Source organism: Convolutriloba macropyga, chromosome 9, assembly GCF_964194025.1.
Source record: "Convolutriloba macropyga chromosome 9, txConMacr16.3, whole genome shotgun sequence".
In the NCBI taxonomy this organism is placed as follows: Eukaryota; Metazoa; Xenacoelomorpha; order Acoela; family Convolutidae; genus Convolutriloba; species Convolutriloba macropyga.
This window is the reverse complement of record NC_134476.1, coordinates 3,131,182-3,193,681: the sequence shown is the minus strand read 5'-3', so window position 1 is coordinate 3,193,681 and position 62,500 is coordinate 3,131,182. Positions and strand designations below refer to the sequence as shown.

Genomic DNA, 62,500 nt, shown 5'->3' with positions numbered 1-62,500 from the left:
ATAATGATCATCCTTTGCTTCACTATGCTCTTTCTTTTGTCAGAAAGTTGTGAAGAAAAATCAATTTGGATTGCATTGTCGTCAAGCTTAGTTGGTTATATTTTACCAAATCCAAAACTATGAACAAAGTGATTCTGACACATGACAAGATATTCATGTCAATTGTTGGACCCAGCGGTTCCGGTAAAACTGAGCTGATGTTTCACATGCTGCAGGGGAACAGTTTTCATCCGCGCTTTGAGAAAATTTATTACTTTTACAAAGAGTTCCAACCACTGTTCAGGGAAATGCGAGGTAGTATAGCACGCATTGAATTCATCAAATATTCAGGATTGGAGATAACGAAAAATCTTTCGAACTGTCTTCTTATATTTGACGACTCATGCGAGGAAATTTTTAATGACAAAGAGTTTGTAAAAATAGCTACATCTGGACGCCATCGTAAACTTCATGTTATATATGTGAAGCATAATTTGTTTCATCAAAGCAAATGGTCGAGAACAATTGACCTAAACACCACTCATATAATTTTATTCAAATCACTGCGTGAAATTCAACAGATTGAATACCTTGGAAAACAGTTGAATTGTCTCCAATTACTCAAGGAGGCATACAAATTAGCAACAGCTGAACCATACGGACATTTAACCATTGATCTGGATCAAAAAGCAAGTCAGGGTTTACGATTTGCATCACAAATTATTGGACCTGATCCTTCAATTTTTTACATTCCTGCACAAGAAGCAGTCATCACACCAATTACGAACGAAAACGAGACACTTGCTTATGCTCAAGCAATGGGCAAATAGTACAAAAAAGTCCAACATTGATTTCAGATTATTTAGTGACAGTGACTTCATTTGGTTTCTGAGTGATTGTGTGTTGAACGTACTCTCTGGAGTTGTACCAGTCAACAAAAGAGAACTGCAAAATTTTGAAAAAACTCTGCGTCAACTTTCGAACAGAAAAGTTGGGAAAAGGGAGCGATTAAAACTGATTAAATCTCCCTCAGGTATCAGTCTCATCCAACTCATAGCAATACCCTGCATAGAGTATCTGGAACAAAATGCATACCGAAGAGTTTGTGTTAATACCTAAACAAATGTATACAAGACAACAACCCCAAATATCTCAATTACTCAGCAACAAAGATGTTCACAACCCAGCCAAGCAGTTATCGCTTCTCCAAAGAAACAAGTCACCATCAGCTCCCCCTGTCTCGCAACAGGGTACAGAGCAACAAACTGACGCTTCAGTGGATGATAGAAGTACAATAAACGAGTCTATGGAAAAATCATTTATGACAGACAACACATTAGCTATCAGACAAGGAGTGTTGAATGATATTAAAATCTTGAAATGGATAAAATTTGAAAGAGCGAATAAAATACTGGAGATAATAGAGGAATCCGATTCTGTGTCCTTGGACTCATCAAAGAGATTGCTTATCAAAGGTTCAAATACGGAAGTTCTTGCTGCTACATTTCTTTACAATCTACAGCAAACCACTTGTAAACTATCTTTTGAACAATTCAGTATATTAGCACTTCTCGATATTGGTTCAGATTTGACTTGTAACACATACGCCAAAAAATTTCTAAATTTATCATCTGAAGAGAAGCTGCAATTTTTGGAATATGAGTCAGACAAGGAAGTTGCTTCAAAATCCCGCAGAAAAAAAGCAAAAGCTTCTGACAAGGACGAGGGAAGCTTTGAAGAAGCAGAAGAAGAAATCAAACCAACCAGCCTCTGGGAAAATTACTTCCTACCAAGTTAAACAGTTAGACAAGTTGTACACTAAAGACAGTGCTCCATTTGGTAGTATTGCTAATTTCAAGAAGGCTTGTGGCTATACCAGAGGTAAAATTGTTCGCTATCTTCAGTCGAAAGCCCCCTACAAGAAATACAGACAGTTCAGGAAAAGTTTCCCCCGACTGAAAGCTGTTGCATACAGAATAAACCAAATCTGGTCGGTTGATGTTGTGTATATGGATGAATTTGCCCAACACAACAATGGCGTAAAATATTTATTAGTGGCTGTGGATGTTTTATCGCGTTACTTACGAGTTCAACCAATGAAGGCCTTATATGCAAAAGATGCTGTTGAAGCCTTCAAAAAAATGATCAAGAAGAAACAGCCGGAGAATGTATGGACAGACAAGGGATCAGAATTTAAAGGAGAATTCAAAAATCTTTTTGAGAAGAAAGGAATTCATTTATATACAACAGAAAACGAAACCAAGTCGGCATTTGCAGAGAGGAACATTCGATCGATTAAAAACATTATTTACAAATATTTGGAGGAAAAATGGACTTGGACGTATATTAAAGATTTGCCCCAGTTTGTAGATACAATAAACAGTCGTGTTAACCGGGTTACCCAATTAGCACCTAATAACGTGTTCAAAAAACATGAACAATTTTTAATATCACTAGCAATCGACACAAAAAAGTACAAACCAAAATTTAAAGAAGGAGACCTTGTTCGGATTGCAAAGCCTGACGAAAAATTCAGAAAAGATGATAAACAAAATTACACAAACGAAGTTTTTACGATATTCAAAATTGCTACTGTGAGTCCACCAACGTACAGTCTTATAGATGCAGACAACGTTATAATTCATGGTAAATTTTATGAACCGGAATTAGTCCAAGTAAACGTGTTAGACGAATAAAATGAATGCTGCTAAAGAATTCACAATCGACTTAATATCCAACGCATCAATGGAAATTTTCAGTGAAAACACAATGGCAAATTTTCGTAACCAGTTAGCTCAACCACTTATGTTGGAAGGAGGATGGCAAGTAGCTTTATCTTCAATATCCTTCCCATCAAACATTAACAACGTCAATTCAAACCTGTTGGTCTTTTATGTAAACTCGGGAGCCGAAATCGATGCCCCAAATAATCGAAGTGGACACCTTAGAAAAATTCGCAAAGGCATTTAAACTAGTTTGGATCAACTCATGGATGAACTTAGGCGAATTGCTCATTTGAATCAGTTTGATTTTACTTTTGACAAAATTACTCATAAACTGGTTTTGCAATTCGGAGCAAATGAGGGTTTATCATTTGAAAACGAAGAAGTTCCAAGTATTCTCGGCTTCAAGGGTATAAAAGACAACTCGCATAATGGATACATTCATATTGGATACAAAGCAGACACAACTCTCAACAGACACCAGAGTGATTTCCCAGTCGATATAACCTGTGGCTCACAATTAATATTTGTCTACATAGACACCATAGATTATCAGAATATAGCTGACTTGAGAGCTCCTGTAATTAGAATTATTGAGTCCGAAAGGCGTTTGAGAAACGGTATCATAAACACTGTTACTCCCATTCATCATAAGACATTTACAATTCTGGATTACAAGCCCATACTTTCTAACAATATTCAAAACATTAAAGTGGAGTTGAGGAACGAAGCCGGAAAACTCATTCCATTTACTGGAACAGGAAAAGTGATAGTAAGCTTAAAGTTTCAAAAAATCAAGTGAAATGGAAGCTTACTACAGCGAACAAGCATCACAGTCAATGCCACATTTCTCCGGTCATTATCGTCAAAGAGGTAGTGGCTTTGGAGCCCTCGCTGCAGGTATTGGAAGAGTTGCTCTACCATTGCAAGAAAGTTTATATGGCCCGCTGCCAAAGGAATTGGTCGAAAGCTTTTAGTGCAGGGAGCACCTGAGTTGGTAGAAGTAGCAACGAAACTAAAGTCGGCAAAGCAGGCGTTGAAAAGCACGGTTGCAAAAACAGCCCGCCAACAAATTGGTGGTTCTCACCATTCACGCATAACAAGAGGCCGGCAAGCTATTAGACGTCGAAGACAACACTTTGTTAAACCTCGACAGTACAAAAAACGTTCCACTAAAAAAATCATTTCTCGATAACCAAAGCCAAGAAGGAGTCGACTGGATTTTTTCTCTCGAGTCAGAAATGCGAACTAACATTGTAATACCTTCCGAAGCCACTCACAGCTCATTAGACTTATTTGAAAAACCGCCTTTGCTTGTTACCTTTGATCAATCATTTGAACAAAAAACTGGGCCACTTTATTCTCCCTCCGGATCGTCACTTGAATTTGAAGTGGTAGGTGATCGCAACAATTTCATAGACTTGCAAAAAATTTATTTGGAAATCAAATGCCGAATACAAAATGTCGATGGAACTGATCTACGATATGACGCAGGTGATCCCGCTAATACTGATGCCGCATTTTTTGTGAATAATGTTCTTCATTCCCTATTTGCTGACTGCACTGTTTCTGCAAATGGAATAAAAATCTCTTCTGCCAATGGACACTATGCTCACAAAAGTTTCATAGAAACAGAATTCTCGCACGGGACGGATGCAAAGAAGACTTGGTTAAAGTGTTAAGGTTATGAGTATGAAGCGAACCCTAGCGCAATTGCTAATGCATTAAAAGATGCAAGAAAGCAGGCTGCGAGAGAATCAGCTCAAATTACTCTTTATGGAAAACTAGCTGTTGACTTTTTCTCGTGCGAAAAACAATTAGTAAGCGGAGTTACCCTGAGAATTTCTTTCCGAAGGTCACAAGATGATTTTGCCACTATAAGTGAAGCAGCTGGCAAAAACTACAAAGTAAAAATTGACGAAGCCAATCTTTTTGTTAGAAAGATGACTGTATCAGACAACGTAGTCGGAGCCATTGAGAAAACAGTTTGAGAACATCTGCAATATATCGATACAATGAAGTGATAACAAAAATTTTTCTTGCAACAACGGGGCAGCAAAGTTGGAAGCACGAAGATATTTTTACAAAAGAACCCATAAGACGACTTATAATTGCATTGTGTGCTGGTGATGCTTTCATTGGAACTAACACAGTAAATCCCTTCAACTATCAAAAATTTGGGCTGCGTGAGATTACAGTGTTCCGAAACGGTTTCGCTACAGCCGGTACACCAATGCCAACAATTGACAACAAGCGTTTGTACTACAATTCAATGAGCGCATTAGCCTATGTAGAAATGGTCATAAAATACCATTGAGTGAATTTTCAAACCATTTTATAATGGTTTTCGACCTGACTAGTACGCAAGAAGCCACACATGATTTCATTCATCCTGAACTAACAAATTCGTCTATATCGGTCGAGCTAAAGTTTGATACAGCTTTAACAAACAACGTTGAAGTTTTCTTCCTCGAAGAAAAATCATCTACGGTGTATATTGACTCTGCAAGAAACGTATCCAAAAATATTCTGCCTATGAACGCATACTAATGGACGAAGATCAAATTTATATTCAAGTTCAAAAGTGCAAGCATCTCAAATACAAATTTCGAGGTGTTTATGCCGCTGACAATTATCCATTAAATTTACCTGTTAACAGTTTTATAATTGTAAACGCATCACGAGCTGATTCTTTTGGAACGCATTAGGTGATGCTTGCCAAACGCTACGAATACCCCGTACTATACTTTGCAGATCCGTTAGCATTACCTCTGACTGCCTACAAAGATATTTTCTCCCATTTACAGCAATGTACTGATTTGCATATGAGGATGGATATTATGGAGCACAGGAGAGATATACAATCACCCCTGCAATCAGCAGACTCACAACTGTGTGGTTTTTTTTGCATCTATATTGCGCACTATTTTTAAAGCAGTAAATATCCCTTTGGCACCAGATTTAAATGAATTGCAATTGCTAGAATTTGTAAAACATATGGAGTAAAATTCAATTAAATTTTTCTACCAAAACACTTGGATTTTTTACAGAATTGGAAGTTTATTAAATAGTCTGAAGTCTCTCGTACAAAACTCCCTTGTCCACTCAAAAGAATATCCATGAATGTTCACCATGCATTAGTTGACAAAATCGTTTTATAGTTACATCGGGGATAGTAGAAGCATGTTTGTTAGAAGTTGTAGTAATGGTTGAGAGTTTTTTCACAGGATTGGGCAAAAGAAGTTGTTTTTTAGTTTTGTTGGTTGAAACATGAATAAACGTTGATAAATACTCCACAGCGACATGTAAGCGAGAAACAATAGCACCACGAGTAACAAAATTTTTCTCAGAAGGCAAAATAAGAAATTTGAAACAGGTCACGAGACAAGGTATCAGCACAGAAGCATACGGAGAAAAAACATTTTTATCTTCTAAACTTGTATCCTCAAAAATAAGATTCAAATGGCTGGAACCAAAGGAACAACCATCAATAACGGTCGAAGATGAATGATAACCGTACGCATAATTTTCTATTCCAGAATCTTTTAGTTTTGGTTCTGTGTCGCAAATAGTGTATTTGAATCGTTTTTGAAACTTTTTGAAGTATTCGGGACTGTTTTCGTACATAGCTTCAACCATAGTAAGAGACTAAACTGAGTGAACAAATGATGATTTACCTCTATGAATTAGTGGGTTTTAGTTGAGAACACTGTGTAAACAAATTTTCAAGGTCGTTCTAAGATGAAAATTCATTAAATTTTTCGTTATTTTAATTGCTTGTAAACAAATTCTGTCTTGACATTAAGTAAACAAATCAAGGCTGTCTGGTTTTTCCGAAGCTCCGCAAACAAATCAAAGCTGTCTCATTTTCCCGAAGTTCTACGATCATAAACCTGTGGTAAACTTTGGTTGTTTTCATTGCTTGTGAACAAATTCTGTCTTGACATTAAGCAAACAAATCAGGGTTGTCGAAGTTGTGTACAAGAATAATGGCTGTCGCAATTTCCCGAAGTTTTGCAAACTTTGCTGTGATTGGTTGACGACTCGAAATAAAATCTATTTTTAGTAACAAAGAAATTTCAACTTCATTGTTCGCATGTAGTCATGAATACACCTTGAATTTCTGCAGAACTTGAGAGACATTTGTTTATTCATATTTTACGGCTCAGTTGACAATTTCTTACAAAAATAAAAAATCTTTTTGCTCATTCCATAGTTAACTTACCCAGTTATAACGAAATGCCTGCAAAAGATCGAAACCTACTCGTTAACTGTGAAAAATGTGGAAAATCTATTGCAGAATACAATATTGCTCGCCACCGGAAGACATGTATGATGGGCACGCTTTACTGTAAGAAAAAGAATTGTAATTTTGCTACAAAAAATTCTGCAGAATTGTCATACCATATTGCGAAGGCTCACGGAGCAAAAGTTCGTAATACACTGAACAAGTGTGTTGTCTGTCAGAAACAGTTCCCAAGTTTCTACTCACTTCAACTTCATCGGAGAAAAGTACATCAAGCTAGCACAAAAATTGGGTTCTCAAGCACAATCCGTGTTCGTGAGATTATAGAAAAAGTTGATAACGATAGCGAGTCATTGAAAAAAGAACTAGCAGCGTGTCAGCATTTACTTGACGATATGCATTCTGAGCATGGCAGACAGGAAGTTTTCAACTTCAGTTTATCGAATTTGGACACCAAAAAGATCAATGAAAAACTCGATCAAGTTTTTGCAAACCTGAAATGTGCAGCAAAAGTTAACCTCGCATTGGGGTTTATTTTGCAAAATGTAGAGACAAACAAATACCGATATTATTATCCGCATGAAAATAACTTACTCCTGGATCGAGCTTTTCTGCTAAGCAATAAAAACAATTTATTGAACCTGCAGAACGAAATTGAGAAAATTGATTTGATTGAAACATGTACAAAAGAACGTCAAAACTCAAAATGGCGATTCACAGTAATTACAAATGTTACCGTTTTTGTAGCGCTTCTTACGAATATACCAATGGGTTGTACTGATTCTCCTCTTCCAGAGCCATTGTTAAGGAATCCTGAAGTAAATTGTCTCGTTTCAAATGGACACATTGAACCATATAACGATAATTTGTGTTTATTCCGTGCAATTGCTATTCATTTATTTGGATCAGTAGATGTTGAACCAAATGCAACTAAAATTTTTCACAGTTTTGTTACTGCAAGTGGTTGCGACCCTGAAAGTTTCACAGGTGTTTCCTTTGATCAAATTCCAATAATTGAAGAACTAATCAAACAAAACATTTTCATCTATGATTTTGACATTGAAGACGGTGAAATTATTGGTGAACTTGTTCGACGCAGCGTTGAACGATATGACGAAAACATTGAACAACCAAATATTTTATGTTAATGATATCAACAAATTCTTCAAGAAGTTTCGTTGTCCCAGCTGTGATGTCTTTTTCAACCATTCAGTTCATTTCAACCGTCACTTGAAAACTTGTAAAGAACGTGTGAAAAATGTCTATCCCCGAGGAGTTTATTCTTTGCGGGAAACACTATTTGCGAAGCTTGACAACTTCTCAATCGCGTATCGAGGAGATTATACCCTCTTCAATAATTTAGCCGTCTTCGACTTCGAAGCAATTTGTGTTCAATCAGTGGATATCAGTAACACAGCTACAACATCGTTGATTGGTACTCATGTACCTGTATCGGTATCAATTTCTTCAAATCTGTTTAAAGAACCAATTTTCTTATGCGAAAAGGATCCCAATCGTCTCATCATATCGTTTGTAGCGCAACTTGAAACCTTATCAGCAAAAAACAAAGCGGACTTGAGACCCAAGTTCTTGGAGGTGGAAGCTGAGATCGAAACCAGGTTGAGTGATATTTCCTCTAGACTGGAGATTATTTCCGAAAGTCAGTTGGAAAATAGTATCAAAGCAGAAGATAGTGGTGCTTCTAAAAGTTTTTTACGATACCAACAAAAGCAGCTCCTTGATCTCCAGTGTCATTTCAATAATTATGTTGACACTCTACCAGTTTTTGGATTCAACAGTGGAAAGTATGATCTGAATTTGATCAAAAGCTATCTCATTCCTCATCTACTTAACGACAAAGCTATTACACCTACGGTAATCAAGAAGACAAATCAGTTCATCTCCTTCAAATTTGGGGATATTCAATTTCCTAATATTGTAAATTTTCTCGGTGGAGCAACAACTCTGGACTCCTTTCTGAAAGCATATCAATCGAACGATACAAAAGGTTATTTCCCATATGAATGGTTTGATTCGCCATCGAAACTTGACTGTACCAATCGTGGATTGCTACTCATGTACCTGTATCGGTATCAATTTCTTCAAATCTGTTGAAAGAACCAATTTTCTTATGCGAAAAGGATCCCAATCGTCTCATCATATCGTTTGTAGCGCAACTTGAAACCTTATCAGCAAAAAACAAAGCGGACTTGAGACCCAAGTTCTTGGAGGTGGAAGCTGAGATTGAAACCGGGTTGAGTGATATTTCCTCTAGACTGGAGACTATTTCCGAAAGCCAGTTGGAAAATAGTATCAAAGCAGAAGATAGTAATGCTTCCAAAAATTTTTTACGATACCAACAAAAGCAGCTCCTTGATCTCCAGTGTCATTTCAATAATTATGTTGACACTCTACCAGTTTTTGGATTCAACAGTGGAAAGTATGATCTGAATTTGATCAAAAGCTATCTCATTCCTCATCTCCTTAACGACAAAGCTATTACACCTACGGTAATCAAGAAGACAAATCAGTTCATCTCCTTCAAATTTGGGGATATTCAATTTCTGGATATTGTAAATTTTCTCGGTGGAGCAACAACTCTGGACTCCTTTCTGAAACCATATCAATCGAAAGACACAAAAGGTTATTTCCCATATGAATGGTTTGATTCGCCATCGAAACTTGACTTTAGCCATCTTCCACCTTACGCTTCCTTCTTCAGCAAGCTGAAAAACTTGAATCCACTGGAAAATGATTTCACTCAGTTCGAAAAATTGATTCAATCTGGAAAAGAGCAGTCGGTAGTTCTCCGGGAAATGGGACTGAAAGAAAAGCCTAGAACTGGAATAGAAAACTATGCTCTCCTAGAAGATTTGTGCAAGATGGAGAAAATGAAAACTTTTCGAGATTTCCTTCGTTGGTATAAAAACAAAGATGTTGTACCAACGTTGAAGGCAATGGTGAAAATGATGGAGTTTTAACATGGTCAGAAAGTTGACATGTTAAAGCTCGGGTGCACGCTACCCAATTTAGCAAATATCTGTCTTCATAAATCGATGGATAGAAAGTTTTACCCTTTCATCGAAGCTGACAAGGACTTGCATGAGAAAATACGAAGTGAAATGACTGGTGGTCCATCAATAGTGTTTACGAGGAAAGCTGTTGTAGACGGAACATTCATCCGGAGGTCAAACAATGTCTGTAAAACAATAGTTGGAATAGATGCTAGCCCAATTATATCCTTTCTCCATGTGTCAAGCGATGCCAACTGGACTCTACACTAGATGGGAGTATGATACCAATCTTCAAAAGTTCAAAGCTCGTCAAAACAAAATCAGGAAGTTTGAGAACATGGTAATGTCTTTCTATCAAGCAAACAGATCCGGATTTACTATTGAAAGTATCTATACAACTGGAAAACAGAAAAAAATTGATTCCTTTAGTGTGGATGGCTTTTGTGGTCAATGTCAAGCAATTTCTGAAGCTCTCGGATGCTACTACCACTTCTGTCCCTGTAGAGAAACTCAACCAAATCTTGATAAAGACGAATATGAAAATGGTATCCGGAAGCGTGAGTCTGATATCTTACGAAGACTTCATCTGGAAAACAAAGGATATAGAATTGTTGAGATGAGAGAATGTGAATGGTGGGATCAAGCTCAGAAGAGCTCTATTTTGAAAGATCATGTTCGAAAAAATTTTCCCTACAAGTTACCTTTGAGCAGTGAGACGCTGTTGACGCGGATACAAGAAGATAAATTATTTGGATATGTTCAATGCGATTAAGAAGTTCCCGAGGAGCTTCGTGAACGATTTGCAAGCTTTCCTCCAATTTTCAAAAACTGTGATGTTGGAAGAGAGAATATTGGTAAATTCATGCTGGAATATGCTGAAAAAAACGCGTTATTGTTAAAACCACAACGAATGTTGATTTCGAGTTACAATTTAAACAATGGAATAGTCATAACGCAATTATTAAAGTTTTATTTGAAGCTGGGTCTACGCTGTACCAAAATCCACAGATTCGTTGAGTATACCCCGCAAAAATGTTTCAACGGTTTCGTACAATCTGTCGTTGATGCAAGACGAGAAGGTGATGAAAATCCGGACTCTAGCGTTGTTGCTGAAACTATTAAATTACTTGGAAATAGCTCTTATGGTTATCAGATAATGGATCGAAGCCGACATACGCAAACACTTTATCTCAGCGATGAAAATACTCACAAAGCTATCAATAACCGTCTTTTCAGGAGATTGAACAATGTCGGGAGAGGTATATATGAGGTTGAGCTAGTGAAGAGTACTGTTGAACATCGTGAGCCTATAATTGTGGGATTTTTCATCTTGCAGTACGCAAAATTGAGAAAGTTGGAGCTTTACTATAACTTTTTTGACAAGTTCTGTGATGTTCAGAAATTTGAAGAGCTTGAAATGGACACCGATTCCTTGTATCTGGCGCTGGCTCATGAAAATCTATATGACTGCATTCGACCCGAAATGAGAAGCATTTGGAACGAGATAAGAAGAGATGACTGTACAGAAACTTTTCGCGCTGACAGTACGTGCAATTTTTTTCCAAGAACTTGCTGTCATGAACATATGAAGCATGACAAGCGTGAACCTGGTTTATTCAAGGAGGAGTTTCGGTGTACCGAAATGCTATGTTTATGTAGCAAGACATATTGCTGTTATAATTCATTAACGAACAAAACTAAGTTCAGCAGCAAAGGACTCAACAAGAATGTTCTGGAAGAAAACAGTAATGGACCGTCACAGAAGTACAGAAGAGTCCTGGATGATGCAGTAAATGTATCCTCAACTAACAGAGGGTTCAAAACCGTAAATCATCGGGTTTTCACCTATGAACAGACTAAAAGGGGACTTTCATATTTCTACCCGAAACGAATTGTGGATAGAGATGGAATTCACACAAAACCTTTACTGATCTAAACTGACAATCTATTTGCTTCCAGAACTTTTAATCTATCTAATTTGATCTCTTTTGAACACTTGATAAGATTGTGATATTAATTTGTCAACCTAGTAAGTGTATTGTATAATTAGTCCCAGTCGTTGTTTTCGTTGAAACTAATAGATAGAAATAACAGCAGATTTTCAGCATAATTTTAGTCTTCTTTTCGGAGTTGAGCTAGCATAGTTCTTTCTAAGCAGATTCCTCAATTTCTTGGGTGAGTTCAGTGTAAACCCTAGATAATGAATAAGCTTCTTATTCAACACTTTCCCGCTGATAAACAGTAACCGTATTCTGGAATGTTCTCGGAATTCTTAACATATTGCTCTAGCAATCTGATTGGACAACCATCTTTCCCGTTTCCTTTTTAGCATTATTTTCTGGCTAGATTCACGAAATTTCCTTTTAAGGAAATCAATTATAAACTATGATCTTACCGAACCTTTAGAAGTCTTCTCTGATTCATTTTGCTTCTCGTTGCCCCAGAGTTCAGATTGCCTAATTTGATTTTCTGTTAGCAAAAGGAATCATCCTATCGATATTATATTTTCCTCTTTTTATGTGCTGCTAGTGACACAAAATTTATATTGACGTCTTTAATTGTAAGTACGAGGATTTTTTTTAGAAATTGAAGGTCTTGAACTAGTTAAAACAAAATTTTAAATGTCTAATAATATCTATAATTAGGGCGTTTTTATAGCATTTTACTATCCCACCATAACCAGATATGATACACAATAGTAACCACAGTTGAAAATCTTAACATGTTATAACAAGATTCGATGACTCATCAGCGACTAGAAGACTCACTGTCTTTATCAGTCACAATACGTGTGCCAAGTACTACTCCAGTTACTTGTAACCTATTAGCTATCTTCGTACATTGGTATAATATAACAATGTAGAATATTAATCAGATAATGTACTCAACGCGATGATTTAGTTAGAAATAATCTCTATTTATGTTCGCCTACAGTTAGATAACAAATGTCAATATTACAAGTATCGATGATTCATTAGCAAATTGGTAATATGTAATCAATCCTGATACATGTAAAATCGATTACCTATCTTTATACATTATTGTCAAAAATCCAATCTTAATACATGTAAAACCTATTATATATCTTTATAGGTTGTTCTCTTAACTCTAATGTTAATACATGTAAAATCTATTACCTATCTTTATACATTACTGTCAAAAATCAAATCTTAATACATGTATAATCTATAACCTATCTTTATACGTTGTTCCAATAACTCTAATGTTAATACATGTAAAATATATTACCTATCTTTATACATTGTCTCACTAATTCAAAGATGACCTAAATAAGTTACAATTGCTATAACCAATCTTAATACATGTGGGTCGTCACCCCCCGGGCAGCTCGGTCCCTCTATATACTACTACTGTATTCAAATGAAGTACTTTTGGCCCTTTTAAGGTTACACAGAATGCCCATATCCGGTTTGCTTATTGGAGAAGCCATAAGCCAAATTATAATTTAAGTAAATTGGCTTTAGGAACATTTTCTTTATCCGCAGTAGACCCGAAAACTTAAAACTGAAGCGAATCATTGTCCATATTTCTCAAAACCAAGTTTGAAATAAATAAATCGCTATTGCAAAGCCAAATTTGAAATCAAATTTGAAATAAATAAATCGCTATTGCAAGATATAGCAGTTCTGTCTGCTGCCTTGCTTTTCTGTCAGGTTCCGATAGTAATTTGGATAAAGCAAGCAAACATTTTCAAGATTTATTTGAAAAAAAGTTTGAAAAAAATGCAAACTAGATTTTTGAATTCAAGGACAGCAAAAAAAATGGTCAGCAGAGATGATTTTGGGCAGCAGAGATGATTTTTAAATTCGAGGAAAGCAAAAAAAATTGGCCAGCAGAGATGCATTTGGGCAGCAGAGATGATTTTTAAATTCGAGGAAAGCAAAAAAATTGGCCAGCAGAGATGATTTTGGGCAGCAGAGATGATTTTTAAATTCGAGGAAAGCAAAAAAAATTGGCCAGCAGAGATGCATTTGGGCAGCAGAGATGATTTTTAAATTCGAGGAAAGCAAAAAAATTGGCCAGCAGAGATGATTTTGGGCCCCTGGTACAAGATGAAAATTTTTAAACCTCATTATTCATACTAAGCCGCACATGCACATATTAAAAAATGCAAACTAGATTTTTAAATTCGAGGAAAGCGAAAAAATTGGCCAGTAGAGATGATTTTGGGCAGCAGAGATGATTTTTAAATTCGAGGAATGCAAAAAAATTGGCCAGCAGAGATGATTTTGGGCCCCTGGTGCAAGATGAAAATTTTTAAACCCCATTATTCATACAAAGCCGCACATGCACATATTAAAAAATGCAAACTAGATTTTCAAATTCAAGGAAAGCAACAAAAAATGGCCAGCAGAGATGATTTTGGGCCCCTGGTACAAGATGAAAATTTTATATCTCAATATTCATACTAAGCCCCACATGGAGATTTTCGTTCAAAACTGCCTTATGGTTTAGATTTGATATTCAGGCAGTTCAGACAACTCTTTTCTTCTCTTACAATAAAGAAAATTTTGCTGAAATTTGATAAATGAAAAAAATTTTTTTCTGTGTTCTACAATAGGTCAATGTCGAGTTTGTCATATTTTTATCTCCGTTTAATTTTCCTCCCAATGCAAAAGTTACGTTTTTTCGAAATGCCCTCAAATATCGAAAAATAAAGACTGATCTCTGTATTTGTCATTTTGAGAACAATAGCATTTTGGAGAGTGCTAGCATTGCGCTCTGTTGGAGATGCACTGGCAGCTCTTTATCTATGAAACCGAAAATTGTCAACTACCGTAAATAAAAATACTTATGGCTCCTAATCATCACAAGGAGGCTCTATGAGAAATTAAAAAAACATCGCAATTTCAAACTTAGAAAATATTACTGTATTAAAAGTTTGAAGTACTCTGGCCGTTTTTTGGTTACTCAGAATGCCCATCTGCGTTTTACTAATTGGAGAAGCCGTATCACAAATTACAATTTATGAAAATTGACTTTACAGAAAATTTTGGATATTTTCCGCTAGCGCCCCCTCCCACTCCCCAGTAAATTGGACTTCCCCCATTTGTATAGGTTTGAACATTGTACCCCAGTTCGAGGTCAAGACCCAAAATTGTTTATGATCAGACCCAGTCGAGCGCACACCCGTGTGTTCCCAGACCAAAGTTACAGGGTTTGGAAGGAAGTTCGAGGGCACTACAGTCTGGACGAAATTCTGGAGATGGTCTGATCATAGGTCGATTTGGTCCGAAAAGTCTGATCATAGGCGGATTCGGCGCACTTGTGTCCGATCAGAGCCGAATTCGAGCGCAATTGGGTCTGATCAAAACCTCTTCGAGCGAACTTGGGTCTGATCAGAAAAGTTTTCGAACGCAATTGCGTCTGATCAGGGACCATTTCGAGCGCATTATTGTTTTCATTTTTTTGTTTTTGTAACTGAGAGATGTTGGCTCTGCCAAGAGGCAGCCACAAAGCAGCGTTCTGATCAGAGACCCATCATAATTCCGATAGCTCTGATCAGAAAAAAGTAATCCAGCTGATGGCAGTGGCCGGTCCCCTCGAGAAGAAACTTTGATCAACTGGAGAACACAATGTTTCATATGGAAAGCTGTCTAAACTCTTCCATTGAGTCAGAAATATACACTAAACTATACACTATATAAAATTGGTTCTCAACAGCATTGCGCTCTGTTGGAGATGCACTGGCAGCTCTTTATCTATGAAACCGAAAATTGTCAAATACCGTAAATAAAAATACTTATGGCTACTAATCATCACAAGGAGGCTCTATGCGAAATCAAAAAAGCATCGCAATGTCAAACTTAGAAAATTGTACTGTATTAAAGGTTTGAAGTACTCTGGCCGTTTTTTGGTTACTCAGAATGCCCATCTGCGGTTCACTAATTGGAGAAGCAATATCCCAAATTACAATTTATGAATATTGACTTTACAGAAAATTTTGGATATTTTCCGCGAGCGCCCCCTCCCGCCCCCCAGTAAATTGGACTTCCCCCATTTGTATAGGTTTGAACATTGTACCCCAGTTCGAGGTCCAGACCCAAAATTTTTTATGATCAGACCCAGTCGAGCGCACACCCGTGTGTTCTCAGACCAAAGTTACAGGGTTTGGAAGGAAGTTCGAGGGCACTACAGTCTGGACGAAGTTCTGGAGATGGTCTGATCATAGGTCGATTTGGTCTGAAAAGTCTGATCATAGGCGGATTCGGCGCACTTGTGTCCAATCAGAGCCGACCGCGAGAGCAATTGGTTCTGATCATAACCTCTTCGAGCGCACTTTTGTCTGATCAGAGGCGACTTCGACCGCAATTGGGTCTGATCATAACCTCTTCGGGCGCACTTGGGTCTGATCAGAAAGGTGTTCGAACGCAATTGGGTCTGATCAGGGACCATTTCGAGCGCATTATTTTTTTCAATTTTTTTGTTTTTGTAACTGAGAGATGTTGGCCCTGCCAAGAGGCAGCCACAAAGCAGCGTTCTGATCAGAGACCCATCATAATTCCGATAGCTCTGATCAGAAAAAAGTAATCCAGCTGATGGCAGTGGCCGGTCCCCTCGAGAAGAAACTTTGATCAACTGGAGACCACGATGTTTCATATGGAAAGCTGTCTAAACTCATCCATTGAGTCAGAAATATACACTAAACTGTAACTACATAAAAATTGGTTCTCAACAGTTGGGTTTCGTTTCCTTTAGCAATACTTTTATAATCGAATTTTCCTTAGATGAACTAAATCCTGCAAACATCAGTTTTATGAAAAGATTATATTAACTAAGAGCAAAACTAAGAGATTTTTTCATAAGTGAATTTTTTTTCTGATCAGACTAATTCGAGCGCACTTCAGTCTGATCAGAACTGGTTGCGAGCGCACTTCAGTCTGATCATAACTGGTTGAAAGCGCAACTGGGTCTGATCATAACTTCTTCGAGCGCACTTGAGTCTGATCAAGGTCTGATTAAGGTCTGGGCAATGGTCTGAATTTGAGTCTGGGCCATGGTCTGAGGATGGTCTGATCAGAACACCTTCGGTCTGAAAAGTCTGATCAGAGACCTTTTGTGTGTCTGGAAAGTCTGATCAGAGGTCTTTTGGGCCTGGAAAGTCTGATCAGAGATAATTTGGGTCTGGACCTCAACCTGGGACGCATTTGAGTATATTACGCATGTGCATGTATACGTATGAATTGGAATTTAGAAAATACTATTAGAGCGGAAGTTTGAAAGTAATATGTGCATAGCATTAAGTCACTGCATATAATGTAAACATCAGCCAAAAACCTTTTGTTATTGCGTTTTTAATAATTACGAGCTGTGTAACGGGGTGTAATACTATATTTTTTTTTTCAAAAATTGTTGCATATATGGTTGTTGATGTATTATACAAGAAACTATCTTAAGAAAATTAAATAACCTTTTTCAGAAGGGAGCAAAACATTAATTTTTGGGCGGTGCCTATAGGCTTTCATAAATTTCATACATAAATTTCATAAATAAATTTCATACATAAATTTCATACATAAATTTCGGCTATATGGGGCTGGGGGCGCTAGCGCCAAAAATTTTTGTGTCCGCATTAGCCCCGAAACTTGGGACTGAAGCGAATCATGGTACATAATTTTCAAAAAAAATGGCTCCCATGTTTTCCGTTCTTGATTCAGTATAAGGAGACTTAGGGCTAATGGTTTCATGTGATTTCTGCTGAAACATTATTTTCGAAGCAATAATTTTGGGATCTTATAAGGGTTCTCCGGGTCTTTTAAAGTTTCAAAACATACGTTGGAATCAGTACAATTGATTCTGTTATAACTGATTCTGTTCTGATTATTTTTTCCTTTTTTCCCACTTTGAAGCTGTGCAAGCTATGCAATGCTATTATTTGTGCTACTTAATCAACCGCCTTTAAAATATAGAATACTAATATTTTTAATGGTCTAATTTTTGTGTCAGTGATTCGATTTATGAGATAAGATTATTTATTATCCAGAAACCTTTCAAATTTGATTATCAACGTCTCAAATACCTAGCTGTTAGAGGCTTCAAAATTTATACTTTCGCTTCTCTGTCGCATGCACAACGTGGAGTAGAGTTATATTTTGGGCCAGATTTATTGCCAGATTTTGGGCTATTATCTGTTTTCAAATTCTTGATAAGATTCGATACGTTCAATTCGAAAAGCTCACTTTTAAAGCTTAATTATATTCTTAATAGTCGTGAATACACCATAGTTACAAACTCGTGAACAAAATTAGTCGTTCAAAAATTATTTTCGTTTTAATGACTATTATGCAACATTTTTTAGCCGCCGAAAAAAGCAATGACAAAATTTATACAGATTTTTCATACATTATTTGAGCTAACGTGCTGTGTTTTCATAGCGAAGCATGTTTGAAAAACCATTTTGCGGAGCACTTTTGTGCTGAGAACGAAAACTCTTTATTTTATCGAATGTATCTGTTCATATAAGTTTATTTTGCTAGTTTATTTTATTAAATAACAGCGTGCAAAATGGGCGGTGGCGCTCAATCTAAATACCAAACTCATGTCTTCACCACTGAGAAACAGTTGTGGTGTAGTGGATGCTACGAACCCTTCGAACAACCAGTAAAACTGGGTTGCGGGCATAGGGTATGTGGACCCGACTCAGGCAGAAAGTGCGCGGAAGAAGTACTACAGAAAGGAAAATGTTTGGTTGCAAATTGTGGGTTTCAGCTGCCAGATATGTTTGATAAAAAAGACTTCAAAAAGGCAGATATGCGGGAGAAAACGGAATACGATCTAGCTTTTCCACTCGATACAATTGGTGAAGAGAGGAATGAAAATGGACCATCAACTTCGCGAGGTAAAATGATTTTTGTTAACAAATTAAAAGATGTAAACAACTATCTAATCAAACTAACCAATAATTAAACCTGCAGTAATAGAGTTTTAACTCTGTCTTACAAAGTAGAACTTTTGTTTTTTCATCGTTTCGCACCAATCAAAAAGAGAACATATATGTTTCCTACTAAATATGCAAAGACCATACTTGAATCCTAAAACCTATTCAAGTTCAAACACAGCTTTGTCTTATATGTTAAACCTTAAATGTTCTATCGCGGGGAGCTGTTATGATCAAAGTTGGCTAAGATCAGAGTTTGCTTAGTTTTTTTGTATGTTTGGACAACCCGTGCGGAACTCCAAGTGTAAATCATGGGAAATGCAAGTCTTCCATGTATTACATTTTTACAAGCTCGCTTTCTCGCTTGCAATTTGCTTCTTTCAAGCGTATAAAAATGCCGCAAAAAGACACACTTTCAACAATTATGTTGAAGCAGAAAGGAGAGCAAACGCCAAGGGAAAAGGAGAGCTTGCAGAATTTTTTTTTGCACTTGACCTAAGTCTGACCATTGTAAAATCAGTCTGAACGCAAGTTTGACGAGTCATAAAAGTGACATGAATCAGTCTACGATTCATTAATGATGAGAAAATGCTTTTGTATTGGCCCGGCACTGAAACGCAGCTGTATTTAGGTACGAGAAATGAACAAAAGAATTAGGTAAGAGAAGGGAACAAGTGACAGAAAGCTATAGTTTAGCAGGAATTCGGTAAATCAAACAGCCCTATGATACCTGTATATTCATCATTAATTGTTCATTTTATTTAGTGCAGTAAAATTTAGTGCGATGTTATTATTTAGTTTTTATTTCAATTTTACCCGTCATCCTTATTGCACCTCCTTTAATCAGTTGCCTTTAATCAGTTGATTGTTATTTTCCGCTTCGTGATTAGACATATCTGTTCACCTAATTTCATTGGTTGACAACCACTTTTATTCTTTTTATTCATTAACTCAGGGTCACCTGCTTCAATCTCTTTGATTCCGCTCCGCAAAATCGAGTATAGAATCTAGCACGCCTTCTGCCTAGCGAAATCCAACTGTAATTAAAAGTTTGTCTTCGCTTGGCAAAGCCGATGGTAATTAAGTGAAGTACGACATGGCGCAACCAGCCAACAAAGAACTGCACTGGGAATCGACGCCTTCTGGGATAAGCCTACACCCGACTCTCCTCTACGTTGGGAAAATTGGAGGGTTAAGTATAAACTAGCCCAGGAAAACATCATCCTCCACACACTTCGCGGCCCGAAACCCCATATAGTAGAACTTCCCTCGGAATCGATATACGAAGAAACGATCGTTGGATCTTCAGCGCAATCAGGACATGAACGCAATGCCTGAAAGGAACAACAAAGATGAATTGGTAAAACAAATGACAAAGACGCATCGAATTCGGCATAATGTGCAGAGATAAACCTTGGTCACTTGCTGACCGTTAGACAGTCTTCCTTTTTATCTGAGCATCTGCGTACAGGAACGCAGAATTCTCAACAGCAAGGGTCCTCAAATAATGATCGACACCCTCACAACTTCCGAATTATTTGAAAATCGTAGAAGACGCGTTCGTCAGACCAAGAAACATCACTTGACAGATACGTTATCCTCATCACAAAGCAACTCCGGGGAGAATTGTCTAGCATTTATATTGAAAACTCAATGAATTGACCAACGATTCCGACTTCGAGATGAAGGAACAATCCGGTATCAGAGACGTTTTCATCACCAGTCCAATTGACTCCGGAATAGAAAAAGAACTCCTCAGACGGAAAGTGGAGCCGAGGAAAGTGCCAGAGCTAGCAATAAATTTTGAAATTGGGTTGCGAAATGAGCTCCAATTTCAAGCACACAACAAGACCTTGACTCCGGCCAGCGTAAATGCAATTCAGTATCCACCCAGCAACCGCTCATCGAATTGGTCTCTTTCCAACAGTTTCCATAAGCAAGACAACTGCACACATCTCTCTATTATTCAATTTGTGGACGAAATTGGCTTCCTAATCACCGGAAAAAATGCATCGCAAAAGGTAAAACTTAAAAAATTTTGTGGTTTTTTACACCAATTCGCTAAAGCATGTCGTCAACAAAAGAATCAGAAACCAGTGAACACCTTAGATGAGGAACCTCATCTAGAGGACTCCCTCAAGTTCCTCCAATCATCGTCGAAACTATACGAATCCAACTATAGTAGGGGCGATGATAACATCGTGGCTACAATTCATAACGAGCTCAAAAAATAGAACCTCAAATCAAAATTGCGAGCATTCTCAAACGAACCGATCCAAATTGAGGATGAAATCCAAACACCCGTAACTGGCAATGACCGGCATACTTCAGCCGTCACAGTCGTTGCCGACGGCCGCAAACCACTCATCGGTCTTTAAGTCTGTGATCAGTTAGGACTTGCAGTTGCACAATCTTTCTCGCTAGAAGGTAACCAAATAAACAATATTTTACCTCAATCCACATTTAAAGGGAAGGCCTAACAACTCCTCCATTTAAAAACTCGAATTGGACGATCAAAAAAATAACGCAGAAAAATCTAGTTTTCACAAAAACTTTCAACCGCGACATCAAAAAGGGAGACGCATATCCTTTAATTTGCAAAATAATGTATATACTGAAATTAAAAATTGCTTGATGAAAAACACATAATGAAACTTACAAATTGCTCCAACAAATATTTCATTGCACCAATTGTGTTTACTGTTAAAATATACCAGTCAATAAAATCTGCACTTGATTTAAAAATTCTCTATCAAGCGATTCACAAAAACGAATTCCAAATGCCGTACATCGATACGCTAATCGAATCCATATCTCAACAGATTACCGATCCCGCGTCGCAATGCACCACACATTTCTTCATATTAGACCTGAAATATGGATACATTTAGACTTAGACCCTGACACAGCTAAAAATTGTAATTTCAAGTATAACAAGCGGTGATATGACAAGCACGTACAGATTTCAAAATTAAAAATACATACTTCATCCTCGACTATATTCTAATTGTTAGCAAAGGATCAGAAGAAGATCATAAAAAATATGTATTAAACTGTCTAAAAAGATTGGATGAAAAAAACCTTTGAATTAATCTTACGAAATGCCAATTTGCTAAATCTTCCGAAAAGCCATTGGCTGAGTTATTACATTTCTCAATCAATTATATCTTCGACTGAATAAAAAAACTTCTACAATCTTGTCTTTTGAAGCACCAAAAACACTAACAGAACGTCGATCTTTTCTTGGTTCAGAACATTACATACGCAATTTCATTCCCAATCTTGCACAACTTAGTCTTCCGATACGGCCATTATTGAAATAATCTACTATATTAATGGAGACTGAATCACATGAAAACTGTTTCCTTGAAATAAAAATTCGCATTGCGAGTGAAACTAAAAATTGCCAATGCAACCCGCAACTCAAAACGCAGGTCAATTTTGATGCATCCTGCTCCATAGCCGCTGTCCTTGAGAAATTAACCGTAGGCGGTTGGAAACCGATTGCTTTCATTTCTAGATTTTTGTAATCTTGTCAACAGAGATATAGTGTCATTTGTTTAGAACTAATAGATGTATTTTGGTCTATTGAACACTTGAAAAACTATTTGTACGGTAAGCAATTCAAATTAAACTTATCACAGATGGCAGAGCTCCTCTCTCAAACTTAAAAGAAAATCGTTAAAGCAAGTCATACAATAGCCGCCTCACTCGTTAGGTAGATAGATTTTTACCTTATCAGTTTGAAAATGAACATATGCCAGGTGCTAAAATGGGCCTGGTCAATTACATATCTTGGTACCAAAACCAGAAAGCTAAAAAAGTTTCTACTTGTTGTAGGATTTTATTGTTGCAAAACTTGAATTAATTTCTGCTTTCGCAAGCTCCCTAAAATTAACTTCAATCAATCTGCACCTCATTTACACAGTTTGTTAGAAACATATAATCCCGTGCCGCGTATCATAATTAACAGTGAAACTATCATGAATTCAATATATACAATTAGCACACTTGTGACTCAATTACACGCGCATGAATTTCATTTGTCAACGCAGAGCGATATCTTTTAGTAAATACCAACTATAAGGTAAACAATTCTAAATATGCAAACCTACCCCACGTCGCAAAAACCAATTAACACTCCACTCGCTAAGCAAAATCCACCTCTTTTCACGCATTCTCTCCCATGTTCAGAATGTAGATTACTCCGCTGGGCGAGAAACACAATTTTATGAGCCTAATTTGCCGCTAATTAATAGACCGTAAAAGCAGATTTTCAAAATTCAACCACCTAGAGTAAAATCAGTGCTTTTGCCCAATCCCACTCTCAAAATCAGTCGACTAAATATATCTCAAATTCATATTTCAATTCTTTTCAAAATAATGCTCAAACTAACTTCAGCTCAATAAAAAAATCAATATGCCCACTCAGAAGCGGATTACTAGAGTTCGATTCTGTGACTCATCCCGCACAGCGGATCCATCCTCTACATCCATCACACCAAACTCTCCAGCGGCATCCTCGAACATCAGCACACCAATCACACCCACTCCGCATTAAACCTAATTTTCACAATATAATAGGAAAAGTGTTTAGAAAATCTTTGATATCGTCCCTAACAAGCAAAGATGCAGTCCTCAAAGAGGTGCATGACTGCATGCTAACTAATAACGAAGCCAAATTAAAAAAGCTAAACCCGTGTATCCATTTCCAGGCACTAGCTACACAATGCTGGTGTCCATACATGAATAGGGATCTGATCGTCTTATCAACTGAAAGTAAAACCAGAGCAGCAATTGGTAACAATCTTAAATCATTAATTGAGCCGACGGTAATTAGGTAAAGTACGACATGCCCCTTGAGGCAGATAAAGATGTGGCAAAACAGATGATTCATCCTAGAAAGTCACAACAACCCTAATATCAGCATCAGGTTTTTTTTTGAATCCTGAAAAAGGCAATCAATTTTTTTTAAAAAGAAAAACATTTTTACAATTATGAGGTTTGTTTCATAACGTGCGGCAATTTGTTTTTTTGAAGCACATACAGAGAGTTTTAAAATCATTATATCCAGCGCCTTGAAAACATAGTGCGACACAGTTTTTAGTGTACTAACGAGAAATGGAATTTGGGAACTTCCCGATTGTTTTCGGGCAGTATCGTATATCTCAAGGGTCTGATCAAAAGATTTTGATTGAAAAAAAGGCAAATAATTTTTTTATGGGACCAGATAGGACCATATAAACAAAAGACCTCTAAATAATACTTATTGTTTTGTGTTGAAAACGTAGAATTGGTCTAAGCTGTCAATTTTGGCTCAGTAGGATCTCCAAAATTTGTTATTTCGAAAAGAACACCCAGTTGAGTGAGATGCTTTAGAAATGATCTAATTTTAAATAGTTTGTTGCAAAACTGCGTTTTGTAAGCCCATGTGAGATTCAGTTGAGCAATTTTGTTGAGTTTTTTTCATTTGGTTTATTAAAAATGCAACAAAGAGTACTTAGGTTAGATTAAATAAAGGCATTAAACCGAAAACTTCTTTAGTTACTTTCGTAGAAAAAGTAAGTTTGTTTATAGTTTGTCTAAAGCTTTTTAATTATGTATCAGTTGCTGTTATTTAAACTCCTCACAATCAGCATGTGTTTTTAACGTTATATCATGGCACTTTTGTTCTCAAAAATACAGTGGCTGTCAATGAGACAGTAGTCTTTGCGCCCGATTATATCTTGAAGAAATTTTTGTTTGGCTAGTTTTTCATTGAATTTTTTGAACAGAATACACTGAAAAAACACATATATTCATATAGAATCAAATTTCGGGCCTGATATTTTCTCTTATCTCACCCGAACTCTTTTTACAATAAGTACAAGAAATAGGCGTTTTTGGTCATCTAACAAAATTTTAATCCACTTTAAGCACTTTGTATAAGCTTGTGTGCATTTTTGTGAGCTGATTCGAATAAATTTCTTCTCAAATCATTCACGAAAAGGGTAAGTTGCAAATAACAAAGAGGAAACCGGCAACTGACTGTTTCTAAGAGCCATGCTGAAAAAATTTCATAAGCAGGCTTGTAAATATATAGATGAAATGGCAATTTTTATTTAAAAATAATTTTTTACAGGACATTATTTTAATCCCAAAAAATCTACATGTCTTTGAGAATTAATCGGACTAAATTTCTGAGTTTTGTTGAACTTTTTTTCCATGAAATTAAAGTTTCATTCTTATTTGAATAATTTTTTATTTTGATACAGAAATCTTTTGCACTCAATTTTTAGATGAACAATTTTTATGCGCTGAATGGGAACGTTTAAAAGCTTTCAGAAAAAAAGAGCATGTCTTTACAATACGATAAAAACCTGTATTTGTCAGCTTTCACTACCATAACCGATAAACTCTTCTTTTAAAGGAACGTTGCACTAAGTATTACCTCATTTCTTCTCAAATAACATCATAACTTAGTTAGCATCCGCTATCATTTGAAAATATGAGAATCAACGCTGATTTCTTGAAATCTTAATTTTTTCAAAGTTTCTCGTTTCTTAATTTCTTCAACTTCAATTCCTGAAGTTTCTCTCAAAAGTTTTCTAAACATGTCTATCCAATTTATAGACATTTGCAATGCTCTAACTGCTATCAAAACTTACAACAGTCAAAGTTCTTTATTTTTACATTTCTTTTTTTTTACCTGTCTAACTGAAGCTTAATTCATTAATCACAAGAAACAAGCGTTTTTTTGTCATCTAACAAATTTTCAATCCATTTTAAGCGCCTTGTTTAAGTTTATGTGCATTTATGTGAGCTGATTCGAACAAATTTCTTCTCAAATCGTTCATGAAAAGGGTTGATTGCAAATAACAAAGAGGAAACCGGCAACTGACTATTTCACAGGGCCATGCTAAAAAAATTATCATTAAGCAAGTATCTAAACATATAGATGCAATGACATTTTTTTAAAAATAAATTTTCGATGGAAATTCTTTTGATGCAAACAAAATTTAGCGGTCTTTCAGAATAGAATTAATCGAAATAAATTTCTGTGCTTTATTAATTCTTTTCATTGAAGTTAAAGTTGTATTTTTAGTTCAAAAATTTTGTCTTCTGATACACAATATTCTCTAAAATTTTCTGCCGTTCGTTTTTTAGATGAATAATTTTATATGCGTTGAAGAGAAACGTTAAAAGAGCTTTGAGAAAGAAGAGCATTGCTTTGCAATACGATAAAAATCTGTATTTGTCAGCTTTCCCTGACAAAACCGATTAACTGTTCTTTTAATCGATCGGTTCACTAAGTATTACCTCATTCTTCTCAGTTAACATCAAAACTTAGTAAGCATCGGCTTTCATTTGAAAATATGAGAATCAACACTGATTTCTTGAAATCTTGAAGTTTTCAAAGTTTCTGGTTTCTTAATTTCTTCAACTCCATTTCCTGAAGCTTCTGAAAAAAATTTTCTATACATGTCTTTCAAAATCATAGACATTCGCAATGCTCTAACTGCTATAAAAACTTCTAACAGCAAAAGTTCTAAAAATTTTTTACCGGTCTAACTGAAAGGTTAGTTTTTTAATCACAAGAAACAAACGTTTTTTGTCATCTAACAAATTTTCAATTCATTTTAAGCGCCTTGTTTAAGTTTATGTGCATTTATGTGAGATGATTCCATTTAATTTGTTCTCAAATCATTCACGAGAAGGTTAAGTTGCAAATAACAGAAAGGAAAACAGCAACTGACAGTTTTTCAGAGCCATGCTAAAAATTATTTTTACGCAAGTATCTAAGTATATAGATTCACTGGCAATTTTTTAAAAACAAAATTATGGATATTATTTTGATGCCAAGCAAAATTTAGCGATCTTTGAGACTTAATCGGACTAATTTATTGATCTGTGTTTAATTCTTTTTCTTCGAAGTTAAAGTTGTTTTCTTATTTGAATAATTTTGTCTTTTGAGTCAGAACTTTCTCATATATCTTTTGCCGTTCATTTTTTAGGTGAACAGTTTTTTATGCGTTGAATTGAGAAAGAAGAGCATTCCTTTGCAATACGGTAAAGACTTTTATTTGTCGGCTTCCCTTGTCAAAAACTATAAACTTTTCTTTTAAAGAAATATTTCACTAAGTATAAGCTCATTTCCTCTCAGTTCACATCATAACTTAATTAGCATCGGCTTTCATTCGAAAATATGGGAATCAACACTGATTTCTTGAAATCTGAAGTTTTACTAGTCTTACTAAAAGTTTAAGTTTTTTAAATTTGGTTATTGAAGCAAACCAAAACGTCTAAATTTTTTATTTATTTTTACATCGAATGCGCGCAAAGGATGCCTATGTCCTTTTTGTCAGAAAAAGGACTTTTCCTCACTGTGTCATCCAATTTTTTCTGGTGCTTGTCCCTTTCGTTTTAGGACAAAAGTGGTATTACAAGATTTCTTTGTTTCACAAAAGAAACAGCGAGGCTTTCACTGTACTTAAAGTTTTACGGTTGTACTTCTCAATGAAACATTTGAAATAGACTCACGAAAAAGGATGAGAGACATGGAAAATCATCACAAAATAGTGATGCAATTAACTAAAAAACGTATTTTTAGAGCCTGAATCATCAGCTGGCGGAGATTGCAGGACTTTGAAAAGAGGGCCGAAAGGTTTCGAGCTTGTTGACAATGTAAAAGCAAATGGACGTAAGAAACTGTTGGTGATTGGAAAAACGGGTACAGGCAAAAGCACCCTTTGTAACGTAATAGCTGGTCTAGACCCAGAGTCTGATTGGTTTCCAGTGTCCGGCGGAGCTGAGTCTTGCACGAAAACAACCCAGTTTGGCAACATTCTTTTTAACGGAGACAGAGAACGTCCTATCAGTATAATTGATTCGATTGGCTTCAGTGACCCAGACAATGACGAGGACGCAGGTATCATTTCAGATTTGGTCATCAAATTGAGAGAGAATTGTGATTATGTGAACCTTTTCGCGATTGTGGTCAATGGACAAAATCCGCGTCTTGACGGCTCTTTGGTTGGAATGATCAGAATTTTTGAGGAAATGTTTGGAAACCAATTTTGGAAACAAGTTGTCGTCATATTTTCTCGTTTGACGATGGACGAAAGTAATGTGGCCCGTAGGGCAAGAAGTAGTAAGATGACAGATGCAGAAATGGCCGAAAAATACCTCAAAAGTGTAGAAAAAAGATTTCCCAACGGAAATGGGCTCATATATCTGCTGACTGACGCTTGGTATCGACTTGATGTCCAGGAAGAGAAAAAGTGTTTCGATAATTCCCTTTCAACATTGTGGGATATGATGAAAAAGGCACCCCGGTTGGAGACTGTTTCGGTTCAAAATGTGGAAACAGAACACGCCAAACTGAAAAAGATGATTGCCGACCAACAAACACAGTTGCTGGAGGCTCAAAAACAGAGGGAGAAAGATAAGGAAGAAAGGTGGACTTTTCAGCCTTTTAATTTTAACTTCTCATTTTGAGGACAAAGAACAAGCAAGAATGTAACGAAGAATTGAATAATTAATAGCCGCCTCAGCTTCTCAGCCGAATATTACAACACTCCTAATTTTTTTACAATTCAAAGAATTCGAATTGCATAGGGGCGCTGTCTTTTTTAAGATTTGTTCACACATTTTTATGATTTTTGAAGTCAAATTGGAGTAGTGATTTTGCTAACGCCAAAACAGGAAGTGGAGCGGCGTGAAATTTTTTCAAAAATTCGCTGTCTCGCTGGTGGTTTTTTGTTCACATGTGGCAATTTCATTTTGATTTTAGCGTTTTTTTCGATTGTTTGGATTGGCTGTTTTTTCTAATTGGTTTTCTCAATTCACTCATTGTTCGTTCTAGGCCTAGTTTTTTGTTTGAACCAAATGTCTTTTTCTCGCTAGTTGTTGTTTGTTCACATGCGGCATTTTGACATTGATTTTCTGCTTTTTTAAATTTTTTGATCTGACTTTTTTTTAGAAATGAGCTTCCCAATTCTTTCATAATCCCTTCAATGTCTTTTTTGTTTGTTTAGTGAATGAAAATTCCTTGAATTATGCTTGAATTATGTTGAAACTGCTATGCTTTTTTGCTTCGTCGAATAATAGATTTCGTTTTACCTTAGTTCACAGCTTGTTCAATATTTTGCGTGAAATCTTTTTGAATTCTCTAGGCTAATTTCACTCTCTTTCATTCTGCTAAAAGTGCTTATAGGTACCAGTTGCGCAGCAAAGCAATTCAAAATGAAGAGTCAGTATCAAAAACAAAATCAGAAATAGATACGGGATAAACCTATAAAGCCCAGTTTTAAATTCCCGTTACTCGAACTTTTTTCTTATAGGTTTTAGTTACCATCTCTAATGCTTATTGGCATTGATACTAGCTTATGTACCAGGAGTATGTTCAACAACACAATGACATCAAAATAGTTTGCATCTTAAAATTGTTTTTCTACAAAAATCATTTTTTTATTACTTTTTTTTCTTTCAATCACACTCGTGGTTATGGGAATCAACGGCGGCTATTTTCCGGCAATCTGCCGGGTATGTTTTTATTTTCACATAATTTTTGGTGTTTTGGCAGTTGTTTTGCCTCTATGGTATAGAAGTTATGTTATTTGCCCATATTGTATGAAGTTATCCTGTATTTATTCCGTTTTAAATGTTCAAGCTGTTTGAAATGTTTGCACTTTTTTGGGTACTTTTTTAGAGAAAAAGATCGCATTCTGATGAAGCAGGAGTTTGAGCGACAGAGAGAGGAAGACAGAAAAGAAAGGCTGAAAGAACGGCAAGAAATGGAAAAAAGGCATCTAGAGCAACTAGCTGTCCTCATGTCTCAAAAGAAAGAATTCGAGTCAAATTATCAGCAAAAAGAATCGGATTTAAAATTAAAACTTGACCTCAAACTCAACCAGAAAGATCAAGAACAGGACGAAATGAAACACGCGATGAAGAAAGAAAGTGATGCCAGACAAGTTTTCTTTGAGAACCAACTGAAAAGTCTACAAGAACAGCAAGAGACATTGATGAGGAAATTTCAACAACAAGGCGAAACTGATCACAAACTTCGCCAACAAATTGACACTCTTGAGAAGCAGCAACAAGCTTTGAAAAATACTCACGATAAAGAAAAGCAGAAACTGGAAGCCGACTACGAAGCTAGAAGCAAGACATTTGAAGAAGAGAAGAAACGGATATCTAACGACTTCGCAAAACAAAACAAAAAGCTTCAAGAAGAGCTGGAGAAATTGAAATCTCAGACTGAAGTTGAACTGAGATCAAAGCAGTTGAACGAAATAGCAGAGCGAGCCAAACAGAACGAGATATCTGTAAAAAATAAGTCCCCTACAGAAAAAGGTATGCCAAAATTTTTGGACGAGAAAAAGGTCGAGCCATTCAAATTATGTTAACGGCCTTCAGTGCACCAAATTTTTGTAATACTCGAGTCAAGGAGAACAGTAACCTTTCATATGCGTAATTTACACATCATTTTTACAATAAATACGGTCCGGCCTGAAATTTAGCAGGACGATGATATTTTACTCCCCTAAACATATTAATTGATCTCAAACGATGTTTGTAGCAATTATATTGGTATGTCGGTCTTTTTTATGCAATTTTTTGTTTGACTGATTTTTCGTCTGAAGCTTTTGATTTTTCGTCCTCAAAAACGGGATAAACAGGCAGCTCCCAACGGGCATTAAGTTCTCTTAGAGGCTTTCAGTTCTCTTTCAGCTCAAACTGTTTTGGAGACTTATGATTATGGTTTGAAGGGCGGTTCTTAGAGGTTGAAGACACCCCCACTGTTGATCCATCCCCACTTTTGCCCCACCCCCACCGCCGCGCTGTTGCCCCCACTCCACTGTTGCCCACCAAAATTTTTGTCTTTTTGAGTTCTTTCAGTCCTAGGTGCCAAGTAACCTCCTCTAGGTTTTTGTAGTAGGTTACTGCATAGTTTCTAGTGGTAGTGGAATGGCTTCAACATTTTAACAACACAAATTTAAGCATTTCTTTTGACAAAAATGTAATTTTTTTTATTTTTTTGACATTTATTTTTCAATATTCACGTCTTTCCAGACGTAGGGGCCAGAAAACGTCCTTAGGGGTTTGATAATAGGTCAATTAAAATTTTATTTGCCATGGAAAAGTTTTCAATATTTTCATTGCTTTTTTTCAAATTTTTAAAATTTTTTATCGGTTTTTAGCCAAGAAACCTCCTCTAATGTTTGACAATATGTTACTGTATAGTTTCTAAAGGTAATGGAATGTTTTTCAAGATTTCAACACCACAAATTTTAGCATTTTCTTAAACAAAAGTTGCATTTTTTGGACATATAATGTAATTATTCAGCCATACAGAAGATCTGCGTTAGTGATTGATAATAAGTTACTGGAAAATAATTTTCGGCGATGGATTAGTTTTCAACTTTTATTATCAAGAGTTTTAGCAGTTTTTTTATGCAACTTGCAATTTTCAAGTTCTTTAAAATTTTTTGTCATTTTTTCACGCTTCTCCAGCCCCAAGAGCCACATAACCTCCTCTAGGGTTTGATTATAAGTTACTGCATAGCTTCGAGACGTAATGGAATGTTTTGCAAGATTTCAATATCATCAATATTTAGAAATATTCGCAATTTTTCAAGTTTTTCGAATCTTTTTGACTTTTTAATCATTTTTTTCAGCACCAGGGTCCTATGGACCTCCTCCAAGGTTTCAAGATAAGCTATCGCATAGTTTCTAGAGTTAATGGAATGGTTTTCCATATTTTATTAACTCCAACTTTAGCAGTTTTTGAAAAAATTGTTTTATTTTCAAAATTTTTGGAAAACTATTATCATGTTCCAAGTTTATGGATTTTTTTAGCCAGTGAAACTATTTAAAGCTTGAAATAGGGATACTGGATAGTCTCTTGAGATAAAGAAATGGTTTTGAATATTTTAATATCTTGAAATTTTTTAAATGATCATTACTGACCAACGAAGCTTTTGAAGTCCTGCAGATGGCTTACTTGACATAACTTCCAAAAAATAGTTTTGAATTTTTTCACCGTGAAATCTGGAAGCTTTTCTTTTAAATTTTGCAATTATTTGCAAAATTTTTAGAATCAGTTTTTTTTTATTTATTTGCTAACAAGGCTAGAAAACTAAGAGTTGCGGGGTCGAATCAAACCAAAGCCAAGCTTAAGTAAACCACGGCTAGGTACTGAGAAGCCAACCGCTCGACGGTCATTTGAGAGCAATTCGCCCAACGTGAGTTGGTCATGTTTTTATGTTTTTGTTCATTTGTCTTCAAACAAATTCGTTTTAGAGCGAAAAGCAAAAGAAAAGCTGATAAGACGAATTGGATGAACTGTGAAAATTTCACTGGTTGTTACATCAGAGGCTTAGCAAGTTGTTTTTTTACTCTACTTTAAACATACGCAAGCAAAGAGAAGACCAAGAAGTGATCCATGTTATACTGCGTGATTTAGATCAATACTTTTTTCCAAGTATTCATGAAGGGTGTTTTCTAAAACCTGATCTATCTATAATTAATTGCTCTTGAACATAGCAATTATTGTCAACGTGTGTGTCTTTTTACGACTCGAAGGGGAGTATTGAGATTCTACAGATTTTTTTGAACAGAAAGCCAGTTCGTTCATGACTTGATTTTTGACCTCTTTCTCTTCGAGCATTTAGCGCCGTTTTTGATTGTTGACTTCTATTTTCGAACATTGGACTTTAACAGTAGCTTCGTTTGTAATGTATAGTAATTAGGAACTGCTGGTAATGTTCAAGGTGAAGATGTCATTTTGAGATTTTTTTTATATAAGTCTAAACTACACCGCACAACCCCCCACCACCTATCTACCACACCCCCTCCCAACACCTACCTACCCCCATCTCACTCGCACCTTCACCCCCCCCACCGCACCCCCAAACTTACCCGCCACCTACCCCTAACCCCTCCCTTCACCTAGCTACCCCCCACCTACCCCCGCAACTACCCCAGCACTAACCACGTCCCCAACCTATCTACCCACCTACCTACCCCCAACACCCATCTACCCCCGACACATACCTACCCCCAACCGCCCCCGCAGCCCTCCACCCAACTTACCAACTTACCCCCACCTACCCCTACCCCTCCCTTCACCTAGCTACCCCCGCAACTACCTCAGGACTCCCGACCTCCCCAACCTATCCACCCACCCACCCCACTTAGCTCCCCCGCGCCTAAAAAATTGTCGGTATTTTTAAAACACTTTAATGTGGTTTGTTGGGCTACTTTTGTTTTTTTCTATTGTCTATTTTGATGTTCTGATTTTGGTAAGGTTAGGTTAGAGATTATAATGCATGACGATTCGAGTCGTTTCCGGTATTCTACCGGCTATGTTTTTTAGCAGAAAGCAAGTTTGTTCATGACTTGAATTTTGACATCTTTCTGGTTGAGAACTTACCTCCATTTTTGATTGTTGACTTCTGTTTTCGAACATTGGACTTTAAAAGTGGCTTCGTTTGTAAAATAAAGTAATTAAGAACTGCTGGTAATGTTCAACGTGAAGAGGTCATTTTGATATTTTTTGTTCCTATAGAAGTCACCCCTAAATATCTAAACTACACCGCAAAACTCCCCCAACACCTACCTACCCCCCCCCCCCCCCCCCATCACAGCCCCCCCCCCCCCCGCCCCAACTCCCCCCACCACCTACCCCTACCCCCCCAAACTACCCTCTCCCTTCACCTAATTACCCCCACCTACCCCCCAAATTACCTACCAGTACCCACCTCCCCAACTTCTCTTCCCACCCACCCACGTAGCTCCCCCACCTCCCCGCACCTAAAAAATTGTCGGCATTTTTAAAAGACGTTAATGTGGCTACTTTTGTTTTTTTTTCTCCTGTTTTGATTTCGGTAAGATTAGGTTAGAGATTATAATGCACGACGATTCGAGTCGTTTCTGGCATTCTACCTGCAATGTTTTTTATATAAATTTTTTGCTTGACAATTTCGCGGTTTTCTTCGAGATTATTCTTTGACTTCTCAAGTGACTTTTTCACGCTTTCGTTCATCATTTTTGAAGGATCTCTAGAGCTCCGAGGTTGCTAATATAAAATCGGTTGCAGCATAGCGAAATAATGTAATTCATAGCGCAGTGGTGGCCATGCTTCGATAGGTCAATGGTTCGAATCCAGGTGGGGTTAAAAATTTTTTGCACCCATAAAGAAAAATTGATCTAGACTAAAGACCATGAATTAAATTGCCTCGCCTGTCGTTCAAGTGCAATTCTTCCGACATTTGTCGGTTTATGTTTTATTGAATGAATTATAGAGCAAAAGTTAATCAAAAGAAATCTTAAGGTTCCCTTTAGTTGATTGAATTCAATCAAACGAATAGTGCAAAAGAAACAAAGTCTTTTTTCCAGAGATAGAAAATAACTAATTAAAACTTGCGATAGTTTTTTTACAATAAAGAGGTTTTGCGGTGTGGAGTTGTTTTAATGTTGGATAGTTTTTATCTTACAAAAATTTAAAGAATTACCGTTCATAGTTCAGGTAAAAATCTTTGGTTGCATCATCATCAACTTTTTGTCAAAGAAAACGGGAGCTTTTGTTACTATTTATTGTAAAACTCATTTTCAGTTTCAAAAAAATTATACTGTGCATTAATTCTTGGTTCCTGATAATTTCATGTTTTAAGCAAGTTTCAGCGTGTCAAGCTTCGAAAACTTTGGTATTCAATGTCAAGCAAGTAATCAAAGCGAAAAATATAATCAAAACAATAATATTAGTCAGAATGATTCCGTTAGTGGAATAAAAAGCTCACAAAACAGATTGATAAAATTTCCAGAACGTCTCATTGTCGTTCATGAAAATTTGCACCATTGCAATTAAATAGAAAACGAAAGGGAAAAAATCTAACTTCAACTTAATGGACAGTAGAAGTTGTTTAGAAACAATTTTCATAAATTTCGAGAGACTGGATTTTTGTCGCAAATCTCTGTGATCTGATGAAATTAGCTTGATAAATCAGTTTTTGAGCAACATTTTGACATCAAAACCATCATTTTTTCCGCGTTCAAGCTATGAAACTTGATAATTTTAAACTTTTTTTCATATAAAGAAAATTTTGTTTGACCGCAGAAATTTTTCCTAGAGAAGATTCGGTTTGCCGCAAATGAGATTTAAAAAAAGCACGAAAAAAGTTTTGTCAGTGTATATTGAGCCAGATTGCTTCTTTTAATTTTTTTCTCGTACAATTTGTTTTAGGGTTGGAAAATGATCAAGAGAAGCTCCCTGCTATACCTCTTGTTTTAGTTCAATCAGATTATCCCAGCTTACTTGATTGATTTTTCAGAACCATTATCTTGCTAAACTATAGAAGGTATTATACTGCACAAGTTGAAAATTTTAGTAATTTTTGAAATATGTCTAAAGTTTCCGTTTGGCAGAGATGGGGAATAAATAGTAAACTTTGTTTAAATTAAGCAAAACGATAAAATCAAGTAACGAAAAAATCAATTACTTAAAGATATTGGATTATATGATTTTCTTTGATTCCGCCTTCATGACCGTTTTTTCTTTAATACATAAGATATATTATATCACAGAAATTTTTTCAGCTTCATTAAGGAAAATAAAAGATATCTGTTAATAAAATCTTCATAATAACAAAATTCAGTTTTTCAGCGGTATATATCCTTTTGGATTATGCCGCCGGAAGCATATATCAGCGGCATATATCCGGAAGCACCGATTTCTGTGTTCTGTTGATAGTCGATAGAAAAACACTGTGTATAAATTTTAATAATAATCCTCCTAATAAATCTCTTATTGAGCTAAGTAATTAAGCTAAGTATAACAACTTAATCTTTTGCCGTTTTGGACTTAATTTTAGTTAGTATTTATAATCTGGAAATGAAATTATAAATAAACAGGGAAAATCTTCAAAATTTAAAATTTATATGAAATGATCATAGGCGCCGCTAAAAAATAACCAAGGCTAAGTATTTGATGTTGCTTTTCTAATGGCCATGATAAACTAGTTCTAGTTTACAATTGACAACCAAGCAAAAAAACGAAACTTTCCAACGCATTGGCTCTCAAAAGGAAGTCAAATGTTTTTGACCATCGGTCACATTCAAAAGATATCATTTAGTAAACGTGACTTTGATCCAAAAAATACAATCAAGTTTCTGTCTAGTTAGGAGTGTCTAACAAAATGTCTATAAATTCTACTGTTACAGGTTTTCGAAAAAGTTGAGTCCCAATGCTATTCATTATTAAAAAATAAAATTGAACACAAATTGAACATTTAGGTCAAAATTCATATAAAAAACTTGAAGTTCCCTTTTTTTGATTGCATTTGTTAGATCGAATAGACAAAACAATTGTTCTTCATAAGTTCTTGAGATAAAAAAATAACTAACTGAATTTTGCAATGATTTTTTGTCAAACACCAAAAGCATTTGGTGATGTGATGTTTTAATCAAGCTGAAAAAAATTCATTTTAAAAGAAGTGACAATTAATAGTTCAAATAAAATTCTTTGGTTGCATCATGATCGCGTTTTCTAATGAAAACGGGAGCATTTTAATACTATTTATTGTCAAACATGATTTTAGGTTCATAGTGCCGTCTGTCGATTAAATCTTTTTTTTCTATATATTGAAGTTTCAGGTTACTTTCAGCGTTTCAATTTGCGGAAAAGATAGATTCTGTTGTCGTGTAAGTAGTCACGGTGAGATATATAGTTGAAAACAATACTAATACTCAAAATAGTTCCGGTAGCGGAAAAAGCGTTGAAAACAAGTTAGAATTATTCTCTTTTTCGTTCACAAAAATTAACACTCTTGGAATGAAATCAAAAACAATGGGCAAAAAATTCCTCACACTACTCTGTTATCACATCAATTGAACTTGCTAAGTGAATTTTTGAGCAATATCTTGACATCAAAACCATCATTATTACGAGTTTCAAATTTTGGAAAATGATTTTTTTGTTTATGATGTATTTATTATAATCCTATCTCTTTTTGTTTTAGTTCAAAGAGTCTATTTCAGAATACTTGAATGGTTTTCCAGAAACATTATTTTGCTAGGCTATAGAAGGTATTTTACTGCACAAGCACGAAAAACTTGATAAACTTTGAAAGATATCTAAGGAAAGATATCTAAGGCTCCGTTTGGTGGATTGATTGTATTGGTTTGATAAGAGCCAAGAAAACAAAATTTTTCTTCATAAGTTCTAGAGATGGGGAACAATTAAGTGAACTTTTTTTCGAGTCAAACCAAACGATAAGACCTTGTTGATGTGATGTTGCTATCACGTATGCAAGTTTTGGTTAAAATCAAAAAAATTTCAAATACTCAAAACAATTAGATCAGATATTTTTCCTTTGGTTCCACTGTAGCGAATATTTTTTCATTTAAGACATAAGATAATTTTTATCATAGAATTTTTTATCATCATTATGGAAAAATTAGAGATTTCTGTTAATGAAATTTTCATTATAACGAAGTTCAATATTTCAGCGAAATATATCGTTTTGGATTGCCAAAAGCACCGAATTCTGTGTTCTGATAATTGTCGTTAAAAAAGCATAAAGTTTGAATTGTAATAAAATTTTTCCAAACAATTCGCTCATTAAAAAAATTGCTCAGCATAATAGTCTAAACTTTTTTTCCGTTTGTGGAGTTTTATTTTCATCAGTATTTATAATCTGGAAAAGAAATTAGAAATGGAGACAAATCTTGCAATTGTATATGAAATGATCAGAGACTTGGTTAAAAGATAAGTACGGATAAAAAATTTCTCTCACGTTTTCTTTGGACTTGATAAAATTTTACAATTTACAAACAAGCGTTAAATTAACGCTTTTTTTTGACGAATTGGATCTTAAATTGAACTCAAACGTTTTTCATTTTTCATCACTTTTAAATGTCATCCTTTATTGAGCGTGATTTAGATCATAAAGATTTAAATCGTTTTTCTATCAACTTAGGAGCCTCCAAATCAAATTGAAAATTGGGCAAAATTGAATCCTGTTTTCTAAGAACGTAGTTGAACCCACAAATTCCATAGTAGTGGAAAAAACAGGGGTTCCAGCCACCAGCCCAATTTGTTTCTTCCCCCTCATGCTAGCCGCATTCGGGGGAAAAGAACCAAATTGTACTGGTAACTGGAACCCCCGTTTTTTCCACTACTATATACACTATCGAAAATGAGGCACCAATAAACACATAACTCTATTTCTTTTTATTTTGCAATCTATATTTGCATTCTTATACAATTAAAATCTATCATTTCCTGTCAAACTTAGTGCAACCCACTAATATCGAGTTAAGCTGGTAGTTATCCATTATCAGACGGATAGTTCGGGTTCTAACCACGCCGACTCCGGTGGACGTATCCCAGATACTATTGTAACTATTGAGACCCTGTAACAAGCACGTGAAGCCAACTTGCGAAAATAATCTGCAGAAAATCCAGCTTAACTCTAAACTTCTATGTTAAATTTTTCGACATATTCCATGAATCTATCTTTGGTTTGTTTGCATCGATATCTAATGTACATAAATACATAATCTACCCTTAAAAATTCTAAATCTAAATCCGCTGATAAGTTGAATTAAAATAAATATTAAAAAATTTATATGTAGGTTTGAATCATTATGTATATTCATATGATTAATATAACCTCTATTCTTGAAAAAAACCTTTACAGATATAACACTCAAATAAAATATCTAAACATCTATCACAAAACCTTCTTCAAGATTTAGCTTTACAACTATCACATTATAGTGATTTAGACATTACTAATTTTTATATTTCCAAAAAATAAAATTTTGTCGTTAGAAAATATTGATGTCTAAAATAAAAAGCGTAAACTTTGTTTATATTTCTGATTTGGCCTTTGAAACAAGGAAACAATTTATCAAACACAATTTTAATGATGAACACTTAAACAGAGCGACAGAGGAAATGAATGATGAAACTAATGAATGCGTGTATGATGCGGAAGAAGATGATTGCATCTCCCAACCTAAAACTATTACTAGAAAGAACAACAAAGATATTATTAATAGCCGCACAGCGATAGCTGGGGCTATTATTGGCCTTCTCTTGGTTTTTTTTTATTTCGTCGTCATGATTTTTGTTACGACCATATGACGGCAGAGCCACTTTTTGTTCATTCGTTCATGCAACTTCAGCTGAATTGCATGTGTGACGTCATTTTTTGCTCTTAGTGGAGCGAGTTTTTTTGTTCATGCGCGTGATTAAATTTTTGGTCACACTTGACTTACCTCACTCTCAAAAAGGACTCCCTCACTTTGAAATTGACTTTTATTTACTTTAATTCAAAGAGATAGTGTCAAATGGGTGTGTGTCATTCTAAATGAAGGTTATTTGAGACCAGCTAATAGAGGCAGCAATAACTTATACAGATTTTTAATCAAAATATAACAGATCAGCCTTCAATGAAAAAACGAGTTTTTTTGGTCTGTTTTTTTACTGTTTTTTTAGACTGCCGATCTACGAATCTATTTCGGCTATTTTCTGGCAATCTGCCAGCTATGTTTAAACCTAGACCTGAACCTAAAACTATTACTGAAGATGGGCCGGAGGCCATGCTACGCCATAGTATCTACTCTGGAATTAAGAATGAATGTACAGAATGTCAAGCAGAATTTAAAGATAAAATGACCCTAACTATTCACTCCTATAGTCATTCTCGCAAGTATCTAGAAAACACAGATTACTTTGGTAACGAACTCTAGCCAGAATATGAAAGAAATTTATATTACTGATAAAGCTGGAAATTGCATTGAAGGTATAGATGCAGCTATTAATAACTCTTTGGAAGAATTAAAAACTGTTATCAGAATAGAAAAGTTAAGAGTTTTAAATATAAGATCGCAGCCGATTGTGAGTACAAGACGAGAACCAAAGAAGAAGTTAAAACTACCAAAATATTCTTCAACACTGACTATATTGTTAATAACGCAATATATGAATATGGTGACTTCACACAAGGGCTAAACTTTGAAAAGGAAAAATATGAGGGCTATGCCTATGACTTTGAGTTTATTGGGTTAAGAAGTATTCAGATAAATATTGAACCAAATAAAGCATCTATTGGTAGTTATATAAATTTACGCCCGATCTCAAAAACTCTAAATCAATATTCAATTTAAGCAATTCTCAATACAACTGCTTACAACAAACGATTTCTGCTTGGTTACATCCCACTATGGACCATGCTACACATGATATTAAATCTGTAAATAATCTAATTGAACCCAGACAACAACATGAAAAAAACTTGGCTTATATATTAGGAAAACAGAAATTGTACTATATTAATAATTAAAAACATAGAAAACCTGATAGAAAGACCGAATAAGAGTCAACACAAATTCTATTACTGTGATAGATGTACATATTGGTCACTCTCAAATTAATCATGACAAACATGAATGTAGCCACTCTTCCAAACCAGAGATTGTTTGTCCTAAGAAGAAAAAATTTACTTTTATAAGTGAACATAAACGTCAAAGTATAAAAAAATATTATAACCGCTGATATAGAGTGTTGTGTTGTTGATGTCAGCACTAACAATAACAAATATGTAATAGCTGAGCACATAGCAATAAGTGTGGGTTACATCTGGCAAAGTTATTTTAAATACTATTTTGCTCTGGATTGTATCAAAATTTTTGCTAGCGATCTATTAGAATTAGAAATGTAGAATAATTTCAAGCATAATGAAAAGATGGTATTTACAGAAAAAGTATATTATCATAGTGGTACAAATATTTATCATATATGTGGTAAAACATGTTTAAATAAAATAAGAGATCACTGTCATGAAAATGGTAAAAATAGAGGGCCAGCATGTAAAATGTTTAATCTAAGATACAAACAACAAAACTTCAATCCCATAAAATTCCACAATGGCACTGGTTATGATTTCAATCTACTATATAGTGAACTCTTTAAACAGAATAATGCTATAAAAAAGTAGATAACATACCACTAGATGCCGGTAAGTCTAAGATGTTTAGCAATGGTTGTTCTAAATTCTTAGATAGTTATAACTTCTTAGCTATGCCTCTAGATCAAATGACAAGATATATTATTGTAAAACTAAAACATTATATCCATATGAAAACTTTGATTTAGACTCATGCCAAGAAACTATAGATAATCAAAATATAGAAGACTTCAACTCCTCACTATCTAATAAACTACCAACACAAGAGGAAGTCGATAACTTTAATAAAGACAACAGTCATAAATCTGGTAAAGATCTAATCATAGAGTATTTACAGAATGTGGAAATATTAGACTGCTGCATTAATGAATGTTAAGTTAAGTATGAAAGAATTTGAACACAACCCACTACATTATGTAAGTCTCCTTGGTTATAGTTTTGATTGTTGGTTAATGTCAAGCGGTGTAACATTAGATACATTACAAGATAAACAAATGCTAGATGATTTTGTTGGAGCAAAGCGAGGTGGTATATGCGGAATAATGGGTGATAGATATATAAATAATCAGGGAACCTGCTTCGCAGATAGTAATACTAATACTAATGCTAATATTAATCATAGTACTAATACTAATACTAATACTAATACTACTACTAGTACTAATATTAAAACTAATACTAATAGTAATCAGGGAACCTGCTTCGCAGATACTAATGATAAAGTTATTAATAGAAATATATGGTACCTAGACGCAAACAACCTATATGGCTATGCAATGATGGAAAAGCTACCTTATAATGACTTCAAGTACTCTGACACATCTCTAGATGATATATTAAATACTCCAGATGATAGTGATCATGGTTACAATGTAGTTTTGTGATATTAATTATACTAATAGTTGTAAGGATAGAACAGAGAAACTAGCATTAATAACCAATAAAAAATAATTGATATTTTCATTTTCTCTCCCATAGTACATATTATTTTTATATTAAAAAAATTTATTTTTTCTTTATAAATAAAAATGACTATGCTAGATAAACTTATAGAATTGAACAGTCTAGAAAAACAGAACAGAAGAAATCGATTAGAAGATAAATTAAGACAACAAGAATATTCTGGTGAAATAGAGGAGTTATTTGATCCTCTAACTAAAACTTTAAATACAAACAATGAAGCAATGCAAGCTCTTCAAAACCAAAACATTAGCAGCACTCGATGAGAAAACTAATGTTTTAAAAGCTTTAGACCACCAACAACAAAGTAGGTTTCTTGATGATCGAGCAGTAACATTAAAATATGATAGAGGTAAAATATTTACTGTAGACAATGATATGATTGATATTTTGCTTCTTATGGGTAAACAAACAAGTAAACAATTTGAAATAATATCAGTAGATCCAAATTCAAACAAATTTGAAATAAATGATGTAGATGTATCTATAGTACCTGATGGTATAAAATTGAAAGGTAAAGTCTATGACTTTTCTAAGTGCTTCCTTATGTTTATCACTAGTAATGATGCAACCAACGGAGATATAAAAGGTCATGAAAACAAAATAAAAGAATTTCTAAAGGATATTGGTCATAAACAAAGAGGAGATATTAAAAAGTAATAGATCAAAACTTATAAGAAAAATGTGGGCTAGTATCGGTGAACGCACTTCACAGATTGCACAACCAATAGTGTTTCCCTCTAGTGAAGATGAACTATATCCACCTGATATTAGTGATTATGAACAAGGGACAGTAGAAGAAGAAGAATGAGAGGAAGAAACTGATTACGGGACTGATAAACAAATAGAAGCTAGTGGTCTTAGCAAGGGCCTCCCGCCTTGGTGTCCCAATCTGAAACCAAATAACTTAATCTGCAAAATAGGTTCCTTGATAGAAAGATTAGAATTACTTATACTAGAAAGAAAAGTTGGGCATGATGGATTATATGATGAAATGTTAAATATATCTAAACAACTATCATCAATGAAAATTATTAATAAAGAACAACTAGACAATTTCGTTTTAAATTATGGTAAAAAAAACAATGGTGGAAAAACAACAACAAGGCACAATTAAAACTAAGCAACAACTATTAGCTAAAGAAGCATTTAGTCCTCAAATAACAAAGCTTAGAAGAGAGAGAATAATACCATTATATAAAGATGAAACATGGTCAGCCAATTTAATCGATAAGTCATCTCTAAGTAATTACAATAATAATTATCAGTTTATTTCAACTGTTATAGATATAATCACAAAATATGCATGGGCTATTCCATTGAAGAATAAAACTGGTTTATCTTTAACTAATGGTTTTAAAATAGCATTAGGTGAAAGTCCACAAGGTGACTTTGAAAATAGAAAACCAAAAAAGTTATGGGTAGATAGAGGTAGTGAGTTTTATAATAAAACATTTAAATCTTTACTTAAAGAATATGAAACTGAATAATTTTCTACTTATATTTATAGAGAGATTCAAAAGAACAAAATTACATATAATTAACAAACCAATATTCTTCAATGATGACGGTAATTGGGTAAACATATTAAATGATGCAGTAATAACCTATAACAATAAAATTGACTCTACTATTAAAATGACACCCGTTGATGCTTCAAATAATCCTGATAAAGTTAGATACTCATTCAATTTTAAGAATATTGAACCAAATTGTAAAGTCGATGATCATGTCAGGAATGCTGATAAACGTAACGTTTTCTCTAAAGGTTACACTTCTAGTTGGAATAAATAATTATTTAAGTTAATAAAGTTTTAGGAACACAACCACCAACATATAGAATAGAAGATATTAATGGAGAGATAATAGAAGGTAAATATTATGAACCGTAGTTATTGAAATCCGAGTTTGAGTTGCAATCTAACAATAAGGTTTTGGAATCATTAAATATAGACCTCTGGTCATAAGCCAGCAAGCTGGATATAAATCTTCCTGTAAACAAACACGAAGATGACAAGAAATAGGTTCAATCAGGCTAAACAACAATCAGGGGAACTGCTTCTCGGATCAGCATCAACATCAACATCAACAAACAACTCAACACTAAGTAAGGCTCGCGGTTAATTCCTAGAAGATAATGATAATATTGACATGAAAGATACCTATAAAATTACCAATGCACACCCTCCCTTAGATGAAAAAAATGTTGTTAATAAAGAGTATTGTGAAAGAAACTTATTATCATCTAATAGTAAAATAGATATTTTAAGTAAAAACATAACTGAACTAAGAAGAGGTGATTTTGATAAGTTTTCAACTAAAATACAAGTTAATGAAGAACTAATTAATGAGTTTATTAAATCAGCAAATGAAGTTAAAAATATTGTTAACTTTTGTAATAAAGTCGCTACTGATACCATCTCTAAGTATAATCAATTAAAACTTGAGATTGATAATAAAAAGTTTAATCATAACATTACTAACATACAGATAGATGATATATGCACTACTGGTCTGAAGGATTTTGAAGAAATTAATGAAAAGACGAATAGATTCTTTTATAGATGAAGCCCTTATAAAGAATAAAAAGACAAATATTACAATATATAATTGCTATTTTATTTGAAAATAAACTTGTTGACAACAAAAAACAAGCAAGACTAGAGATGAATTATGATTTCGATCATGAGGATATAATGAAAGAGATTTAAAGTTGTTTTACTATATAGTTATGACTATCAGGGAACCTGCTTAGCAGATGACTACGTATAGGTCAAGCAAAGTATTTACTAATGAAAATGAGTCAACCATTAGCACCCAGTGAGATATAATTTTACCCAAATTTGACAAGCATTAATGAGAAATACATCAATGATAAAATCCTAGCCAATAATAAATTTAATAATATTTTTAACATAATAAAAGATATTAGAAATTATTATGAAACTGGAACTAAGAACCATAAGAACAAGTTAAGTAGATATAAAAATTATATTAACGTAGCTGAGATAACAGAAACACCATTATCATCAATAGCAACCACTGCAACATCAATATCAGCTGCATCAACAGGTATAGGATTACTTTATTCTATACCAACAGCTTTTGCTACAGCAACTGTTTGTGGCTCTTTATCAAAAATAATTCATACTAAATTAAGAAATAAAATTATAAAGTATTCAGAAATGTGTATCTCTAGTAAACAGCTGAGTGAGAAATTTAATACACTGTATCATAAATCAATGAATGTTAATGAAATAGAAAATGATGAGTATAATGATTTAGATAAGGTATATAAAGAATATAAGAAGAAAAGGAAGAATATATTGAGTAATTTTTTAAACTGAAGTTATTAATGTTTGTTTATAATAATGTTTTTGTAATAATAATATTAGTACCTATATTTACTATTAGATCTATATCTAGTTATAGTCATATTTATCTGAGAAGCAAGTTCCCTGATAGTCATAGCCATAGACTTAGTCATATTACACCCTTAGTTATACTCATGGCCATAGTTGTCTGCGAAGCAGGTCGCCGATTATTATATTAAAACTCTAATATAATTAATTGTCTTTTCTTTGTGCCTAAGTATAACCCTCTACTTTTCTGTACTACTTTTATACCGTCACCCACCAGTTGTTGCAAATTTAATTAAATCAGGTGTGGCTGATAGAGCAGCTCTTAGGTTTCTACTTGCAGCTGCACTTCCTATTTTACTTGCTATTTCTAATGATCTTACTGTGTTGTCAGCAACTTTCTTTCCAAAGTTAACTGTTGCTTTACTAACATTTTTATTGAAATCCTTCAATCCCTCTGCTTCTTTTGTTGAATCACTGACAGTCATTGACTTATTTCTTCTACTCTTAACACAATTGCCCTTAAAATCTTAGTTCCTGAGATAACAGAAGCTGAGATAACAGAAACACCATTATCATCAATAGCAACCACTGCAACATCAATATCAGCTGCATTAACAGGTATAGGATTACTTTATTCTATACCAACAGCTTTTGCTACAGCAACTGTTTGTGGCTCTTTATCAAAAATAATTCATACTAAATTAAGAAATAAAATTATAAAGTATTCAGAAATGTGTATCTTTAGTAAACAGCTGAGTGAGAAATTTAATACACTGTATCATAAATCAATGAATGTTAATGAAATAGAAAATGATGAGTATAATGAATTAGATAAGGTATATAAAGAATATAAGAAGAAAAGGAAGAATATATTGAGTAATTTTTTAAACTGAAGTTATTAATGTTTGTTTATAATAATGTTTTTGTAATAATAATATTAGTACCTATATTTACTATTAGATCTATATCTAGTTATAGTCATATTTATCTGAGAAGCAAGTTCCCTGATAGTCATAGCCATAGACTTAGTCATATTACACCCTTAGTTATACTCATGGCCATAGTTGTCTGCGAAGCAGGTCGCCGATTATTATATTAAAATTCTAATATAATTAATTGTCTTTTCTTTGTGCCTAAGTATAACCCTCTACTTTTCTGTACTACTTTTATACCGTCACCCACCAGTTGTTGCAAATTTAATTAAATCAGGTGTGGCTGATAGAGCAGCTCTTAGGTTTCTACTTGCAGCTGCACTTCCTATTTTACTTGCTATTTCTAATGATCTTACTGTGTTGTCAGCAACTTTCTTTCCAAAGTTAACTGTTGCTTTACTAACATTTTTATTGAAATCCTTCAATCCCTCTGCTTCTTTTGTTGAATCACTGACAGTCATTGACTTATTTCTTCTACTCTTAACACAATTGCCCTTTAAAATCTTAGTTCCCTTCGAAGTAACAACCCCACGAATATTATTAGTACCACTATAGAGTACACCTACAACACAATATGAATTAGTTTTAAACTTATTAAAGTTACTCATATTTATATAAAAAAAGTAATGGAAGTTAAAAAGTATAATCACTTTGTTGTTAAGCCATTAGCAAAGGCTAAACCTAAGATAAAGCCTAAGCCTCAGCCATTACCTAAGGCTAAGACTAGGCCAAAGTCCAAGACTTAACTTGAAGCTAGAGGCTTATCTCTAGAGAATAAAAAGAAACTAGATATTATTTTCGCTAAAGGTTTTGTTAAGACTATAGTTTGATTAAGTCATTGACTGAGATATTGACTAGAGTAGCGACTAGAGCAATGACTACGTAATCGACTATCAGGGAATCTGCTTCGAAGACAACATTGACTAGGGGGCTTCACCCATGTTTCACCATAACTTTGGCTAAAACAATGACTAGATCCAGAACCACAACATTATCTATAACTTTGATTATAACAATGACTAGATCTAGAATTATAACAATGACTATATAATTGGATGAGATTATATCAACCATCTTATTACCGTCACTATTAACACAAATAACCTTTGTAGTTAATACTAATGCATGATATATAACATCAGCAACTGCAGCACTAACTTTAACATTAAGTTGTATCGGTTGTGGACCTATATGATCATTTTGATATCTAGTATCAAATACATATACTCTATAACTACTTTTGAATGTTCTATTTATTTATGGTTTAATATTATGAGGTAATCCATTATAACCTTTAGTAAAATTAACAATCTCTTTAAAAGCTTCATTATAATTATTAGCACCATAATTAATATTCATTCTATCCTCAGGATTCACTACCAATCTTACAATAACATTCAGTAACATCCATTATAACAAAAGTACTTGCATCATGAGTTTGTTCATTAACGTTGCTATTTTCAAAACCAAATATTGTTTTTTGTGGTCTTTCCATGCCACTTTTCATACCTAGATCAAAGAGGAAGTTAGTAGCATTGGGCACCTTCTTATAAAATGTCTTTCTTTCATAATAAATAAAATCAATATAGTTCTTTATTTGATCCTTTCTGTACAATAACACTATTATCATTACAAGGATCAATACTAGGCAGACACCATGATATACCTCTAAATTCTATACTATCACCATTAGGTACTGCACCACCACCAGCGTTAACTCTAAATAGAGCTCTATCATTGTTTTTTATTTTTAATATTAGTTTAAATCCTAACCCATATATAATTTTTTTTAAGTCATTTACAAATCCAAATAGATCAATCCCTTTAATCATTATATACATATGGCCTCCTTGTGCAGCAGCATCATGATCACCTTTAAGTTGACTATCTCTATTACCTTAATTTCTAGCAAAACCATTCTCATATCATCAGTACTAGTTAATAACTTATACATCAATAGATTAGGATGACAATGATCTATATATTCAATAGTCCTACCACCACTAGTTTCAAGCTTAACTGAACTAAATAGTGCCATCATGCCATAATTAACTAATCTCATATTGGCTTTATCACCAAATACACCACCAACATTATCTGATGCAACAAACTCTAGCTCTAGATATGAATCGTGCATATTTAAATGATTCTCTTCTCTGCTGAGAATGATATTAGTATTAGTATTAACCGTGTTCATTGTTGCTGGATTATTTGCTTTAAATTTTATAATCTTGCTTTTGTGTATATCATTATTATAACCATAAGTTGTATCCAAAATAAAGTCCATTATTATGAGGAAACAAATTACTTATAATTAAGACTTTAACTATAACCAAAAATTTAAATATAACTATGACTGTGCGGCTTCGCCCATCAGTGAACCTGCTTCGAAGATGTTTCACCATAACTATAGCTATAATTATGACTATAAATATAGCTATATTTATAGCTATAAATATAATCTAATGTTTGAATAAAAAAAATGACAGACATTATTCTATATGAGCTACAAAAGATACATGAAGCTCTAACTACAACAAAAGAAGAACACACTCTCAACTTTAGAAAGATAAAGTCAACAGAGAAGTTTAACTTTAGTGAACCTATACTTAATACAACAAAATTGGGTTTAATTAGATTATCTGTTTATATTTCTGTTTTTAATGTGAATAGAAGAAATAATCAATTCTTATATGATACCCAAGACGAAGCATAGTTAGATTCCCGTATTTTAGCTGCTACACCAGGTGCATAAAAAATCGTCTAAATAGCAGACTTAAAAAAAGAAGAAACTAATGGCAATGTTATAATAGAACCTGATAAGAATACAGTGAAATGAATAATAGAAATAAAACAGGGTTCAGCTAACTTTGATATAGAAAACTCAATAGCCTCGTTACTAGGATTTAGAAAAATAGTTTATAAACAAAGTAAATACACATCTCAAAAGATTATCGATAATATGGGTTTAAGTAATATTAACATCCATTGTAATGTTATATCCGGTATTAAAGATAATGGTAAAGATTAAGACATACTATATACTTTTACTCTCACAGAACCACCGGGTTACTTGATAAAAATTGTAGATTCTGGTGTAGATTTAGTTATAGTCATAAATATAGACTTAGATTTAGACTTAGGCTGAGACTTATACGTACACTTACTCATAGACTTAGACTTAATCTTAGTCATAAACTTATACTTAGATTTATATTTATACTTACGCATCTGCAAAGCAGGTTCCCCGATAGACATAGACCTAGACTTACACTTACACTTTCACTTATACTTACTCATAAATACTATTAAACTATAAAATTCTCCTATCCCAATTAATTATTAGTTTAGCATTAATATTTTTATTTTCGGAGATATCAAAGACAAAGTAATTCTGAGGCTCTCTTTAGACTTTATTACAAATTTTACTAAAATCTTTTTAACTAAATTCAAAATCATTAAAGAAGTCTCTATGTATTGATTGAAGTACATTACCCCTTTGCTCAAATAAAATAAATAGAGTTCAATTCGCTCTAACGTTCTGCCTATCTAATGAGAATAGATTTTGATTAAGTAATATCATATTACAATGATTATGTCTACCTCTACAGAAGTGTTCTTTAATAATTTGCTCCCTGGGGTCAGCATCATCAAATATCATTAGTTTTTTTGAGTTGTCAGGTATTTTATGGGGGAGGGGGTAATTCTTTTATATCTTTAATAAACTCGATGTCTTTATACTCTAAATCATTATATTGATTACCAGTAGGACCAATGAAATAAAACTTGTCAAAGTCTACACCATCTAGAATTAGATTCTTCAATAAGAATGTCTTTCCACATTCACTAGGATCGCATATTATACACCTAAAGTTTTCTGGAAATATGGCTGCAACTTTTTAATTCAGATTATTCAGCCGTGGTTTTTGGCTATCAGTAACATCAATCAGTGAATTAGATTCTTCATTGATGGGTGAGACAAGACCAGAGGTCTTTGGTGAAAGGGAAATACCCCTTGACTTGTGTCCAACATTGATTTCTTTTGAGGAACCAAGACCGGAGGTCCTCCCACATCTACATAGTGAGTTTGTTTTACCTCTGTTTTGTTATACTAAATATTATATCATAAGATGCTAATAAGATGGTTCCCTGATTAACATTACCATCAAAGAAGCAGGTTCCTTGATTACCATTACCATTAAAATTCTCATTAACGTTTCCATAGTCATTACCATTAACCTTGCCATTAACATTTTCATTGTCATTATCGTTAACATTACCATTAATATTGCCATTAACATTTCAATTGTCATTAACATTACCGTCACCATTACTATCTGCGAAGCAGGTTCTCTGATTGTCATTAACATCTGCGAAGCAGGTTCCCTGATTGTCATTGCCATTAACATTACCATCTGCGAACAAGCTCCGCTCGTGGCAAGCCAAGCAGGTTCCCTGATTACTTTCAACTTCAACTTACAACACAAACACTGGCATTTATTATATGCCCCAGGACATTTAACTTGATTAACTTGAACATTAAGGGCACTCTTAATTGTATATCCATTATCAATAAGATAGATCATGTATAAACAATAAGCACCGCAATAAGATTCATAATATTCCTGTATCTCTCATTAGAGCCCAAATCAACACAATTTTTTTAAGAATAATGGTGGAGTCTCAACACCAAAACTGTCAAAGTAATGGACAGGACCAATTTCTCTTCTTATAACTAAAACCCAATGGGTACCATCAGTTGGATGTAAAATCATTATAAAGTTGGAGTTAGGTTCCTTGATGCTATCAGGTGTCTGATCTCTCACTACTATTTCTATCTGTATTAGACTTATATCTCTACCTATATCTTCTATTCTGATATTACTCATAGCTTTATTATCAACACTAAATTTATTAATGATTTCCTCAAAAGTTAGGATACGCATTTTATATGATAAATATTAAAATGAATATTTGTCATTTCATAAATCTAAGTCTAAGTTCAAGTGTAAGTCTAAGTCTAATTTTAACTCTAACAGTAAAACATTGGCAAAGCCCATTTATAAGTCTATGTTTTATATTCAAAAAGGAGATAGGTTGTGTATATTTTTATGCTTGTGATAACAGCAGTGGTTTGTTATGAAATGTATGATTTGCTAAGTAAATATAGCAAACTAGAACAAAGCTTTGGCGGGTTCATGAATAGAAGTATGGTGAGATTTGAATTTGAAAAGTCGCCATTACATAGTATTGTTTTTGGTGGTACTGGTAGAGGAAAGACTTATTTTCTTAGACAATACATGAACTTGTATCAGGGAACCTGCTCCACAGATCAGCAAGGCTGCTTAACAGATAGACCTCCGGTCGGCTACGAAGTATATCAGGTAACCTGCTTTACATGTGTAATCATAAATTCCATGAAATATTTAGAGTTAAACTATAGTTATTATAATTGTAAAGACGGAATGGTTTCTGGACTTCGTTATGGCATGATTAAATATAATGTTAATGAGGATACTTTTTTATTATTGATAGAAATAAAACTATGATATATGACTCAAGAATTGGTTTCCTAGACCTTAAAGTCCTTAGTTAAGAAGATAAATTGAAAAATGATGAGATAAATAAACTTATAGACTATAGTAAATCACTATTGAATATTGTTACAGAAAGAAATATTTTTATTACAGATAATCATCAGTTCTATTTTAATAAACTTCTTTTATCAAAAGGTATTAAAATTCAGAATGATGTTCTAAAGAAAGAAACAGTTAAAGCTCATGGTATAAAGTATGCGGGATATGCAGCAACGGCCATAAATTTACGCTTGTCATTATATAGTAGTTTTAAACCTGATCCAACAGTTAGGGCCTCAGCACAAGTGACAACACGAGCAAGTCATTTGATAAATAGAACAAATACATTAGCAAGCTTTGCTTATGGGACAGAGTCCATGCATAACCATGGGAGAGAGTCCATGAATAACCATGGGAAAGAGTCCATGCATAACCATGGGACAGAGTCCAAGCATAACCATGGGACAGAGTCCATGCATAACTGTGGGACAGAGTCCATGCATAACCATGGGATAGAGGCCAATCATTGGGCTTCACCTAAGTACTGGGCTAAACAAGAAGATTCTATTAATGAAGAGGATGAAACTTTAAAAAAAAAGAGATAGAGTTGAATTAAATGAACTATATAATAATAATCAAAATTTAGAGAATAAATTATATTTTTATTGGAGATAAAGCTGAATTAAGAAAAGAAAAGATTTTAGATAAAAGATATAAATATATTACGCTTAATAAGTTAAGTATGAAAACATTAGCTAAGTTTGCCTCCTCTAAAGAATATACTGGAATTTAAATTGAAATTCTAGCCAATTATAAATAATGTCTATAAAATGTTTAGAGTGTAATTATTGATGTTGTTCACCTTTGAGTTTGCCAGTTCATTATAAAAGGGAACATGCGGATAAAATTAGAAAGTGTGTACGTGGAAATATATTATTGAGCGGTGTTTGCATAAGTATTGCCTATTCAAAGATAAGGGGGGTTGCTTCAAAATTTCCTAGTTCTGATTCTAGCTTTAGCTTTAGCCCTACTTGTAATCCAAATCCAAGTCCAAAAGTTGATGTTAATCCAAAATGCATAGCAGCATCGCTAATTCCAAATCCAAAAATTTATCAGGGAACCTGCTTCGCAGATGTTGATGCCAGAAATAATAAAGCTCTAACTAAAAATTGTAATAGATGTAATTCTTTAAAACACTTGCTGATTTTGATGAAAATAAGTATACTTGTAGAATTTGTACTTCAGCTAAAGTTTACCCAGAGGATTTATTGAAAATTTAAATCTGCGAAGCAGTCGCACTGATCAGAGAAATGTTAATACCCAAAATGGGGAAATTAGTTCATGTAAATATTATAATTTTGTATCCTTTCTTTTTAATAATGGTATAGATATAAATAAAGTAAAGGAGAATATAAATTCATTATAGAGTATATAAATTATTTTAAATAAGTAAATATAAATTTTATCAAAGAGTATAGATAATTAAAAATAATAGGCTAAATAATCTTTTATATATATATATATATATATATATATATATATATATATATATATATATATATATATATATATATATATATATATACATCTATATATATATATAGATAAAGTAAAAAAAATGTAAATTTATTAAAATTTAATAAAAATTAAAATATAAAATAAAAAAACTAAAATTTTTAATAAAAAAGATTGAAATCACTCTTAAGTGAAAAAAGGAGTGATTTTGTACTCAGGCATCACTCCTATAGGGGGATTTCACTATTAGAAGAGGGATTTTGCTCTTATTTTTGTAATGAGTAAAATTTATATATTTTTGTTACTGGAAAAAAATTATTTTAAAAAAAAAAATCTGTAATATTAGCTGTCTCTCATGTTTAGGAACAACTAATAGTACAAGACGTCGGACTATTACTCAAACGTGAATTACCATCAATAATCAACATATCAGCGGACTTAGATTTAAAAATTGTAAGTGTAGATTATGTTTTTATCTGCATAGATATAGATATAAACATACCAAAGATAGTTTCAGGGAGTGTCGAAAAATTTAAAATAGAAGTTTAGAATTAAGCTGGTTTTTGTACAGATTATTTTTGCAAGTTGGTTTTACACGCTTTTCACACGGTCTCCCTAGTTAAACTAGTATCTGGGATACGTCCACTGGAGTCGGTGGGGATAGAACCCGAACTATCCGTCTGATAATGGATAATTACCAGCTTAACTCGATATTAGTGGATTGCACTAAGTGAGACAGGAAATGATGGATTTTAATTGCATGAGAATGGGAATAGAGAGTGAAATATAAATGGAAATAGAGTAATGTGTATATGGGTGCCTCATTTTCGATAGTGTATATAGTAGTGGAAAAAACGGGGGTTCCAGTTACCGGTACAATTGGCTCATTTCCCTAAATGCGGCTAGCATGAGGGGGAAGAGAAATATTGGGCTGGTGGCTGGAACCCCCTTTTTTCCGATACTTTCTATTTCTGAGAAATCATTCCGTTAGTTTATTGCTTTTTTGTAAAAATAGGTTTCTAGGAATTCTAGAGTTTGAGGTTTGCGAAAAAAACTTTCATTATGCAATTAATTACTTTAGCCTCACATTGGCCCATATTTGTGAGTCCATTTGAATTTCAACCAAAATAGAAGCTGCGCTGACCAAATGCTCTTCTTGGAAAAATTTTACGACTGGTCGACAATTCCTTGCTTCGACTGGCTGACTTTTTGACTGATTTCAAATATACTTTAAACTATGCTTTACTCTGAAATATCTATTCAGTTTGCGGTCTTTTTTCCTTGTAAATTTTGAAACGTGGAAAAAATACGCTTTTACCGAGAAATTGATATAACATGTAATAGTGTAGATGCTTGATGGATTGAGTGGAGTGTGTGTGTGTGTGTGTGTGTTCGGGGGGGGGGGGGGGTTGTGTTGGGGGAATGAATGATATTTGTTAGCTAAGTTTGTGTTAAAGGTTAATTCCAATGTGACTGGTAAATATGGCGTATATCATAATGACTGCATTCTACCACTCAATTGGGAATTGAGAATGTTAAGTTGAGGGGAAATGTGGGGAATGATAATAAAAAGGGCAGCCGAGAACAGGCCGCAGTTGCCTAATGCTGTTCCGCTGCGATTACGCAGGAACCATAATAACAATTATTATTAAGTCTCTGCTTGGTCAGTCAGTTTTTGTAGAATATGTACAATGCAAAAGAGATTTTCATCTTGTGCAGTTTGTGCAATTCAATTCAGTTATTTCATTTGTTTAGTGTTAGTTGTGTGTTGTAGATAGATGGAGGAAAAAAGCATATGACACATTCATCAACACAGAATGGGATTATGTGAAGAAGCGTGCTGCAACTTATGATATGTTGGAGAGAGAGTACCCTGACAGTTACTGGAGTGTGTTTGCATCTAGACAGATAAATGGTCATGGAAACAGAGAGGATGATGTGTTGAGTACAAAGAGTAATGGAGATGCGATGGAGAGAGGGTGGGAAGAGGAGGAGATATGGAAAAATATTCCAATGAGAGATCTACTTGGAGAAGAGTTTCTGTATACTCTGTACATCTGGAGGGCACTCAGTTCACACTATGACAGTAAGTTGAGAACAGCAACAGATGAAAGGACGAAGAAAGTGGAACAGATCATTTATAGACTGAAAGAGAAAGAGAAGAGGGAATTGGATTCATTCTCAGATGAAGAGAAGAAGAAGAGATGGAGTTGTGAGAGATTGAGAGATGAATTGTTACAACAGATGAACGACACACCTCAACTCATGAAATGGAAACATATAATTGTATCTATTTATTCATTGTGCTATTCCACAGTGGTTTGTTCAGTCTTTTATTCTTTTCCTGGGCACAAAATTTTTGTATGTTTCCAATCATGAACTCAGCATTTTGTGAAAAGACCCTGGGCAAGAAGATACCAGTTAAGTGGATTGATATCCAGATACTGAAATAACAGTCTCTCATCAAACCCACTGCAAAGTGTTAACATTGAGGAACACCCAATTTACTCTACACCCCTGGTCAACGATCATACAACTTTCTTTGATTTCGTACTAGGTCATATATGATTCTTAGTAATCATACTAGGTCATATATGAATTGTATGAATTCTTGGTAGTCATACAAGGACCATATATGATTTCCTAGAAGTCATACAAGGATCATACAAGAAAATTCGAAGATTAAGAACTGTATAATTTTGATTTTCCATTGAAGTTGAAAAAATTTCTTGGATTTCATACAAGGTCATATATGAAACATAATAAATTGACTGATGCCACAAATTCTCGTATAATGTAGTCAGAGGACATTTTAAATTATTATATAGCATGTGCAATCCACATTTGATTCTTTGTGTGCGCTAAAAGAATAACTCTGTGGTTTAAACGTATTCAGGAAACGAATTTGACGTGATATGCAGGTTTTTTCTTGATTATTTTTTTTATAAATGAGCATTTATGTGTATAAACTGGCTTCAGAGTATGTCAAAAATTTTGTTATTTGTTTAAACTTACTCTTTTATTTTGTGCCCAACTTGCAATTGATATTGTACGTTATGGCCTTTTGGAGAATCACAATGTGATGCCGGGGTATCATATAGGTGATGCCCTACCGAATAAAAACAAAACATAAATGGTTAAAGATTTTCAAAAAATAGATTTATGATTCTTGGTATTCGTACTAGGATCATATATGATTTCTTGGTAATCATACAAGGATCATATATGATTTCTTTGGTTCCATACAAGGATCGTACTAAGAAATCAAGTGTGGACAGTACGAAATCATATATGATCCGTGTATGAAATCAAAGAAACTTCAACCCGGGACGTGTATCACAGTTGGCACAATTCAAATTTTATTCAACTAGATTTGGTTTTTTTACAAACAAAGTCAACAATTGAAACTTAGGAGAGCTCAATCTTAAAACAAACAACTAGTGTTTGAGTATGTATAAACAGTTTTGATATTTCCTGGCTCAACTACAATGAGCAGCCGTGACTTTTCCCGGGAAGTGCACCTGATAAGCTGAAACGCATTAGATTGAGAGATGAATTGATTCAAGAGATGAACAACACACCTCAACTCAACAACTGGAAACATATTATTATTTTCGATGACTTTGTGTTTGTCAACACAGTAATTCATTCAATGTTTAGTTCTAATTCAATAATAATTTGCAGCATTACCATATCTTTTCAATGTTGAAACCAACATTATGTGATAAACATGTGCAGGAAAAAATGAAAAATTATTTCAAGGTATTGAGATCTACTAACTCAAAAAAAACTGTTCAACCTCACTCAAATTCAAGTTTGATCAGACAAATTTGTTTTTTTTTCCCGAAAAACAACATGCAGCTTTTTTCGTGAAAATGAGGAGAAAGCCAGCTAATAGCAAGAAATTTACTTTCTATGTCACACGCAAGGTAACACAAACTACCAAAGCCAAAATTCAAGCCCGAAAACTACCGATTTCATTTGAGGTCGGTTTAAAAACTTAAATCACCTTTTTTGAAACAAAAGTTTTGAAATATAAATTGGCTAGTTTAACATTATGAATCTGTGGTGTAACTTGATTGGGCATATCCCCGGGTTGACCACCATAAATAACGTTATCACCTGCCAGTGTGTGAATAGCTGGAAATTTTCATTATGGAGTTCATAGTTTTATGGACTAAAACAATGTTAATTCAAACTTATTTGGTAAGCGACTCAGAACTGCATCTGAAACGCGCAATATTTTGTTCATAAAGACTCGTGAACGCAAAAAAAAACGTTCTAAGGAGGAATATAGACCGTTCCAGAGTTTGCTTATTGAGATTAAGAACCATATATAGTTCGTTGTGACACGTCTGCATACAGTCTTTTATAAGACTCGGTTAGATATTTACATTAAAAATTAAGTTTTAATATCTTTCTAAAATCCAAATGTAAAGTTCAATCCTCAAAACTATGGAAATCAAATGATATCGGACGTCTTGAAACATTAAAAAGTAAACTTTGAAAATTAAAAAAAAATCAGATATGTAAAATGACAAAACTTGACATAATCGATCCGCAGTGATGTGGGCAAGCACATTGCTTTTACCTGCTAGAATTTGACTCAAGAATCTACTAATTTAAATTTTATTATGGTTAAACAAAACAATGTTGCAAACACAAACCAATTTGGTACTCAAGACAGGGTTACTTCTGAAACGTATATTATTTTGTTTATAAAGATTTACGGAAGCAAATTTTTTTTCAGGAGGTATATGGAAAGAGTTCCATTGTTCGCGTATAAACTAATAACGTTGGTGCAACAAATAATTAGAGCAAATTAAACCGTATATTAACTTTTTTGTTTCGAAAACATCAAACTAGTAATGATCGCATAGTCTCGCTGCTTCAAGTGTGCAGCATAATGCATGTTCCAAAAATCAATGCTACTTGAAATATGCAAAAAAAAGTTCAAAAAATCTTGCCAATAAGGCGCTTCACCTGATTGGAAATTTTGTATTAAATATTGTAATAATTCATGAAGTGGTTGTCACATGGAACCCTCGTGGTTTCAAAACAGCTTCATCAGTATCTCATTGAATTATGGAAGATTTCCAGAATATTAAATTGGGTTTGCTGAAATTCAAATTCATAAATCACACGAATGATTTTTTTACCAATTTCACCAATACATTACCAATTTCACCAATACATATTTTTTTACCAATACATATCCAATTTCGAGGGAGAAGTATTGATTAAACATCAAGGATGAGAAAATCAAAAACTTCAGCTGCGCAATGGGGCGTTCGTGGCCTGTAATCAACCTGTGGTATGCATCTAGAGCTGCATAGATCTTTTATTTAAAAAAATAGTGATTATAATTGAAACGGTGTAACTGAAAAGTAACTTTTTCAATTTTTTCTTACTAATTTTTTGAAACGCATTATTTGCGCTTTGTTTTAGCCATCTTCATGATTTCTCTAAAAATTTGATAATATACAACTTTCATTATATGAAAATTCCAGGATTACAACTTTTCATAGACGACATAATAGGAAGTTGTGATTTTACAACTTCTTCAATTATGAAGTCAACCCGGGTAAGCAGTCCAGTGCTGCAGCTGGAATTTTTTGCAGTAGTTCGGTTCATCATTTTGAACAGTGATGTTTCCTTGAATGTAAATCAACCGGACCTTCAATTGATAATGGTTTAAGAATGCCTAGACCAAGCTCAACATACGGAGATTAGGGGTGTGAAGTATTTACAATAACCGATTATTTACATCCAACAATTTCTTTAGAGTAACTTGACGAGTTGAGAACGTCCAGCCTACACTTTTTCTGTTTACACTAATAACTTTTAGTTAGATTTAGGCAAAGAATTTTTCAATCCCCGAAATTTCTTTAGATAAATGTGATCGTAGAAAAAGACAGGCTGACACCAAGAATTTGGATAAACTGTTGAAGAAGATGTAGAATCCCCCCACCACCACCACCACAAATCGCTGGGAGAAGCCAGCAAGATTATATTCTGGCTCCCACGAAACACAACTTAAGGAACAGTTGACTGATTTCCTAATGACAACAGATTAGGGAACTCACGTGACCTCTCCTAAAAACCACTGCGGGTCAGTCAGCTGATAAATCCAGATTTCGTTAGAGAGCTACATGCTGCACTGAATATTTATCCAGTTGTACAGTTATATTGGTCTAAAATATCACCTAAGGCATACAACTCATGAAAACAAAATTAATTAAAGTCATGAAAAAAAACTGATTACCGTATACAGAACAACAACCACAACATTTTTTAGCAACTAATCCATAAAGGCATGAAAAGTACTAGTAAAAAATGGGATAACGTTTTGATTTCTCCTAAAGCACAACCCGAGTTGAGAATTTTGTCGGAATCAAACATAAGAAATCGTCGGTTTTCGTCGCTTTTACTTCGCCAAAACCGATCAAAGCCCTTACGTTTTTTTTCGTCGGTTTGATCGGTTTTCGTCGGCATTTAAACACAAGAACCGTCGGTTTTCGTCGGTTTCCAAACTTAAGAAGCGTCGTACGAACCTTTCTTACCTAAGCACAAAATATACCAGAATAATTCCAAGAATAATTTCACTTGAGGCTTCCCTGCTTGGATCAGCCTTCATTGGTCCAATTTTGCTATAAAGGTGTTACGTGGCATCATTCTTTGTTCTGATAGGATTCGCTGACTTAATAAAATAGACTGATTCAACCTATGTCAGCATCTGTTGGTTGACAGCAGTTTTATTAACTTAGCTGAGGTTTTTAAAAATTTTGAATTTCCGATTGCCCTGGAAAGGTTTAAGAGAACACGGCCAAAATGTATGCGGAAGGTGACGAATGAACAACACAAGAAACCCCGCAGTCGGATGTTACGCACAAAGCTAACGAGAATGGTTTTTGCCAGCTTCCGTCTGCAAATCGTAACAGAGAAAAAACCTCTTGATGCGTGCAATGGCGAAATATCTATCCTACAGTTTTTTTTTCTTTCCAAACATATAAATTAATGATATAACCGAAAGGTTAAAGTTTACATGCCTTCAGAATAATCAGGAATTTAACTGTATACACCTCATTACTCAAATTTTAGTTCAAAGTTTTCGTAAGGGGGTGCTTCTCTAACTTCTTTCCCCAATTACGCAAATTTTCAAATCGCTGCAAAATGATCCCTCATCACAATCGGAGTCTTCCATGCATCCGAACTGTCGCTTGATTGCAGCTCCTATCTGTCATACAACCTGTCATCCCTGTTGCTTCTATAGAGGTCAGAAGGACAATGGCCATGCATATAATTGCAAATGTGAATTTTGAAACCATTTTCAATTCTTGATCTTGACCATTTAAATCATACAGTATTTAAATGTAACCTTTTAAATTTATCAAATCAGCAGTAGAGATGTATCCATTTGGAAAAACAATTGAAATTTTTGACCAAATTTCGAGCGACACTGCGAAGTTCTCTTTGAGATTGATTTGCCAAGATCTTCGTCTCGCGATGAGTGGGCTGATGTTCCAGTTTCTTAGGCGGATAACGAAACCGCTACCATCACTGCAGTAGACATGTTGTACAAAAAACAATTTGAGTCTCTCTCCAGCTCTAGGTTCAGACTCTTGAAAAGACAGTCAAAAGGGGAGATATTGACTATAATTGCAGGGTCCAGCAACTAGTTAAAGTCCAGCTAATGTCTTTTCATGGATCCAGATTCGACTAGAGTGTTTTCATAACCAATTAGAGTCGCGCAATTTTCATAACCAATTAGAGTCGCGCAAATTCTTTTCATGGGTCCACCATTAGTCTTTCCGTAACCAACAAAATCGATTTAACGTCTTATCATGGGTCCAACATTAGTTTTTCATAACCAACAAAGTCGAGTTAAGGTATTTTCGTGGGTCCTCCATTAGTCTTTTTATAACTATCAAAGTCGACTGATGGTCTTTTCATGGGTCCACCATTAGTCTTTCCATAACCAACAAAGTAGAATTAAGGTTTTCTCAACGTTTCACACTTACTTTTTTGTAAGTCTGCTTTTTTGAGAATTCGGAATTTTTTCCTGTTTCTGTACATACAGAAGCAGCACAGAAACGAGATTAAACAGCTTCGCATAAGAGCAGTCCAACATAGAAAGATTAATGGTGGACTTATGAAAAGACCTCGCTCGACTCTAATTGGTTATAAAAAACTCTACCTGTTCCATGAAAAGACCTTGACTATATTCTCAAATGACTCGACTATGGTTTTTTCCTAGTACATTTTGGTCGAGAATTGTTTTTTCATGACTTTGTACCTAGACCTGGCTCGGGAACAACAGAAGTTTAAACATCTTATATGCAATGTGACAGATCTGTTCAAACCGTAAAGGTGCTGGCTATTAATTGAATACCACCACCTGATATTAATGTATTTGGGCCTATTTCATATGCTTGAGAAAAGTAATAAAACCATTTGTATACAAAAAGAACACACTTTTTGTTCAAATATTTACTTTTTTGAACATCGCCCAGAGCTCAGTTATTTCACCCTACTGCTATCAAAAATTCCAATATTTTGATAGTTTATTCCAATAGTTTATTCAATCTCAATGGCCGGTGCATAGATGTACAGAGGACTAACTGTCTTGAGCGATACTTGTGATAATAAATTATCCATATATGCCGCCGAAATATAGTAAAAGGTGGCGATTACAATTATCCCATGTATTATAGTCTCAACCTTGTCAAATTGTACTTGGTACATATAAATAATTAGCGTGCGTGGAAAACAAGAAATTTGTAGAAAAAATTAATGTGCTTAATCAGAAAGAGGGTTACAGAAAACCGGAGAGGGGTTATTTCGGAAAATTGTGTCTGCTGCTTGTGCTAATCAACGTGAAAACATTACTATAGTGCAAATAATTGTTTGAAACCATAGTTACCATTTGTTTATGTTTTGGCTATTGTATAATATGTGGTGTATCTAAAAGCATTTTTGACGCTCGGGTTCTTTAGATAAATCCATCAGTATTATATGCTATCGTACGGGTAAAAAATTTTAAATCAATCAAAATTTTTTTTGTTTTTTGTTTTTCTCCCAAGTACCTTAGCAACCCCCCCCATTACAGAGCAAGAGCCATTACAGGGTAAAATTTTAAGTAAAAACTTTGCGCGTTCTTCTTTGGGCGCAATTAGTCCGCACACTCTAAGCTGGCGAGCAGGAACGAAAAAGATCATTTTTCTCTACTGTTTTGAACCTTTTCCATTTGAGACGCGCACCTTAGTGGGGGCATATTATTTTCACACTCCGAACTCCTGCAATTATTTTAAACCATTGATTTACTCTGTAATAAC

At 34.3% G+C, this 62,500-nt stretch overlaps 1 protein-coding gene across 1 annotated transcript; it reads left to right on the top strand.

Annotated features, from left to right (window-relative positions):
* The first annotated feature begins 18,361 nt into the window (after nt 1-18,361).
* LOC142345562 (uncharacterized) lies at nt 18,362-55,819 on the top strand. Its single transcript, XM_075397659.1, has 4 exons — nt 18,362-18,822; nt 27,452-28,298; nt 29,552-30,198; nt 54,940-55,819. The coding sequence occupies exons 1-4, from the start codon at nt 18,489-18,491 to the stop codon at nt 55,542-55,544; spliced, it is 2,433 nt and encodes an 810-aa protein (XP_075253774.1). The 5' UTR covers nt 18,362-18,488; the 3' UTR covers nt 55,545-55,819.
* The last annotated feature ends 6,681 nt before the right edge of the window (nt 55,820-62,500 follow it).

Coding starts and splice junctions, on each gene's coding strand:
- LOC142345562 (XM_075397659.1), top strand. CDS start 18,489: ATGGGCGGTGGCGCTCAATCTAAATACCAAACTCATGTCTTCACCACT. Junction 18,823..27,451: donor TGGACCATCAACTTCGCGAG/GTAAAATGATTT, acceptor ACGTATTTTTAG/AGCCTGAATCATCAGCTGGC. Junction 30,199..54,939: donor TAAGTCCCCTACAGAAAAAG/GTATGCCAAAAT, acceptor TGTGTGTTGTAG/ATAGATGGAGGAAAAAAGCA.